Genomic DNA, 72,089 nt, shown 5'->3' with positions numbered 1-72,089 from the left:
TTAATGCTACTTACGATTACAGTTATTTGTATGTTATATCATATTTTTTTACGCGGGCGAAGCCGCGGGTTCTGCTAGTGCTATTATATATTATTATTACTGTGTTTCTGTGCGACAAGCTTATTTTTTCAAAACACTCTTATTGGGTTAGATTATATAATCTGAGTTCTTTGAAATAGACGTAATCTGAATTTTACTCCACCCACCTGTTACTCAGTTACACGTGGGTGATAGTGAATAATGTTAATTTTGGCTCACGGATGTCTGTAATCAACTTTAAATAAGTTTTGAGTTCGGCCTAAGGTGAGGTCCTACGCAAGTTGTTTTTCTACCCTGAGGACGAAATTGGAACAACATGGGTAATTGGCTCTCCTTTACACATAGTTCAAACCAGAACACAGTGACTCTTGATAGCGCTTTTAATAAAGCTATTAAGATATTAAGGCTGAGATAGTCGCGGTGGTATTGCCTTCATAATCGAACCACTGAAGCTTGTATCACTAGGTATATGTATACCTGGGTTGCGGGCGGCAAGAGTGGGAGCTCGAACCGTCCAGTATGCTACCCCAGGAAGGACGGCGGTATGTGTGGTCGCATACCGTCGTAATCACCAGATGTTGTGGGAGGAGCGAACGCTCCCCCAGGGCAGAGCCCGATCCGGGCATCGCGCTTGGAGGACTCCGGTTGTGTTCCGTTGGAGATCCCGGAGTTCTCCAACAAGCGTTGTGGACGGCCACCGGGGGGGTTTTAGTGCTGTAAAAGTCCCTGATAACACGTCGTCACTTCCACGTATCTTTAAAAAAGTTTCCCCCTCGTCAACATCAAAAAGGCATATGTATACCTTAAATTTTATGGCAGTGTACTTGGTGGCAGTAACCACTTACGATCTAGTAGACTGCATGGTCGTTTGCTATTTCCATAATATAAAAGTGTGTGGTGAGGCACATACAATAAAACATACAAAGGTTTACACTTGCTCCTGAGGGCGGCAACGCACCTATAACCGGCCTTGGGTGGGGCTCTAATCCTATCTAAATTCAGTTGAAATAATGTAATTGACCAAAACAAGTATAACTTCTAAGATATCAGACAACCTGGATCTTAAATCACATAATTATATCAAAACGTTATCTAGAAGACGCTTATTGCACTCGTAGCCCCACACGAGGATTCCCTGTGTAGTGGGTGCCGACTGCCGAGACTACATACATAGACGAATACACAAACACTCAGACCTAGAATAGAAATCTAAATTCATAATTCAGATATCTGCCTGGTCGGGGATCGAACCCGGAGCTCTCAGACTCAGACCGATGATGACCGTTCTGCCTCGCGGGTCGCCAAGCACCAAAAATCAAGAGCAAATATCTTAGAAGATAAAATCACATGCAATAACAAGCCGAGACCATTAATAATATATTACCTCGTTGTGAATTGAAGTACCCTATATTGTATCGAACCAAAACAAAATAAAGTCTACCTGAAATAAGGTGACATTGGGCCGTCTTCGCCGAGATGAACATTCCACTTATACTACGCAGACGATACGACGTTTCTATAAAAATATCAGGTAACATCTCATTATTTTGTAATTTGTCAGCCATTTGACATAATGTTCCGCCACAGCGATGTCTGCTCTATTCGTTAGAATTAGAAAAGAACTATCAGCCATTAACCATTATTTAATTTAATTCTTGTAGATATTAAAATAATTAGTCAAGTGGGAGTCGAATCCGCACGCAGAGAGTACGTACGGTACTGAACACTGAACTGTTTTTTTATATTATCAGAAGAGCAGACGAGCATGCAGTCCACCTGATGGTAAATGGCTACTGCCGTCCATTAACATTTGTAAGCAATCCCAGGTAGGATAAGATATTCCTACCTGAGATCGGCCACAGATACGCCGCTACCAATGACGACTAAGCTGGAACTCCTCGGAAAAGTAAGTCTCCCTTACCACCTTAAATAACATGGTCAAACCAGAACTTCAAACCCCTTCAAACCAGAACATAACAGCGTCTAACATTGATGTTATGAGCCAGAAATAGGTATGGCGCTGGTGCCGCCGGAGTAGAACCACAAAGGAACCACCTTTAGTTTTCTATTTGTTATTATAGCAACCTTCGAATTAAATTCAGTATAAAAATTTAAAATACATACCTACCATTACAGTTTTATAAATAAAGCGAAAAAGGCTGAAAAATAGCGACTAGCGAGCGTATGGCGACTCCCATTTATTTTCAAGCTTTTACACAAAATTTCAAGAGTATATCCATTACGATTATAGAGATATAGTAATGTGACTGACAGACAGATATATAGAGCGGAGTTCAGGCAGTTTAGGGTTCCGTATTTACCTTAACGCTAAAGTGGAACCCCAGCCGCTTTGTCTGCTCAACCGCGATGAACATAAAAACTACTGAATGGATTTTCACGCAGTTTTTAAGAATGGACAGATTGATTCATAATAAAGTTTTGTTGTTGTATTCATTAAAGGTTTGTGTACATTGGCTGAAGGATATGGATTGTAGATTAATAAACCTTCAAGTTCATCAACAGGTTGATCGATACAAATGCACTACGACAGGAATAATGTAAATAAATACAGTTTTACACGCTATGGTCCACGTGCGAAGCTCGGGCGGTTCGGCGGTTGGCAGATGTAACCCGTACTAATATTATAAATGCGAATGTGAGTTTGCTTGCTTGTTTGTTTGTTTGCTACACTTTCACGCCTTATCTAACTGAAAAGCAGTGATATCCTAGTGATTAAGAAACTCGGTCTCGCGATCGAGGGGTCCGCGGTTCAAATCCCAGGCACCTCTAATTTTTCAAAATCATGTGTGTATTAGAAATCATTATCACTTGATTAAACAGTGAAGAAAAACATCGTGAGGAAACCTGCATACCTGAGAGATTTATAAAAAAAATCTCAAAGGTATGTGAAGTCTACCAATACGCACTTGGCCAGCGCGGTGGACTATGCCTTAATCCATCTCATTCTGAGAGGAGAACCGTGCCCAGCAGTGGGACAATAATGGGTTGATGATGATAATCTAACTGATTGCCATGAAATTATTATCGAGAAATAAAGTACTAAAAATTTACCACGTGCAAGTCAACTGTCGAACACGCACATAGGAGGGTTCCGTACCACAAAATTTTCATTCGTTTTTTATTATTAATATTTGTTATCGTAGCAGCTACCTAAAGGGTAACAACGGAACCCAATTACTAAGCCGCTGTCGATCTGTCCGTCTATCTGTTTATGTGACTGACCGTCACACAGGGCTCTATCTCCTAAGCCGTAATAGATAGACACATGAAGTTTTTACAGAATATATATAATTGTGGCCGCTAAATAAAGAAATACCTACTAAAAGTAAAAAAAAATCTTGAAAATAAAGGAGTCGCCGTACAAGAAACAACTATTTTTCGACGTTTTTCGCTTTATCTATTGAAACGTAATAGTTAAACAGTTCAAATTGCCACAATGCATTTACTTCTATGCCTGCTATCGTCGTCTATCTATCGTCGATCTATCGTCGAGAACTACACCTTGTAACCCGAAGCAAGCTTTCTTGATACTATGAGAAAAATTGGTTAAGTTCAAGGAGAACCCAGTACGGGTTCTCCTTCGACTTTAACCAGGAATCCCCGACCTACTAAGAAATGAGATACCCATCCCCGTGGACACTCGACAGAAGTACTACCCATCTGAACAATAGCGACGATGTCCCTATCATTCCGTGAACCGGGTTAAACGACTTGAATGTACCCAAGCAGTAATAGCCTAGTAGTTAAGAAAGTGATGTGTGTGTGAAAGTATCTTAGGTTCAAATCCCAGACACGCACCTCTGATTATGTACGTATTAAAAATCACTTGCTTGAAACGGTGAAGGAAAACACCGTGAGGAAACCTAAAATCTGAAATCTAAAAATTCTTTCAAAGGTATGTGAATTCTATCAATTTGGACTTGGCCAGCGCGGCGGACTATAGCCTTATTCTTCTCATTCTGAGAGGAGACCCGTGCCCAGCAGTGGGACAGTAATGGGTTGATGACGATGATGTGTCCAAGTCTCAAAGCAAACCACCAGTGAAATAAAATTAATAAAGGCCACCATTGAGAATAATAGCACAGTAGTGCCGCTAGACTAACACAAACATCTGCTCACAATATTCACACCATTCTTTAAAATACAATGTGGAGTTATAAAACGTATGAGCGAGCGATATAGCCCATTAACTTGTAATAAAAATATCTCCGTAATATTGATCGGGCACAACTTTTAGAGCCTATATGCAAACCTATACTATAGAGCGAGACATTCGACGATGTAGCCTTAAATATTTAAGTTAGTAAAAGAGCTGAAGTGTTTTGAACAGTTGTAGCCTGGTTCTAAACTTGGCCCTTGGAACGGAGTCCGGAGGTCGTATATCAGACACCCTCTTATTATGTACCAGAAACCCCTTTTTGTGTTACAAAGTGGAAGCGCCCTCTGTGGTTCGACTCCGACGGTACCACCGCCTCACCCATTTCTTCATAGCTGTGTTGAGAGTGTAAGTTCACAGATACGCCGCTACCCCTGGGGACAAAGCGATAATGCCTCGGAAAAGTTTCCTTTACCACACCCATCAAACCAGAACACAGCAGCGCGTGACACTACTGTTGGTAGGTAGAAATAGGTTTGGCAATGGTGTTGCTGGAGTCGAACAACAACACGTGTTGTTGTTCGACTCCAGCAAACAAATATGAAGCCATTTCAAAGGAACTTTAAAACACATACGATATTGCATCCTCTGAAAATGGAGCTCGTGTTTCGTGAAGTATTTAATATAGTTTGTAATAAATTCGTAACTCATTAATTTTGCGTATTCGTAAAGCTCGTATAAATAACTTGGTCTAGCTTTGCGCATTTGTGACTTTGTAGTTCCAAATACAAAAGCTGAAGGTGATTTACAATTTAGTAATACAGTTTTGTTGGTACGAGATCTGTCTACATTAGGGTTTCTGGTCGGGAATTCCCGGATCGGGAATTCCCGGGAAAAACACGATGAGTCGGGACGGGAAAAATGGGCCGGGATCCCGGGAAGTCGGGAAATTTCAAAGGTCCAAAATAATCTTTAAAAAATCGTTAATTACTAATAGATTTTAACATTTATGATTATTTAAACATGCAATACTCAATAAGACCATATTAACAATGTTAAAGTAGACCTTATCGCGTAAGAATATGTCATTTAAGCACAAATTAATACCGAAGTTTCAACTATATTGTAATTATTGTTCTATGGTAATGGTAGAGCTTACAAGCTGACAGAAATGAAATATGTTCAAAAAATTAAGAATCATGTCAATGTAAGAAATACATTTGCAAATGAGGCACTAAATGCTCTCTTATTTTATCCATCCATTAATTAGTCTCACTCTCTCTCTCTTCCTCAAAGAACATTCCTGGACATAGGCCTCTTATTATATAAATAAAATTGGCCAAGTGCAATTCGAGCTCGCAGCCCGAGAGTATCGTAACACCAAAATTTTTATTTCTTTTATTTGTTGTATTAGTTATTATTGCAGCCATTGAAGAATGCATTATGAACATTTTAACAGTCTACCTATTACATTGAATAGATAGAAGCGCAAGACATCGAAAAATAGCGGTTCCTTGTATTTATTACATCTTATACTTTTTTATTTTATTATTTATTGTTATAGCAACCCCCGTTATACATACTCTGTAAAATTTTCAATTTTTTATCTATTACGGTTCAGGAGATAGAGCCCCGTGACAGATGGACAGACAGCGGAGGTTTAGTAATAGGGTTCCGTTTTTACCCTTTAAATAAAAAGGACGCTGTAGCCATGGTTTTTCATACTGAATCCCATCAGATTTATACTTGGTTTATCTTTTATTATTATAATCCATTTTATTGTCTTTATAAGACTGCATAGGCCTAGTACAACTCTGACTAAAAAAAAGTGTGATATTTAATTATATTGTTAAGACTGGAACATTATTTTGCTCAGGATCCGCTGTGCGTACGCCTGCGGTGGATTTTAAACTCAGAGCCCTCGATTGAGAGGCAGACTTTCTAACCACTACTAATAGCATATGTTTTGAGTTTATTAATTACTTTTACACTCTTTGGCGGGCGAGACTATCATTGTTTATAACGGTCGGTCCTATTGAGTGATGTGGCTAGCCATCGCCACTTCAGCTGGCTAAGCTACACCTAACTCCGAGCATAGCTCCCCCCGACTTTGAGTTTTCGGCTTTGAGGCTTTTAAAGCCTACAGTAAAGGATCTTATCTTGTCGCCATAAGTCATCACTGGCTCGAATACTTTCAAATTCAGTCAATGAGGAATTTGGTGTAAGAAAGCACTCCATATTTTTTGGCACGTAAACTAGCTGAGGTGGATTCTTCGAGTAACCCCATTCGCACAACAATAACCTATACGGGTGTGACATGGAGTCGTAGGCATGATGTTTACCTTGTCCCTTTCGTTTTAAGATCCGTCACGTAGGTATTGAAGATGGTAAAATCCATTGTGGTTCGACTCCAGCGGTACCACCGCCACACCTACTCGTATTTCTACCTAATAACATAAGTATTAAACGCTGCTTTGTTCCGGTTTGAAGGGTGTGGTAAGAGAAACAAACAATTTAAGGCGTTCCAGCTTAGTCCTCAGGTGGTAACGGTGCATCTGTTGCCGGGGTGGATTGCAGTTACTCTATTACTATGTACTCGGACTAACACAAAGGCGGCTCTTTATACACAGATTAAAATCTCGATGTACTTACGGTTGATCTGGCATCTCTGAAAAGCCTAGCACCGTAAAGTTTAGATAACAGCACGATTATACTTCTCGGCCTACTACTATATAGATGACTGCTAATGGCTAAATTTCAGGCGCGCTGCTGCGCTTTGTATCACACGTTAATTCGACGATCTCAGGTATTGTAGCACTTGGTTAGCAGTCGTTAAACCTTGTTAGAGGCCATATGAATAATGAAACATTTACCATTACCATATGAAACATTTGACATGGTTCGGCCACTAATCCGTAGTCTTTCCACGAATTCGTATAGCAGAGTAGCGTAGTATAATATGGTCCAGGTCTCCCCCAGTTGCAAGAAGTGGGTAATGCCCAGAAATAAGAGTTAGAAAGGTTGGAGACCTAGAATTCATAATGTTTTGAAAAATTACCGAGTTCCCGGGAATTCCCGGGAAAATGTGGTCGGGAAATCCCGTGACCCGGGAAAAAAAATATGCCGGGAAATCAGAAACCCTAGTCTACATGTTTTTATAATATTGCAGTAACATTGTTTTTAATATTGAAGTAACAAACGAGCTCATCTGTCTCTTTAAGGTTTACACACCTTTTTTTTGGTTACGAGGGGGAAACCTTTAAAAGGTACCCAGTGTCGTGGGAGCGACACGGGGTTATGTGGGATTCTTACCGCACTAAAACCCGGTGGCCGTCCTCACACACACCGCCACACCGGTAGGTTTACACACCTACCGGTGTGACACGGTGGTCACAAAGCGATGTGGATCATTATAAAAGGACCTATAAATCGTGTTTTACCGGCTTTCCACGAAAACCGTATTGAAAATCCTAAATATAACAAATGCTTCGTTGAAAAAATATTTTCAAAACACGAAAACCACATCCAAATCAAATCAATCGTTTTGGAGAAAATCGTAGATATATAAACTAACATACATATGTAACGGTCGAAAACAGAACCTTCTTTACATGAAAATACTACGTCTTACCTTCCAATGAAGGTCCTGAAATTGTTCTATCGCATTGTAAGTTTATGTTGATAAACTTCGGCCTCAACACAGCATTAAGTCCCAGCCTTTGAATGCATCTGGAAGGTAATCTTCTGAATCAAAGACTCGCTCCGGCTGCCGTACGTAATTTGGATTAAATATAAACCAACTGAAAGGGATTTCTTAAAATTAGAGATGCATTATATATTGAATTCCACCTGATACGCCAACGAGTAAGTTATTTATTTAGCGTTAATTAATACGCTACAAAACCAATTAATTTACCATTAAATTAAAGCCAACCCAGTCATACATCTCGCTCACAGTTTCACAGTATAAGTTGAACTGGCATTTCGATCACATCTCCTGTTTAGTAAGCCGAAGAAGAAATTAGTCTAAAGAAGGTTTGGAGGTATAGTGAAGGTGGTCCGACTCCGGCGGCACTAACGCCATGCCTGTATTTCTCTGCCTCAGAACAGCAGCATTAAGCTGCCATTATGAGTAGCTACTGGCTACTATTACGACTACTATGCTACTGTGTTCTGGTTTGAAGGGAAGACATACTTTTCAGAGGTGTTCCACCTTAGCTCTAAGAGGTACCAACTCGTCTATGGGTGACATCTGATACTCTGGACTCTCATCTTATCTGAGGTAAACTACAAATGTCCATGGGTGGCATAAGACACTTACCATTAGATTGACTGCTGGTTCGCTATTAATAGCGTGGTCGTAGCTGTGGTCGGGAATTCCCGTGTGTCGAGAAGAAAAAAATGCCGGGAAATCAGAAACCCTAATGTGGTTGTTCTTCTACCGAAGAGAGGTTTGCTAAAAACGAAAAGAAAAGAAAAATAGGTTTGGCGGTAGTCTATGGTTGATATCGCAGTTAAAAGAGTGTTAAGTCTAGGATTTTTCCGCTTTTCATCACGTAGCTCTCGTGGTGCAATGGTTAGCTCGTCTGTTTTTATTTCTTACATATTTTTCCTTTCTTAATTTTTTCTTCATCGTATTTTTTTTTTTTATATTTTCTTTTGAATATATTTTTCACTTTTTTACTTTCATTTTGAAAATTGTTTAATTACACCAAAAGTGGAATATCACAGAGAATATTTAATTTCAAATTATGTTTACATAAATCTCCTCTCAGAATTTGAAAAGTTGCTTGCCAAATTAGGAATATTATCTTCTTTAAGTAATATATTTTTAAGTACCTTAATTAAGTAGTAAATATTTATCGAAATGAATTTGCCAGTTTCCGGTCCATAATCCGATGATATGTACGTCATGTTATTTTTTGGAACTCGGGTGAAGCCGCGGGCACCTATTACTAGTTGTATTATAAAGAAAGATACACATCTCTACTGACATCTAGCTTCAAAAAATACGCTGTGATTCATGCCACAGGGTAACTCTGACAACTGCAATACTGGTACTCAACTCATAATAGTTCCAGTAAAATCGCAAGATGGCATTAAAGCCGCATTGTATGTTGAAAAATAGTGATACTAGATGACGTTAATTACCGTACTGCAATGTAGTTCCAGAAAAAATACTAGATGGCATTAAATTCACTTTGTATGTTTAAAAACAGTGTCAATAGATGACGTTAATTACTATAAAGCTATATTTCTTGAGTGTATCACAATAAAAGAAACATTTAGAGGAAGATGATATATTTTCATAAATACTTTATAACAATGACGATTATGACAATTAGCTTCCCGCCAAAACTCAATTTCTCCCGCCACGCCGCACCGCGCCTCACCACACCACAGATTAAAAATCATTCTGCCACAGTCGGCCATCCGACCACAATTGCGCCGCAATTGACGCCTCACCTCACCTCACCTCGCCTCACCTCACCTCTGTTACTACTTCTCATCTCTGCTCTGGTAATAGTTCCATCGATTCCATATGATAGGTTTACTTCCGATATATTACATATTTTCAAATAGCCTTTGCCCACGCAAATTCTCTACCCAGAGTGCATAGGTTGGTACCTATGGATGGAGTGGTCTCCATCTAGGCTCAGTGTCCTTGGCCACTAAAACTTTTCATGCCTGTCAGTACCCTCTCCGACGCGTCTATTCTGACCTCTCACTTGTTCTCGAGTGAAGCATCTTATTCTCCCTCTTTATTCAGTCCGTATTATTCCAATTTTCAACAACTCAGGACTCTCCTATGGGGCGCTACCGGTTGATTTAAGGTTAATCCATTCTCTACTCGACTCCCAGTGCATCACTTCATCTAGCAGGCGACACCCCAATCTTTATTTGCCAAAGATATCTGTGTGTTCGTTATCTGGCTATTATAAGGGTATCCTGACTACAAAAAATGTTATTTTAGACTATGTTTATTACAATTCCCACCACAAGAAAACTAAATTAAATCTGCTTTCTTCAATGAACTAACAAAATACTAATACATTTTTTTAAAACTCATACCGAATCCATCAAATTCTTTTGAAAGATTAAGTATGGTTAATTGAAAACCCGAAATAAAGTAAAATATTTCATATGATGTCGGCTGTAATGGCTCATCTTATTTTTGCAACTCTGATAAGTAAAATAGGGTTTGCAGCAACAAGGTTATTTCCTTTTTATGACAACTAACATTACTTCGACGTCTCATAACAATACTCATCTCACTCAGCTCATCTCACCACCGCAATTACGGAAACGAGGATCGAGAATGGCTTCTCAATAGACCAACAGTTCCTCTTGTTTATGCATAATGCCAACAAATATAACTTAAGTTATTCATCTCTGATATCTATTACCTATACAAATCTATTTAATTCAACCCAAAAATTAACAAGACAATAATATTGTTTATAAGCGACACAGATAATAAAAAGTTAAAATGTTAAGCTATTATGACTCGATCGCTAGTTACTATTATCTAACGTTACGCTTACCCTGCATTAGGCACACCATAATGCTTAACCACTATAACTCTCACACTATGATTTATTCTCAGTGAGCGACCATAAAGTACACTTGTATATGTCTAGAACTAATGATCTCAAGGGTCCTTTACAAGTAGTATCAATTTAATTTACTCCTAACTGTTAATAGAAGGCAAATAAACTCTAAAACGTCCACAAATTTAAAAAATCAAAGGTCTGTACCCGGAATTGAACCTCACACCTCAGAACAGATTGAGAACCCGAATCTCAAACCAATAGGCTACCACTACTTATGTCGCTGACTTTGCATTCTAAAATATTAATGAAGTTATTTGTGTAAAATAATAATTTCTTAAAACTCAAAATGTAAGTAGTCATATTAAGTACGTATGACTGTCTCTTTAACCAAACCTCAGATTTAATTATAATATCTTGTTGGAGATGTCTCAGTAATGTATCATGTCTCTCTCAAATTTCTAAATTAATAGAGAATATGCTGCTGCTCCACGCTCATACATCATAAAGAAGATTATTTACCAGATCCATACAAGATTCTAGAAAACTTAACTTGCGTTAATCATGCATAATGTGGTGTTGTTCAGGATCCGTTCAAAGAGTGCTACCAACAGCACCATCGCTATCTCCATTTCCTCTTCTATATATCCCAGTCTTTGTTGCCAAGGGTAAAACACAAGTCTTAAGCGTCTGACTTTACTTCACATTATGGTCATCTTTAAATGTTATAACTGTTACAAGTCACATGTCCCTCTATGAAGCTCCTGTAGAGAAACAGAAGAGAAGAGGCCCGTGGGTACGAAGTCCCGTCTTGCTTGTTGTTGACCGCGCCTCACCGCACCACAGATTAAAAATCATTCTGCCACACTACCTTACTGCGATATAATTCCATAAAAATTACTAGATGGCATTAAATTCACTTTGTATGGTTAAAAACAGTGGCAATAGATGGCGGTAACTACCTTACTGCAATATAGTTCCAGAAAAATTGCTAGATGACACTAAAGTCGAATTGAATGTTGAAAAATAATACCCACAGATGCCGCTACGAACGCTTCCAATTTACGTTATGGTGGCATTTCCGTTCGGCACCCGATTTATCTTTGTGTGTAAGAATCGTAATAAGTCAAAACTGTGACTTACATTATATACTGAGAAGTTATATGTACATTGAGACGTCCATACTATCCCTACTGATACTATAGCTTTTTATGTGATCAATAGTTTACCGTCTTTGGTTTCCTCAGATTTTGATAAGAATAGAAGGAAGTTTTTAAAGTAAACACGAATTTCCCACATAACATTTATTAAGTAAATCGGAATAAAAGCCATTAGAACAATGTCGATTAAGTACTATGTAATAATATTCTTAAGACAATAAAACAATTCTGAAACAAATGTCAAGCAGTAAAATAATTAATGTATCTATAATTAAAAAAATCGCAAGTTGAAAATCATAGTAAGGAGTTTATATTTCATACAATATTGTATTCGTCCAAAATATTGTATTGAAGTTAATAACAAAAATGTGTTGCGAGAAATTTACAACAGATTTAAGTCCGTCTAGAGCATTATGTGAAAGTAAAAACCATACAACAGTAACAATAAAGTAATAAATGGATTTCTAAATATTAAACAATATTGCACACATATATCGTCAGTTTTGGTAGATCATTTATTGGACAAAATAAGATATAAAATAATAACAATGCATAACATAATCACAAGACCATAGAAGTCCATAATCGACATAATATTTATATTTATTTCTATTTTCATGATTACGTTTAAGTATATGGTTAAAATAGTATAAGATACCTGTGCTGCACATTTATAAATTAAATCACCAAGCAAATGTTACGAGATGTACTATTATATAGATATTAATTATTACAAGCTATTGTTAAATGTGTTGTGATTGCCAGTATTTAAATAGACATTGCATGGACAATGTTATCAAACAGACGCCTAATTTGAATTTAATATCAGTGAAGTAGATTTTATGTAAAGTTACTATGTGTTCTCGATTTTACTACGCGGTGCTTTCGGACGAGCCAAACAAGAAGCCAATTGTGAGCCTATTTAGTTAATATGTGTGTATTTATAATATGATATTCAGACAATTCCCATGGCGCATTTGTAGCACTACTACAAATTTTATATTTTATTAAAAAACACTGACGATTAATAACCGCCTTATAATATATAGCCACCAAGACAATAAGATACTACGTGTAGTTTTTAGTACGTAAATAATATTTATGAGTTAAACCTACTGTAAATATTATAAGATGTTTCATTTTACATGCGTCGTGTTATGTATTTATCATACTGGCTATATATATTATAATATTTATATTATAACACGTTCATAAATATATAACGGCAGATATAACCGTTATGTAGGCACAGAGACCACAGGTGACTACAAGTACTTTAAAACACTTTAAAATTGATCAGTTTACATCTAAAATAGTATTAGTACAAGATGTAGTGATAGATTTACAGTGACAGATTTCTAATAGTAGTGTCTTATTTACCTTTACACTCGACTCGAGTTGATTAACCTTAAGTAATTTATCCATTTTAATAGAATGGCTCTTAAGCTCATTTTTATTGTACAGTACTCAATAATCTATGACACTAGTATTTTTTGTCTGTCTGTCTGTCTGATTGGCCTAAATGTTTTGACGGGACTTTTCAGGAGAAAAAGTATTTTCCAAGTGAGAGGGCTGAAAAGGATAGATCTTTAGATGATTCTACGACATTAATTCTAAATGTTTAAACATCGAATTATTATCTAAGTTCCGCTGTCGGCACAAATGATTTCTCAAATTATTATCTTCAATATATAATAAGTAACATACACTAATCCTACATTGAAACACTACCAGGTTGGTCGACCGTATAAGCATATTTATCTCTCAAAAGTCCGGAGATAATGTCAAGGGGTTGGTAATTCCATAAGTCGTCCATCCTGTGCAAGGAAACACTTATATCTCTAATAAAAACTAACTTATATCGATGAAATGCGTGATTTTTTTTTTTATTTTTTTTTTTTTGTTTTTGGATTATGTATATTTATGATTAGATGGATGATTACTTTGCAGGTCTATTATAGTGTTTGCTTAAAACTAGACATTTATTTCAAAAACATCAAATTGTCAAATTCTTATTAGTTCCGTCGTAATAATGAGTCGACAAAGTTAAATAACATCTTAATTGCTATAAGGTATGTATTGTTACATTTACAATAGAAAAATGTATCGAAAATAAGAACCTTACACTCATCCAATGTAATGAATTGGGTCATTAAGAAACCATAGACGAAGTATATACATAGACTCCTGTAAGATAAGTTTTAGTATCGCTTCATTGAAATAGATCGCAGAAACTCTCTCACGGATGTTATTATTACAAAATCGGCATGCAACCGGATGTTAACTAATACATTTTATACATTCCTCATTAGGAGTATATTTAGCTACTAAGTCTATGGACACTAGAAAACAAAATATTACCGGACTACAAGGATAATTCGTTGACAGTAGAATTACAGAATAGAATTTGAAGAGTATAGGATCCAGAAAATATTTCTTAAACACTATATTCTTAGTACTAATTGATTTTCTTTAGCCCAAAACGAATTGATTTGCTTATTTTTTTGATATTGTGAATTAAATACTACTTCCCTAAATTCATTAATTACGAACGGGCGTATATGATTGCCGTAAACACAAATGTTTACACAGAGTATCGTAATACGCATAGACACTGACTTAATAAAACGACGAGTGAACAACTAGTGTGCTTAATGCATCTTCCTACTTCCATCGGTATAATAATTAAACATCAAATTTAACAACTACAAGATTTTTTTAAGTGAAATTTCAGAGTGTTGTACCAATGCTTTGGTACAACACCTTTCGTTCATATCGGGTCATAAAACAAATACAACACGCTTGGATTCCGTGTGTGAATGTCAAGATAAGTAGTCGAGTGTCCAAAAACACTATGCTCATTATTTGGATTTGTCTTAGCCGGTTCTAACCAGTTACCCCTTACGGAAGCAATCACAGTACTGCGGGGTGTTTACCTATACATGCCTATACATTAAATATACATTCCAAATATCTACTGCGTATAACTCTACACGTTATTTTAATACCTTCAATCTTTACCAATTCACCCCGCAAACCACTAAAGTCATTCCAAAAATATGTCATTATTATTTTTATTTTTAGTCAATCCTTGAATACATCACATTACCAGTCAGTAGACTAAATAAGTCTACGCGTTATAATCATAAGTTTTTCGGGACCAGATTTTACTGGTCACGTGTTCAGTCATATACGTATACAACGAGATTACAAACGTCTTAAGTGTCAACTAAAATGTATAACATTCAAAGTAGAAAGTGGCTGTCAGTGTCGTTGGAAAAGTTTGGTTACAATTGGTAAGCGCGGATTTGTAACGTACAGTTGTTTAGTTCGTTTCTTCCTGATTCGGAATCCTTGTCGATTCTTCAAGACTGGAACTGAAATAGAAAATGTAGTCGGAGCACTGTCATGGTATAATAAACTGCATGCTCGTTTGCTAATTCAATCTTATAAAATATGTGTTTTACTGGAACATAACATACAGATTTCAATGGAACACCGTGAAGCGAATGCCTAGCATATTATTATATTATTAGAGATAGAGACTCACCTCCGAGTCAGGAACTTCTGTACGGCCGTGTGAAGTGCGGGACGGAAGTCGTCCGAGGCGTTCACCCTAGCTGCGGTCAGCCCCCTGAAGTTGTCGAGGAACGCCTGGAACACCGCCCGCTCGACCTCGCCGCCTTCCACTGCGCGCTCGGAAGCCGCCGACATACACTCTGCAAACACCACGGCGGATGTATTGTATTAACTGTTTTATTATTACGGTAGAGGCCGCGCCGAACTTCTAGTCCGCTCTGAATATAGAAATGAGTCGCGTCGCATGCAAATTGTAGATATTAGCAGGACAAAGACAGCGCAGGAACTCTCGGCACCCTCAGCTGCACGGGTACATAGCTGCGTTAGTGTGCCCTTATTGTTGCTACAGAGTATATGCTTGTAGTTGTGTTCGACCCCATTGGCTCTCGGACTACACCTGCGCGCACTTCAGAGCGGACTAGAAGTTTGGCGCAGACTATCTATATAGTCCTTTCTATCATATATATACTATCATATATAGTCCTTTGTGGTTCCTTCAAATTTTACGCTTCACCTCGCAAACCTATAAAATTAAAAAAGCATTTACCTCTTACGATAAGATAAACTAAAGGTTCGTTTGCTAAAAAACCTATAATCACAAAAAAACATTACACACTTTACCAACCTTAACCAACCTTTGAATCTATGAGAAAAATAAATTACGTAGTTAGCATGTTTTGAGAATTTAACCTTAATATTAATCTCTCATCACTTACCTTAGTCTCTCTATCGGACACTGGAACTAAATAACGTTAGTAAATAGTTAGACTTACATAGAGTTAATTACATAAAACAATTATATTACAGTCTTATTGCTAAATCGCTTAGCTTATTTGATATTGAACGCGAATATCCGTTACACAGTTAATACATTTTATAAAATAGCACAGATTAGTAAAGATTACTCCTAACAAGAAAATGTAACCATGTTTGACAATTGAAATTGTCACTGTCATCTATTTTCGTGTTAGAAAAATATAAAAAAAAAATGTAGTTTTTAGATCATTTACGAATGAAACGATATTACTCCGCACTTCTTCTTCTTCGATTTCGTGTTTTTTCACCACTTAACTGCGCATGACGGCATTGTTCCGCGTAAATTACACCATGACAGCCATTAAACGGCTGACAAAATCCTCAGCCGTTTAAGCCATTTAATGGCTTCCTTCAATTACCAGGCGGTGAGATATCAATACTTATATCTATGTAAAATAGTATAATAGAACGAGTACGCACCATGTATGAACGCGGCGGCTTGCAGCGGCGGTCGGGTCTGCCTCACACGCCTGCGCCGCCTCGCCGTCATGCCGGAGAGGTACGCGTCGCTGTACGGCGTCGGCGCCTCAGCCACCGCCCGCTGGTCAGCGTCGATCACTGACACCCACTCCCTCTCCCAATGCTGTTCGACCTTACCACACACACAACACGCACAGTTACAACGTGTTCCAACACACGAATACACACACACACACACACGACACAACAGAACGTCCAAACTAGCAATTGACAGCGAAGCGATCGAATCGCAACGTACTCGTGTCCACAATGGAGCGTTTTGTTTACGTTCTGTACGTACAAAGCTCGCGGTGTTGAAACCGTAAGCCACGTTTTCAACCCATTTATGTCTTAACACATCTGGCGAAGTGAGGGATAGCATAGATTATTTTTGCTTCTTAGGTGCAAATCTCGTACATGATGTTAGTTAACCAACCCTACTTAGACGTTTTTAAACTGCTCGATAGACAAAGGAAATAAATTTGTTAGAGCATACATACAACCTAGAAACATAAGGTAAATGCCATCAGAAGTCTTATGAATTTTTACCATTTATTCACTATTTATGGGACGTGTTCTTTAAGTTGGCACATCGCTGCAACTCGCCAGCGCCATAGAAACAATTCGCTGCCTGCTATACAAATAGGAACACCCCGCTGTGCACACGGTATGTATTCGCAAAAGAATCGCTTCGCTTGGATAACGTTGTATCCCTAACAAATCGCTAGTATGAACGTGATGGGCTATTGCAAGTGGACGAAGCGCTTTCAAGCCTATCGAAGCTTGTTACATGACTCAAGCCTATATTTGGATGTCCGGTATAAAATTCACAAACCTTTACGCTAACGTTTTAATGATTATATATAGCTCGCGTTGAATTAATTAGGCATTTTAATGAATTTTTACAATGATTACGAATTACCCTCCACCCATCGAAAAAGCTAACCTTTAAAAATGAAATAACATGATTACTAGAAATGGAATAAACTCCTTCGCTTACATGAAATAGCCCAAAGTCACATGATACATTGATATTGTTTCTATACCACAAATCTCTAATCGAGATGATCTCCAATGTATCATGTATGACACCAATTGAATGACCAATTTACATTACTTTGATATTTTTCTGTAATCAAAATATAAAGTGGTCATTACGTCTAAGGCTGCAACTTATTGGATGGCAATGCGTTACATGATCTGCTAATATTCGGCCTTTATTTACAATGCTATATATACAATTGATTCTTATCTAATAGAAAATTAAGTAATAATTATAAATAGTAATTACACGAATATTAAAGTGATTTTCTTACTTTTAGTCGCCAACGTTATAGTGATGTTATCGGTGTATATTTATTCACTTCTTTATTTTTGTCAAATTATGGCATAACATTAGGGCCAGCCAATTAACCCCCACAATACAAATCTATTTGAAATGTTTTGTTATATCTCCAGCTCTCGCTAATGTGGTACACTTATAGTTGAACCATATGTTTTTTTATAATAGCATTGAGCTTGAACATAGTAACACAAAACCCCCTTATATTGCAAACAAAACAAAAACAAAATTTATATACACTTATTTTATTGCCGTAGCAAGCTATATTTTTTATTTGCCATATTTATTTACATATGAAGTTTCTCGCGCCGCTTCTTGCCCACTGCGTAACTTGCGCGGTGATAGGTAGATGACCTTTAAAACAATTCTATAGGATTGTGACTAATTCAGGCCGTATGTATTATTATCATACAAAAAAATTTGAACAGAACTATCCAAACGGTTGAAGCCTCTAAGGAAACTTGACTGTAAACTTCATTACTTTTTTTTATATCTGTTTTTATCAAGGTTCCTTTCAGATAAAAATGTCTGCGAGTGTCCCTTAGAATTTATGAGGTACTGAAGAACTTCACAAAAGTAATAGAAAATAAAACAACAATAAGACACTCTCCTGTCGTCTTTGTGTTCGTATGTCCGTCTCCTTGTCAGTATCTGAGACACTAGCAATACAATAACACTAAATATTAAACGACGTAAAAATGCAATGCCGGGTGGTAAAATTATCATTACATCACTACATCTAAAGTCCTATAATATTAAGACTATCATTAAAGGAAGAATTTTTTATGATTTCATGTCTAAAAATTACTCGAACAATAGGATATCGCAGACATTTTTATATATTTACAAACATGCGGGTTACAGTCTAACTACAACGGACATCCAAAATGTGTTAGAAACTAGAATGTACCTATTGACTTACTCTGAACCGCCTCTGGGACTCTGAAGAGTCCTCCGACGACGGAGATTCAGACGGAACCCTGGTAAACATAAGTATATGCACACTTTAAATACCTTACATCTAATAGAGATATAAAAATAAAAATAATAAAAAGCTTAAAATAATATTAATCACAAGACGACTAATACGGCAAATTAAATGTAAATTTGAAATTCTAATATAATAGAGGAGAAAATAATAAAGGATATCTTTCCAACTGTTACCTGTCGCTACCCCGGGAGCTCGGGACTTTGCGCTTACTTTCCGCTGTTTCCGTTGACGTCTTCCTAGTAGCCCCCGAGCCCGATCTCTGTGTCTCTTGACTATCGACATTGGCATCGGTGCTTTGTTTCATACGCTTATTGGCCGGGCTGGCTGTTGCCAAGCGCGGGGGCGGCGAGTCCGACATTACAATCGGCGAAGATCGAGGGTTGTTGTTGTTGTTGTTGTTGAGGCAACTAGAGGTAACCGTTGACGTTGGAATAGAGCGGCGGGGCCGTTGGACGCCCGAGGAACCTTGGAACGTGTACGGGGTGGACAGTCCATAATTGTGGTCGATCTGAAAATGCTGACGGAACGGCGCGCCCGAGCTTGACGGTAGTGACTCGAAGCTTCTCGTGTACGCGGAGTAGTGGCCCCGAGGATCACTCGTGGATGTAGGCTCGTTTATATCTGCCGGGGTCGTCTCAACGGGTGGATTCAGTGAGGACAGGTCCACCAATGGCGGCAGCGGTTCAGGCGTGTCTGATTGTTGACCGGTAATTAAAGCCAATTCTTCTTCGATCTGTCGGTCAGTCCTCGGGTTCCTTTGTTCCTGCTCTCTTGTATCGGGTTGTTGTTGGCTGGCTTGGACGTCATTGGACGAGCCCGCTGGGTGCTCTTGATCCTGTGTCGTTTGCCGTAAAGCCTCAAATAACAAGCGCTGTGCCTCAGCAACTGATCTATCTTCGAAGTCCACATATTCGTCATCGGTATTGGAACGCACCGGTTGCCTTCCCTGTAAAAGTTTATATCCGTACCAAGCGTGAATAAGTTGACAAGTGGAAAATGCACAATTTTATCGCATCTATGTGCGGTATTTGGTGAGAATTATTTAAATGTTTACAAGTGGCATGTGTATTGTAAAAATACCCGTTAACTTACCTATTTACTCACCATATAGGTAATTCAAACAATCTTAATGTTTATTATGATTAAAAAATATAAAAATGTGTATATATACATATTTGTATAAGTAGGTCGTATCAATATATTCACGCCTGGTACCCATATATTGTCGGATACAACATCGGTTAATTATGATACTGCAAAAATTACACGAAATCATCGTCACCTCGTGTTAAGAAGGATACTTAAAACTAATACAGAAATCACAGTAATTTTAAATACACTTTTGCAAATATTTGCATTAAAAGTTTGCTCAACAAGACAGTTTAAACATGTTACTGAAACTCATAACCTAGTGATTTTGAATTTGCCCTCTTTATCCAAGAACCGAATCCTAGGCATTTCTAATTTTTCGAGATAATAAATTAATTAGTGCTTGATTTAACTGTGACGAATAACAATGTTTGAAAATCTACCCAGTATCTGAGTGTTTTAGAAGCTTTTCGAAGTTTACCGATACGCAATTGGCCAGGGCAGTGGACTATGGCCTATGCGGGTCTTACTTATGACGGTAGTAGAACCCTTTGTGGTTCGACTCCGGTGGCACCACCGCCACACCTATTTTTGCCTAATAACAGCAGTGTTAGGCGCTGCTGTGTTCCGTTTTGAAAGGTGTGGTAAGGGAGACGTTCTTTTCCGAGGCGTTCCAGCTTAGTCCTTAGGGGTAGCGGCGCATCTGGTCGACCTCAGGTAGAAATACCTAATCCTATCTGGGGTTGATTACATATGTCCATGGGCGGCAGTAGCCACTCACCATCAGGTGGACAGCATGCTCCTCTGCTACTCCTATGTTATAAACAGAAACAAAAACTGTGAAGAGACCCATACTCAGCAGTGGGTTGACGATGAAATATTACTGAGTGTTGTTACCAGTACGTTTGGAGGCGGAGTGTCCATGTCTGTCAGGGGGCTCGACCCACTAGGCCCCGCGATATCTAACGCCGGCAGTACCGCTGGTGCAGCGGGGGCAGGCTCTACCGCCGGGGCTTCTTCCTCCTTCTCGTCAACCTTACAAAATTATACAAAATTTATACACCACTACATAATAATGGCTTGTTAATAAAACATTACATAAATAAACTGACACAAAGGATATAAGAAAATTTTGACCTTTCGTTTGTCAGTCGATTTTCTTCATATTTGTTTTGTCTGACAGCTTGTAGCGTGTTTGATTGATATAAATAAAAATTGAAAAGTGATGCCTTTTTCTCAATTATTTCGGAAGCTTTAGTGTTATTAATGTTAAAAATTCCTCAAATTTTATACAATGATTACGGTCGAATTTCGAGCCCGAGACGAAAACTAGTAAAAAAAATAAGCATGCAATATTGAAGTAGAAATTGATTATCACATGCTTCAACGGTGAAGGAAAACATCATGTGGAATGAAGTTCCCCATGCATGAGCTCAGAAAAGAAGTTCTGAAAGGTGTCATAAGTTTACCAATCCGCCCTTGCTAAGTGCGATATACTACGATCTTAACCCTTCTCGTTTTGGAAAGTTACTTGCGTCCAGCAGTACGAGAGTAATGTTACGATATAACTGATAAATTTACGACTAGAAGCGACTTAGTAATAAGAAATCAAATCATTTCATTATCCCGTTGAATGCTGCAATTACAAACAATAAAGAAATTAATATAAAATAATTTCAATAGAATAATATTTTATAGACAGTAGACAAAAAATCACGGCGACATACATGAACACAAAAAATATGTTACAGAGTAAGAAATTAAAAAAAAAAACGGGACAAACTATAAAATCTTAAAACATGACAAACAAATTTATCGGATACCGTGGTGGAACATAATAATACCGTCTCACGATCTATCCTCGGCAATACATTGTCATTATTCAATAATGACAACATAAAACCCGCGTCAAAGTTAATGAGAACAGCTGAGTTTCCTGAAATACTAAGAAGTTGTTAATTGCACGCGTTAACTGGCAGCTCTAAACTTTCGATGACTATTAAATAAACTTATTGATACCTTAATAACCATTGTTTATCTAGAAACGCTTGTTATTCGAGTAATAATTATATATTACTAGATGACCCGGTGAACTTCGTACCACCTAATTATGAGTGACTATCTGTACCTCGTGGTTTCACTCGTGTAATTTATGTATTATGTCCATAAACTACTGGTAAATATTAGGAAATGGCCACAGGAGAACAGGAAAATAAAAAATACAATTAAATAAAATTCACTCTACCTCTCTGCACTCTGTTATTTTTTTACCGACTTCAAAAAGGAGGTGGTTATCAATTCGGCCGGTATCTTTTTTTTATGTATGTACACGAATTACTCCGCCGTTAGTGAACCGATTTTAATAATTATTTTTTTATTGTGTTATTTTTTATTGTAGGTTCTAATGAAATTACAAAGTCAGTTCATCATTGACTATTTAAGGGTCTGATAATGTGGCTCGGAGACAAAATATGTAACTCCTCAACCGATGGGGATATTTGAGTTGTGTTTGAAGATATTTGGTGTAAGTTCTAACGAAATTGCAAAGTCAGTTCATCATTGACTATTTAAGGGTCTGATAATGTGTCTCGGAGAAAAAATATGTAACTCCTCAACCGATGGGAATAATTGAGTCGTGTTTGAAGATATTTGGTGTAGGAGGTTCTAATGAAATTGTAAATCATTGACTATTTAGTTAGGTTAGGTTGGAACACATAAGACAATATAAAACTAAGCGGGCAGGGCGCGGCAGCGCCCTGCGAGCGGGCGGTTCCAATCAATGTAAATTCAGACCGTACCTTAATTCATGATCACGTTTATACAATTTTATATTTTATTAATATAAATGTTATTATGTCATCACTAAAAAGGGTAAAAAAAATTTTAACAAAAAATACAACCGACTTCTATGTCACTACATAGTAAAAAATAATTCAAATAAATGTTGGTTTAGTACATATTTCTGAAGTCGGCGCTCAATATATTTCGTTCGAAATATTTTTTACTTTGTGACATAGAAGTCGGTTGTATTTTTTGTTATTTTTTTTACAAACACGCGAAAAGAAGTACCTATAACTTCAATAACGGTTTTTTTTAAAGAAAGTTTATTTACTTATAGTACTCTAATCGGGTTGTGGAATAGCTAAAAATGCTGAAACAGGTGTGTAAATAGAAAGGCGATTTATAACAGTCTTAAGGGTTGATCTAAAAAAACAAACAGTGACTCAGATGCTTCATTATGTCTTATGATAATTTTCTTAGTGCTCCAAATTAACGGATATTAAATTAAAGTTCCATACCCGATTAAACGACCCTAAAGGTTGATTTTCCAAAAACGGTGAAAAACGTGTTCTATTATTTTGAATCAAAAAGCTAAATTCCAATTTTCATAGACTTTGCTTCAAAATCTGCCGATTTCTAAACGAAGTGTCTTCTAAAGCCAAATGCAAATTTTTACAGTTTTTGCTTCCAAATTAACGGATTTTAATATAAAATTCCAACCCCTACTTAACCAACTTAAGGGTTGATTTTGCAAATATCGTAAAATAGAAATTTAATTACTTTCTATCGAAATCCTATCAAATACCAATTTTCATATAGATTTGCATCAAAACTGGGAGACTTTAATACAAACTTTCAACTCTTATTTATTCACGGAAACGCGGTCGAACAGGATAAAAAGTATCCTATGTCCGTCTCCTGGTTCTAAGCTACCTCTCCACCAATTTTCAGTCAAATTGGTTCAGCCGTTGTTGAGTTATAAAATGCTTCACGAAAACGCGGTCGAACGGGATAAAAAGTATCCTATGTCCTTTTCCTGCTTCTAAGCTACCTCTCGATTAATTTTCAGTCAAATTGGTTCAGCCGTTCTTGAGTTATAAAATGACTTCACGGAAACGCGGTCGAACGGGATAAAAAGTATCCTATGTCCGTTTCCTGGTTCTAATCTACCTCTTTACCAATTTTCAGCTAAATCGGTTCAACCGTTCTTGAGTTATAAAATGACTTCAAGGAAACGCGGTCGAACGGGATAAAAAGTATCCTATGTCCGTCTCCTGGTTCTAAGCTACCTCTCCACCAATTTTCAGCCAAATCGGTTCAGCCGTTCTTGAGTTATAAGTGGAGTAACTAACACGACTTTCTTTTATATATATAGATTTAATAAAACGCACTTCTGCAGCAAAATCACAACAATATACGAGCGGTGTTGTGTGGTGTTGGTGCCGGAGTCGGACCACAAATGGTTCTACCACCTTCAAGGTTGATGATGATGATTCCGTATCGCTGCTTTGCAAAAATTACAACACACCTCAATATCCATTTTTCTGTTAAAGGTACAATTTAATCCAAAATATTTCCTATATTAAGGTCTAACTGCACTGCACTGTGGCTACATGCACCTATAGCTACTCATACCTGTATTTTCTCTTATTTAAACTTCATTTATTAAAAAGATCTCGAAACAAAAACATTGTTTTATTTTAAACCTGAAAATTATGTATTTTGAGCTGTGCCAATATTCTTGCAAAGCAGCGATATGTGTGTAAAGAGCGTTAGCGACACTTACCAGTGGATCTTTCGGGCAGAAGCATCCGGGCAGCCTGTCCCTACGCACCACGAACCTATGCGGGCCGGACGACGGCCGGACACGGTTGCTCACCGCGCGCTCCAACAGAACGTTACCGACCACGCGCATATGCCGGCGTACACGATCCGATACGTTCGTCAGAAGTTCATTCTGGAAATATTTTGTGTTATATAAAAACATGCATGACATTCTCTTTATAATAATTTTAATATATTCTTATATATAAAAAAACTCGCGTCACAATGTCAGTTACCGTACTCCGCCGAAACGGCTTCACCGATTTTCACCAAATTTTATATGCATATTCAGTAGATAGATAGATAAGAAGATGTTTATAGGATAGCTTTTAAAAGATTTCATATTTAAATGATAAATAAACAATAAAATTCTTACGCACACGCAACACACTTAATCACACAAACCTGAAAACATGTATCCGTCACAGACGTATACGTCTCTTATAACATACAATATAGAATATTACACACATAGGCATGCCAACACACACACACACACATACACATACATTATATAAATTACAGAACAGATAGATAGAATACTCTTTATTGCACACTTACAATTGAACTCAAACAGACGTAAGAAACTCACTATAATTTCGCCGAAGATGACGCGGAATCCTGCGACGCCGTTCACTGCGATGTGCATAAGCATCCCAACGAAGTCATAAAAGAAATTTGCAAAACTCCGCCTGTAGTTTCGTGGGAAACTGGTAATGGACTCTCGTTGCATCACCGTGAGCAACCGGACCATATAGGTTAGGAACAGTCTACGGAAAGTCCCGGCCACGTCGACTTGCGATTGAATCGGGGTTGATACGTTATCCTAGACAACAATATATCCAAGGTTTAGATATGTGATCATTAACATATTCCAGTTAGCAACATTAATAAAATAATGAACAATAATAATAATTATTATACGAAAAAACACCCGAATGCCTAGAATTAATAATCTAAAAACAGAAGCAGTGTAGAGATAGACCTGTATTTTTTTTAGATATACGTCTGTGAGTGTTGCTATGACACTCCCACAGTTTAGACGAATTCAACGACATTTCGCAAGTTATAATCCGTCAATCCGCATGTAGACCAGGGTCGATAATTTTTAAAACCAATTAAAATCGTAGTAGGATGAAACCCATTAGAAAAGGAGGGGAATATTATAAAAATGAAGGGAAAAATAATTTACGGGCGATCTGAGGTCGGGAAGGGGATGGGGGTGAGTCTTTAAGGGTAAAAAACGGTTTTTCTCGATTTCCGGCAAAACTAAAAGTCCTATCGAAAAAAGTCAAATGGCAAAGTTGTAGGTAATAAAAAGATCTAAAACTTTTGTATTTACACTTTTTTCACATAACCTCAAAATTTATGTGAAAAATTCAAAAAACCAAGTTTTTGGTTTTTTATTTTTATCTTTTACAAAAAAAAATTTTTTTTAACGAAATTTGACGAAAACTTACCTTTTTATGTCCCAAATACGCTGTAATTTATTTGATTAAAAATATTTATTTTTTCACCTTATTTTGAATTAATATCGAAAAAACACCCTAATTTTCAATCGAAAACTCACCCGTCAAAATATCAGCTTTTTTCAAAAAGTTGGTATGTTTTCTGTTCGTTGAAATCTCTACTTTTTGATGGTGAAAAAAAAAATATATGTTACTATAGTAAATCTTCTCAGAAAATGCAAAAAAAAAAAAAAAACTCGAATTCGAAATTTGGATTTGAATTTGAAATTTGGAAGTGCTGGATACCACTAAACGACTCAAAGCTGCTTTTTTTATTTCATACACTTGCTTATCATCTGCCTTATTGCAGATGATACAAACAGATTCATCCATACTGATAATCTGAAAAGACAGAATCGAATTAATAATGCCTTCACTATTTTATCGTGATTATACCCCCATAAAAAAAAATATATTAAAGAAATAAATGTCAAAATGTCTAAAAAATATATTAAAAATCTATTTAAAATGTATAAATATATAAAAAATATGTATAGTAAATATATTTTTAATAACTAACTTTTGGCTGATTTTCAAGTATATTTCATATATTTTGAATACATCTGAAATATATTTGAAATGTAAAAAATATATATGAAAATCGGCCAAAAGTTTGTTATTACAAATATATTTATGATATATATTTTATATATTTTTTATAGATTTTTAAAATATTTTTTATGTATTTTGAAATATTTTTTTTTTCCATGGGATTAACTAAATTGGTTTGTGCAAAATTAAGGAGATTATTATTTTTTTATCTTGTACTAAAACATCATTTAATTTCAATCTTTAGGTTACGTTACGTTAAGTATACTATTTTTTAAAGAAAATATTACGATTTTTATGTTTGAGTTGATTGATAGAGACAAAAATAGATATAGTAATTACCTTCCTATGCAGATTCGAAAAGTTTTTTTTTTTAAGTAAACTTGTCACAATTATCTTCAAGAAACTCAGCGTGCACGTGTATTTTTATAAACGATGTTGTATATTGTACTGTATTTCGAATACTGGTTAGGCTAACGGTTGTAACAGCTGCTACGAAATAGTAGGTATGTATGTAGTAAGACCCAGACTCGCCTAGCCCCTTCCCCACTTCTCCATGAAATACCTTTTGATGGGCTACTATTTTTCGTAGGTCACTCAGGTATATATTTTTTCTTAAAATAGTTATAAATAGACATCTACGCATATAATTTAAAGAAGATTCGACAACTTTCTCCAAATATTGTAAATGTCTTATTAAATATTAATTTTATTAACTGATTTGTTTGTTAATTATAGTAGTATATTCTTATTTGCAATTTTTTTATCAATGTAACATGTAATCTAATGTTTTTCGAGTAATTAAAGTGGTAATTTTAATAAATAGCTCAAAATTTTTTATAAAAATTAAAAACAAAATTCGAATTCGAGGTTTTTTTTATTTTTTACATTTTCTGAGAATTTACTATAGTAACATATATTTTTTTTTTTCACCATCAAAAAGTAGAGATTTCAACGAACAGAAAACATACCAACTTTTTGAAAAAAGCTGATATTTTGACGGGTGAGTTTTCGATTGAAAATTAGGGTGTTTTTTCGATATTAATTCAAAATAAGGTGAAAAAATAAATATTTTTAATCAAATAAATTACAGCGTATTTGGGACATAAAAAGGTAAGTTTTCGCCAAATTTCGTTAAAAAAAAATTTTTTTTGTAAAAGATAAAAATAAAAAACCAAAAACTTGGTTTTTTGAATTTTTCACATAAATTTTGAGGTTATGTGAAAAAAGTGTAAATACAAAAGTTTTAGATCTTTTCATTACCTACAACTTTGCCATTTGACTTTTTTCGATAGGACTTTTAGTTTTGCCGGAAATCGAGAAAAACCGTTTTTTACCCTTAAAGACTCACCCCCATCCCCTTCCCGACTTCAGATCGCCCGTAAATTATTTTTCCCTTCATTTTTATAATATTCCCCTCCTTTTCTAATGGGTTTCATCCTACTACAATTTTATTTCACTTTTTATTATTTTTAAAGGCTTCTACCCTAGTCTAATGGCTGTAGGGAGTACAACACAAGTCATTGTAGTCTTGTTTAAGAATTACTTGCTTAATTATTTTTTATTCATGCCGAATTTGCTGTCAAGTATTTAATTTAGGTTCATCCCGGCCGGAACATTGTTTCAAAAAATGGAGATAGGCAACGAGCATTAAGTCCAATTGGTGATAAATAGCAACCGCTGCCCATGAACATCTATAATCAATCCCAGAAAAGATTTAAAGTACAATCTCATTGCAGCTCCGTGGCTATGTCGGAGTACTAAGTTGGAACACTATGCATGTGTTATTGTCTAATAATTATCTATTTAGAAACAGGTGTGGCGGTGGCGCCTCCGGAGTCAAACCACGAGAGTTCTATCACTTATAAAACTTTTGTAGCCGTGTTGTGTGCTCATATACTACAGTGTATTTTGTTCAATAAAATAATCTTACCATCCGCCGAACGATGCCTTGGTACAAATGTATCAATACGGATGCAATGGAGGGTATTCCTTGCGTGGAGTTTCCATTTGCGCCCGAGAAACTCTGATGACGGATACCGAGGAGGAAGCGGCGTCGAATGTTCTCGTAGTCAGCCGTAGTTATCGGCGCTGCCCCTTCCGGTAATGTGGCCTCATTCTAAAACAAACACAAGTCGCCGTTTCTAAGATATCCATGTCGTCAAATAAATTAATACTACAAATCGCAAAATGTATAGGTCTAGTCCCAATTGAACCTAATGACACGTATAATAAAATGATAGAATTTAGATAATATATCATACGATCTCGTCGAAATCGAACAAGAACTCACGATATGAAATCACTATAACATTTTAAAATTCACTGTTTTGAAGTGATTACTTTTATTTCAAATAGACTAGTTACCATTTTGAAGCTGATGTGACGTCATTTTGATACTCAAAACAAAATTTTGTTGAGTGTATGCGTAAATACAATAACTTCATTAACTTTAGGGTTTTATAAAATTGAAATAAAAAAAATTTGTAGTTAATTAACCCTAAGAATCATTTCAAATATTATTTACATGATAGTTTCATATGACAATTATACTTTTGTAATTACTTTATGTTTAGATAAGGTTGTTAAATGGTTAGGAGTACTTCAATTGTAGAAGAGATGATAGCATCTCAGCTATAATTAAATAGCATAGGCGCGGCCCTAGATAAAGAGCTTTGATATTATGGTGATGTATCTCCAATATTCATATGATACTACGCTTGAAATCTCTTTTGGGTTCTCTTGCTATTTTTTCCATAATATAGTAATACACACATTGACACACTTACACAAGAGAGCAGAATGCTGCTGATCATAGTTTCCGTGAAGGTCGTATTACCTTCTATAGACGTCATGAGTTGAATGGCGTCCTGTAAATAAATTAATGTGTATTAAACTGAAATGTCTTAAAGTATAATATTGTTTATAATGTTATAATCATATAACAACAAATACTAAAAAAATGTAAGCGTAAATAGGCGTCGCCGTAAAAGAAACCACTATTTACCGACGTTTTCAGTTTATCTATTGAAGCGTAATAGATAGACACTACAAATTTTCACAATTTATTTCTACGGATGCTATGATAATAAATGCTAAATATAAAAATAAATTTGGTGTTACGGAACCCTCAGTGTGCGAGTTCGGCTAGCACTTGGCCAATTATTGTTATGATCAGGGGGGCTACTACAATCTCTTAAAACAATATTAATTTAATCATAAACTGTGGTTTTGTACCACGACCTCGTTAAAGTAAGACTTTTTTACATAATGCGATACGAAATTATTTTTATTTTTGCAGGAAATATATGTTTTTAAGCAAAATATGACAATTTCAGTTTTAGTTTTAAGTTTGTTCAACTGCGTATGACGGAACTCAATCAAGACCGTGTTGCGAAAGAGATGACACTAGTTTCAATATCGCGTTTCCCTGCGGATAAATAAATAGGAAAATTAGTCATTATTGTACATCACTCGACAGGAATAAAACAAAACTGTGTTAAGGAGGACGTCGTACGAAAAAAAATGTTTAATCAATATTGAAATGAAACTTTCCTGAACTATGACGGTTTTTAAAAGATGGTGGTAGGCCCCCAGATCAAACAACATGACAAGATTTGCTGTAAAAACAGATAGTTACCTCAAATGTGACATTTTGAGGAGGAGCGGCGGGCTGTTGGGCCTCATTCGGTCTGTTTTCCATCACACTTGCTTCTCCCGAGTTACGTGCGGCATCCGCTAGACGTCTGACAAAAAATTAATCCTTAATAAAACTAAACTTACTAGTATAAATGCAGACACTCCTTTACTCAGAAAAAGTTTTTTTCGGAATGGTCCGTTAGAAATACGAACATTGTCAGATACGTTCGTATTTAAACAAAAGTTTCAAACATACCTTATTTAGAAATGTTTCTACACAGTTAATAAATATCTTAATGACAAGTAATGCACGCAACACACATATCTGATTTACTAAATAGCGCAAAAAGTTTAAATTTAAATTATTTTTCATTGTCTATCATAATTTGCAACTGTTTGTAATTGTGGTGATTGTTTGTAATTTGAAATAAACTTGTAATTATTGTTGTAATTTTAATTAGATATAAGAAATTTTGTTATCATTTGTACGCCAATATTTGGTACAGTAGATAAGCGTTGTTCCCAAAGTGCAAGCATCTAATATTGTAATCCTTACTGACAAATGAATAAATGATTATGATAAATAATGACACCGATTGAGTGAAGTCCGAATATTTTCTTAAAAGATACGTTATTTGTGATCATATAAAATGCCTGAGAAGATAAAAGTTGTTTTATGTATGTTTATTTGGTTAATAAATATACCAATATTTAAAAAAAAAACATTTGCGAAATGATTGATTTCTACTTATTTATTCCTTTTATTGTCATTATTTTATAGCATTTTTTTTGTATAAGTGTACTTACAAGGAACTTATGATGACGCCTTATGTTAGTCATATTCATAGCTCAGACTCTCATTGTATCCTGTCTTCATGTCTCTGTGTGAGTTAATGTCGCGGATGCACGCACAAAGACATGCATACGAAATACCAAACCCAGCACAGAAACCATCACACAGTACGATAACTACATCTGTAATCAATCCTAGATAATATTGCAATGCATTGCTACCTGTACCTGTCGGTGTGTCTGAAGACTACCTTGGAACTTGTTGTTAAAGTTTCTCTCCTTATCTTTAAGAACCATATCGACGAAGGATCTGGGTGTAACATTCGATCAAAAGTTGACATTCCATGAGCACATTGTGCTTATTGCAAAGGAATCTTTCCAACGGTTAGGTTTTGTTCTAAGAAACTCGCGTGAATTTAAATCTGATCAGGTAGTTCGTCTGTTATTTAATGCACTAGTACGCAGTAAATTGGAAGCCAGTTCTTGCGTTTGGCATCCTCACGAGTCTTTTTACGAGCTACTACTTGAGAAGGTTCAGAAAGCATTTCTAAGATACCTTTACACACGTAACTTTGGATACTACCCATTCATGTACCCCACGGCATTCCTCCTGGGATGTCTTGGCTATAGCTCGCTTAAGACCAGAAGAGCGAACGATCAATTAATAACTGCATTCAAAATCTACAGAGGGATGATTGATGCTCCTGATTTACTAAGTGAGTTGGTTCAACTTTTCGCCCCAAACAATTACTGCCGGTGCCGTAAGCACGAATTACTTGTAGTTCCATTTAGCAGAACAGTTGGGCGCGCAAATTCACCGATACCTCGTATTCTCTCAGCTATCGGCGCTCTCCTAAAAGCTTTTCCTGACTTTGATATTTTTGCCGATTCATGGCAAAACGTGTTAAAATTGTGTCTAAAGCACACTGACAAATAATATTGATTTTTTATTTTATTTTTTTTTCTTCTATTTTGACATCGACAGTTATCATTTAATGTTCATCTTAAATTGTATTTTTTTTTGTATTCTGTATTTTTTTTTTTAAATATAATTATTAGAATTTTGAATAATCATGGAAACAATGTAACATTTAATACTTAACTATTGTATTTTCATAACTTGTCTCTTATCATCATTGACATTTTTTTTATTTATTATTATTTTTTTTTTTATTATTATTATTATAATCAACATCGACATTGTGAATTTATGTAATTTATTTTTATCTGTCTATTGAAATGTATTATTTATAATGATTGTTAATAAGTGTAATTGGTGCATAACCGTTCTTCTTAACATTAAACAATAAATAAATAAAAATAAATAAATTCACCAGCTGTTATGAAGCAAAAATAGATAAAGCGTAGTGCTTCTAGATTTGAACCACGAAGCATTCTATCACTGTAAAATTGACTCACCTACGACGTTGTGTTTGTCGCCTTGCATAGCCACTGTTGCACGAGAGGAACCGGTCGTATACATTTTGAGATGCGTTGGGTCCACCAACACGCGTTCGAGTGCGCAATCGAGCGATGTGTACATCGTCTGAGAACAAAAGATACATCAATTGTATAAAAAAAATTCGAGGCATTTGCGCTACACAAATAGATAAAGAGGGGCCAAGAATATGAATGAATTTATATAATATCTTTTTGGATTTATTATTTACTGATATACTTTAAGTTTGATATTGACTTCAGGAATATTTTGGTTTATAAAAAAAAGATTTAATATTTGTTTCACTTTAAACTCGTAAAATGAACAGGTTTTAAAAATTGCGCGGGAAAAACGCAAAACAACGAACCCGTAAGCTTGTTATAAGTTCTTTAATTAAACCTATAAATATTAGGAGTTTAAAGAAAACTATAGGATTAAAAATCGACTTATTCTAAAATATTGTCAGTATGTAAGTATCGTCGTCACAAAATAAATGAAGAATAAGAAGAGAAGCAATACACATTAAATTCAATAATTTTACACTTTAAAAACACAAATATTCTAACACAACATTGACGAGCCAAATTATAAAGGAATTTCTACATCAAAGCTACTCGCAAATTAATCCAGAAAAAATTGAAACCATAAACATTGCTTAAGTAACTACAAGCGTTCACTGACACATACATATTTGTGTCGGAGTGCAATGTAGAAAGCCCTAAATTAATGTGCAATTACATGAGGACATATATTCAAGAATAGTTATAATAATACGCTAGCTTCCTATGGTCCGCGAAGACATGCACCGATAGAATGGCCTCGATGAAGTGGAAAGTCATCATTAGTAGTCTGGATTAAAATTTCAGACGCAAGTCTTGAGTCTTGGAAATTAATTATCACATACTTAAAGATAAAAATCATCGCGAGGTCGCCTAGTCCTTCATAATTGACACGCACAAAGTCTACTATAAGAACGTCTAATAATCACTTAGGTTCTCATTACGAGCATTTTTGCTAAATGCCGTCGATGACGGTTATTGGCGCGTTGTAAGAAGCTCCGTCACAATAATATAGTTAAGCCAATTCTCACTATCGAATAGTTTTTGTAATTACAGCATTGTTGAGAAGGAATCGAGAAACGATTATCTCCATTAACAGAATATAATGAAATCCACAATACACATAAGGAAATCCACAAAATCTATGAGCCGGACGACTCACACACGTGTGTGTCACAAGTGTTTCGTAGCACCAATACATTTAAAAGCTTAAAATTTAAAATAACCTTAAAGCTTAATATGAGTATTGCAAATTATGAAAATGCAAAAAAAAATGTGTTTATCGTATGAAGACCATTTAGTTTTTAACGTTAATTTTATTTTATTAGGTGCCGTTCTATTCGAGATCTAGGTACGGATTAGTACGGTTTCGGACCCCTTTATTTCTTAATCTTGAGTATTTATAGTTATAACAGCCATAGTTGTTCATACTCTTTAAAAAAGTAAGTGACTACGTCTTACAGTTCGAAAGATGCCCTGTGATATGCGGCCAGACAGCAGAACTTTAGTAATAGTGTTCCAATATTTTTAACAGATAGCAATGGACATGTTTAACCTGAGGGAGATCACAGATGCATTCATACTCCTGAGGACTAAGATGATCCTAATCGTTGTAGGTCAGTCAACATCCACAGTCTTCTATGAAAACGCAGAACTGATTCACACCCGAAATAGGTGTACCGGTGGTAGCTTCCCAATCGAACAATACAAAACGTCTTAATAATTTCCTTATTTAAGCTAGTAAAGGGCTTATAATTAGGAAAGATAATTTAAAAATCGAAATCATGCAATATTCTTACAACATTCACATTCATATAAAGATAAAAGATCTCTGCCCCGCCTGTGCCCTTGCGAACATTGAAAAATTCTACTTATAAAGTGTGCTTGTAAATAAAATGAAAGCCGTACAAAAGAGAGCGTAACAAAAATAATTATTATACATATTGCTTTACCAGAATCGAGGGGTACTGCCACGGTGGTAACAATTATTGCTTCTTGATCGGAGATGTCAATCTGTGAGTCGTTAGTTTCCACCGAGGTTATGTGTATATCGATAGGTTTAATATGCGCCCGCGCAAACACCTCCTGGGCAGCGGCGGCGGCGGCCTGCGCCGCTTCCTGCGCGATAGCTGCCTTGGAGACTTTTCTGTCTTCGTTGGTGACCTCGTTGCCAGCGGCCTCATCGTTATTTTCCTCATCACTCTGTTCTTCAGAGCCCGGTTCCTCCTCGTTGTTTGCGACTTCTTCGTCGTCTTCATAACCATCTTCATCACCATCACCATCCTCTTCTTCATCTTCTTCATCATTGTCCTCTTCTTCACCTTCTTCATCGTATTCATCTTCCTCATTATTCTCTTCACCATCATGCTGCATGTCGTCAGCCTGGCCGTTGTTACTCTGATTGTCGTAGTGTCCGTCAGAAGGATAATCGTTGTTGCCGGGTCCAGTAAAGTGCCCTTCGACGGAATGTTGTCCTCCCTGATATCCAACCGTAGGATACGGTATTCCGAACGGTGGATGTAGTGGGCGTTGCTGATTTAAGATATCGACGTTCGGTTGCACGCCGGCTTGTGGGGGTGTGATTCCCATTCTATTATGTAAAAAGGGCCCAGCGTATGGTTGGTCGATTCTCTGAGTCGGATAATTATATCTGTAGTTGGAAACGATGTGAGGATTATTAAGCCAAAACGTTTCCATCATGTTCGCATGATCATTGTTGTCATTATGTACAGGCACTTCTCGTAAGTCAGGCGGACCGAAGTCGCGGGGCATTTCTACGAGGAAACCGGAACAAGCGTTAGAACCACCGTAGAGCAAAAATTAAATGAATAGAATGTTTTTTTAATAATCAATAAATTATTGGTGTTTTAAGACAGCTCTAAGGTTGAAAATCTTGACGGATTAATTCTCAATGTTGAATCAATCTCAACTCGCATAACATTTGTTAAAATGTCTTGATTTATTTCTGTCTTCCAGGTAAATTTATCAAACTAATTTATGAGAAATTAAAATGTATATAGTAGAACAACTATACAGGGCGACGTGTTACCGAGTTGGGCGGGCGCTCCGTGAGGGTTTGTGAGAGTATTGGATTGGTTTCCTTCATTTCGTCTTATGGCTTTGGCAACGCCGAGGGGAGTCGGGTTGGCGACTCTTCTACGTGGATGCAATGGCGGACACACTGTATTTAATTGATGAGTATGATGGGTAGAATCATATCTGGTAAGTCCGTTGCTAGGTAGGTTTTCCATGTTCCTGTTATTCCACATATAATTTTCCTGATCGTGCCTGAACAAGCTATCCCGATCTACGGATAAACCCCAACATATGATTATAATTTCCTAATAAAGTTTCTACAGACAAGACTAAAAGATCGAAAGTATAATAGATAAGAAATTAAGTTATTTCATAAATGTTTGTATAACGTAAGTAAGGGTACTTAAGTTTGTAAATGTTGTTCAAGCCTGTAATTGATATGAACTTAAACTCATGTTTTTGTGTGTACTGTATGAAGGTTGAGAGGTGTGTGCCTAAGATAGAATAAAATAAATTAGATAAATAGAATAAATAGAAGAATTTAAATTATAAGAGATTTTATTAAGAGATTTAAATTAGAAGAGCAACTGTCGACAGTAAGACCCTTAAGATTAGTTACTCTCTGTTCAATAAGCAATATGATAGCCGAATTAATAATATAGTCACTACTGCATGTAAGGAAAGTGGCCCAAGAAATACTTGCTACATTACTTTGATTGTAGTAAGTATTCTGTAACATATTTTTCATGCACAAGGACCGTGTCTGAACTTAAAACGTTTAGGTATTATTATAGTAACAAATCTACTTGTCGCCCATTACATATTTGATTAAAAAATTGTGTGCAATTAAAATGTCTACAAGAGAACAAGTATAGACAGGACGACGATTACCAGGATGGTCGTAGCTGTTCTGGTGGGAGGCATTGGGATTCGCTACGGCCTGTGTGATGGCGTGTCCGGTGCGGAAGGGAGTCGCGGGTCTTGTGGGTCTCGCGGGCGGCGGGTTCGCGGCGGACACCTGTGTGAGCGGGGCGTGTCGTGGCGCGCTCGTCGCGCACGGGGACTGTACCGGCCTGGTCACTGTGCACGTGACTTGTCGCGGACGTGAGAGCATAGCGGGGAGTGGTACCGGGGATGAACTGGCCATTTCACGAGCGGCACGCCGATCGATACCAGTTCTTATAGCTCTAGCTATTTGTGGATTGCTCAACAAATAGTCCTCAAATTCGTCAGGTTCCGAATTGGCTGAATGAATACAAGAATAACATATTATGTACATTTGTTATATCTCGAGATCATAGACGAGACTAAACGATGGGTCAACTTCATAGGTGAATTGAGAGAAAGGTGCCAAGGTGCCAATGGGGGTAACAGAAACTCTAACGTTCTTATTTGTATAATTATGTAATACCACTTCTATCTCAATTTCCTAAATTATTAAAATAAATAAATGATTAATTTTAATCTCAATACTAACAAAATTTTAAGGAAAGATTGTTCAACAATTGCTCAAAATTAGGAAGTAGAAGTTTAAAAAAATGTAGTATTCATCTTTTTTTGGTAAACTTATTTTTTGTAATTTACTATATTTTTATATTTTTTCAATTTATTTATGATTTGGTGGGTGATTTGGAACTGGAAATTTCAACAATAGGAGACAGTGAGCAGTTTGTAGGGTTCCGAACCCAAAGGGTAAAAAATAACCTTATTACTAAGCCCGTCTGTGACAGGGCACTATATATTGAGCCATAAAAGATAAACATTTACATTTTTTTGAGTATGTATAACGGTAGCCTCTATTTCAGTTGATAGTAAAACCTTATTTGGTTATAGGGAACTCAATTTCTACATTGCTACGTAGTTAATATAGGTAGGTAAAAGTAAATTATGGTCTTAATCCAAGCAATTAGGTCACTAACGAATTTTATGTATTCTATCATTTCACCGAAATCCAATCAATTGTAGGCCGATCTTTGTCTAGTTTTAAGTAGTTGATAGTGTTGATTTTGAAATTATACTTCTTTAAGTGCTTTACGAATTTAAGATAATAATAAAATTTAAGATATCGGTCAAGCCGCGACGGTAAATTATAAGTGCAGCTAATATTATCTAAACATGTTTGTTAGACATATTTGTCATGGATATATAATTTTAAATACTGGCCACATCAAAGAAGTATAACTTTTATACATATCATATATTAATTATACATATTAAATAATATTATAGGGAATATACATAATTATATATTTTTACTTTGTTTATATTTTATATATAAAAATAGCAATTGATATCAGTATTGTTAGAAAATTTTGTATTTTTATAATAAATATAATATCGACTGATTTAATATTTTTGAACGCATCCTTTTTTATGACGTCACAGAACACGTTCAGTCAGGGATGTCCAAAAGTCTCAGATCATCACATTCGCATAGTAAGCGTATCTTGTAGATGGTTAGAATTAAAGGTTGTAAGTAGTTTAATCTTTGTTCTTAATAATTTCTAATATCATAGTACATATACCGAAATTGTACTAGGTAATGAAAACCATTACAGAAATAGCACTAAAGCATTTTTTGTCTGAAATAAATCTAGCAGCATAATTCAGTTAGACAAATGGTGATGCGTTTCGAAAATTTAAATGCCGCGTGCATAATTTTCACTTTATAATTTTAATATAATAAAAGTTTTAAATGCGGAAAATTTAATTGTCGTGCAGTCCGCATATTATTGATCAAATATTTGAAACGTCAAGGTGACTGAGGTAATCCGTAAAAACATAAGGTCTGTACTGTAAACAAATAAAGGTCGTGCAAGAATATTAGTTGCATCGCTTAATTTTTCGAATTCTTATCAAGGAACATGTCTGAGTTAATTAATTTGGTAAATATGTCTTCATATTATACTTCTGTTACCCTGCACATGTCTCGTTTAAATTTGTGTAAAATATCTACATTAGAAAAACAATTCACAGGACTGCGTATTACCCAGATGAAAGTAGCCATTAGCTTGTCTGTAGAGGGTGCGACGAACTCTCTCGGTCTCAGTTGTGTTGTAATATATTTCCTCGGCCTCAAATTCAAAACTACGCAGGACGCACTCCGCTAAGTGCGGATTGTTGATCAAAAAATCATCCGTCATCAAATCACCGCGCTCTGCAGCCCTGAATAATCTCCCACGATGTCTGGACGCCCTTTGCGCATCTACGAAGAAACCCCAACGTATTATGTATATTCATTTAGGTACTCACGTTGACGGGGTTAAGCGATCGGTCGACAGTTTACATGAACTGGAATTCTCGCCAAAATACGCATGGCAGCAGCGCAAAACTTTATTTTAATATCCAATTTATATCATTTGATTTCCGAATAATCCATTTTCAGTGTCAATCACAATCGATATACTGTCGGCCGATGCGTTTATAATCTAGTAGTATCTATCTATTATATATATATATATGTGTGTGTGTGTGTGTGTATAATTTCATACTTTCACGCCATAATTTAATGAATTACGAAAAAGGTACCGTTCCAGAGAGATAGATAAACCCCTGACCAAGCTTCGAGTCAAGAAAAACCTAGTTGTGACTATTCGTACCCAAAGCATAACGGAACCGTATTACTAAGCCTCCGCTCTCTGTCCGTCTGTCCTTATATCTGTCAGGGCTCTATCTCTATACGGTGAACCGTAATATATAGACATTTGAAAATTTTGCAATGTATATATAACATGAGCCGATATAACAACAAATACTAAAAAGGAAAAAGATGAATATAAAAGGAGGTCCAATCAACGCCCAGACGTGTTCACTAACACGATCAGTCTTCACATATTTGACGTATTATTTAATCTTCCGGTACCCGTATCAGTAGACGCAATTTCAATTAATTACTCCGCAACATAGTACGATCTAAACAAAAAAAAAATAAACAAATTGAAATAAGGTTTTATAATTAAGAAAATTTGGACTCACTGGGATTGGCGTAGTGCGGGTGCGGAGGCGGGTTGGTCTCAGTCGGGTTTCCCAGACCGGCAGCGCGTGGATTTTGCGCTCCGGGAGCAACTCCTGGATTATTACTTGCACTATTTAAGACAAACGCCTGAGTTCTATGCTGCCCGGCGACATCAATGCTCATTAAGATGTCCATGTCATTCACCCCATGCGTTTGGCCTATGCCTCTCACCAGACTCTCAACATCTATGAACACACACGGAAGTTCACGGTTAACACAATCATTTACCAGCGAAATAAATGAAATTGTTATCATTCAATTAGCCACTTCTAATAAGCAAAATCAATTGAGATTGGTGTTGTGACATTTTTGTACTGCTTCTATAAGGTTTTCTGTACGTGGTTAATATATGAAATTAATTAATAATACCATCCAAGTATATTATGTACGGTATTTAATGCATCTTTTTTGTTATTCATATTAACAGAAATAATATATTCATGCAAGCTTAATGAAATAAAAAAAACATATAATTTATATGGCGTAATAAAATCTTAAGTGTTTATAAATATTTTTCAGCAAGGTTTAAACAAAACAAAAAATTATAATAATTTTATAACAATATTACATTTGTAAAGCATAAAGATACGTCGGCAAAAATAAGCGAATACTTTTAACGTAACATAACTTTTTAAAGTTCATTTACGTTAGACGGTAGAAGCTATGACTATAATCAAGGCAAAATGGGTTACAGCTCTAAAATTCCGGACACATAAATTGAGCCATCACAAAATAATAGAGTTACGAGTCTTTTGGAGCATTATTATGGTGCCATCAATGTTTGCGTCAAATTGGACGTGAATAATACCATAATGCCATTTGGTATGTCACTGTCATATTTGTATTGCATAGTTCAGTCGCTGTGTTCAGTATTGTGCGATCTGTTTTCGCTCCTAGATTTGTTTTTGTGACTATTTAACGAGCTTTCGCTTGAATATGGACTATGATTTCTACTGTGCACGCGACTACGAAATTTGAATTAGGACCTGTGAATTTGAATTAGGACTTTCAATCTTCAATTTGATTAAAACGTATAGTTTTATAAAAGAATTTTTATTTGTACAACAGCATAATATTATTCATTAATTTAAAAGTTGCAGCAGTAGACGTTAAAAAAATCAGGTCCAAGTGTCCATATAAAATCGCCATTCTCCTTTGAATTCTAAAAGCAATTACAAAAAGCATAACATACCATAACATACCGATATGGTACCATCTTAACGAAACAACAAGTTTTGATTAAAACATCAATGGTTGTTTCGTTACTTCTTGCTTCCTGTATAACAAGATTGTGTAAATTGGTTTTGCTATTTTTAATCCATTTCGATATTCAAATTATACATGTATAAGGTGTGCCCCACGGTTCCATTCGCGATAAAAAAAACTATACCAATGTCTTATAAAAATAAAAAGTCAAGACTAAATGGTTATTAAAATGCGTCCTGGGGGTCCAAAATTAATTTCAAGTTAGTTGTAACTTACTAAGATATAATGATAACCGAATCTTTAAACATCTTAATCGTTGAAATGATTAAATATGATATGCGGGTGATATTATTTTTAGGGTACGAGAGGGGACCCATAAGAATTACACTGTGGTGGGGAGGGAGAGTGGGGGAACCTATTGTTTGACCACAAGTCCGTTAGTGTCACGCCACCTGCGTCAGTGTGCAAAGGTGCGTCTGTAAGTGGGTCGGTTCGCTTGTGAGATTTTTTTAGTAAAACAACTTTTTACATTTCGGCGAAAACGTGAAAACGCGCGGCTGTGAGATTTTAAGACTGCTTAAAGGATGCCGTCTTAAGTAAAACCAGAGTTTACGATTGGTTTTCACGTTTCAAAAATGGCGAAATGTCTATTGAAGACCAACTTCGTTCGCCTCTCAACGTCAAGAGGTGATGAAAACGTCGACAAAATCATTGCCCTCGTTCGTGAAGACCGTCGACGAAACATTCATCAATTCAGATAATTTTATCCGAAGATTTGCACATGAGAAGGGTTCCAGCCAAATTCTTCCCGCGCCATCTCCCAGACGAGCAAAGGGGGCGTCGACTTCAGGCATGTTTTGAGCTTCAAAATCAGCTCGAAAAGGACCAAGATTTTTTTCTAGCTCCCTGTGACTTCTTTTTGTTCCCCAGACTCAAAAGGAATATGAAGGGAAAGCGTTTTGCCACTGTGGAGGAGGTGAAACAAAAATTGCTGGAAGGCTTAAAGGACATCCCGATTTTAAAAACTGTTTTGAGCAATGGAAGAATCTTTAGTAGAAAGAAGTGCGTTGTGGTCAATGGCAAATACTTTGAAGGTGATCAAAATTTGAGAAATAAGGAAATTATGACGAAATTCCCATTTTTTTTGGGTCTCCTCGTATATTATCACTTAGTAAAATCTTTGTTAATGTCCTATTATACCGTCCAACGTAAATAAATTGCGTACAACATCAATATAAAAATTTTGTTGATAAACCTTGTGATGTATCGTTGGCCCGCCACCGCTAGCTGGTATTCATAATTACAAAACAGACTTACCAAGTCGCGCTTGTTGACGAGATGTGGGACCATTCTGGTTTTCGTTCTCTTGATTGCTGTTACTATTATTGGTGGCACTTCGATTAGTACCTTGACTGTCTGTCTCCATATTCGCTGTTCCCTGAGGGGCTGATTGGCTGTCGACGTCCATTCCGCCGGCCTGGCTTAAGTTGCCCAAATTAAAAGTACCTAAATGCACGGTACCTAGATTGAGGCCGAGTATGGGAGGGTTAATTTGTAGTTGAGGCCCTGTTTGTGCGTTGTCGGTCGGTTGAGGTGTAGCCTGGCTGTCGGTTGTTGTAGTGTTGTTCGCTGGAACATTGCCGGCGGCCTGGCTCGCGACGATTTGACTGACATGATTGACGACGGTGTTGAGGAGAGCGGCTTCCAGTGACCTAGTCTCTATTTCTAGCTGGAAGGTTACTGGATTCGATTGCACATTTATATTAAGCGCTTGTGGTGGAATACCGAGCAGTACTGGCGTGTGCACACCTGAATTGCCGCCGCGACGCCTACCGTCGGCCGGCTGATGCGGCTGTTGCGGCTGTTGCGGCTGGTGCGGCTGCGGCGCCGCCTGTGGCGCCATCTGCGGCAGATCGCGATGCATATCCTCATGATGATGCATCTGCTGGGGATCCTGGTTTTGGATTTGCAGCGGTGGCATTTGTTGTTCTATCGGCAATTCGGCAAATGCATGGTGCGGTGAGTGCTGCTGCATCGGCTGGGCCGCAGGATATCTCGGCTCCTGCGGCGAAGACTCCAAGACATTCTCACGATGCATCTGGTCCTCCGTATGCCGCCGCATCTGGTGCGAATAATCCAGGGGCACGTCTGGTCGCATTTGCTGCGGTATCTCGTGCGACATTTGTGGTGGCATCGGATGCAGCATCATTGGCGAGGGTGGTTGCCCCAGCAACGGTGGTAGTGGGATTTGTAATTCTGATGGCAAATGTTGCATAGATTGTGGTATAGGAATTTGTGCTATACGTTGCGTTGGATTTTGTTGCTGATGTGGTATGATATGTTGCGGTAGAACCACGAACGCCTGTTGCGTTCTCTGTTGCCGTTGTGGATTCAGTCCTCCACCGGACAAACCCTGGTGACAGATTTGATTTTTATATAAAATGCAAGAAATCATTTAAGAACTCATCTCGTTTGTTATGGATAACATAAATTGTACCTGATTACTGGATGCCATTATGACCGGATCAGATATGAGAAGATTAGTAATCGGTGAGACGTAAAAATTAATGTCGCTGATCACGTGATGGGCGTGGGCGAAACTATGGTGCAGCTCAGAGATCAAGTTGGAGAATCGTTGCTTCCGGCGCAATGTGACATCGTTAACATTGATCTGCAGAAAGACATAAAAAATTATACTAAAATATGCACAAAGGGGGCGTATAATATGATATTCCAGAATTTGATCCTTATAAGCGACACTATCAGATAGTGAAATAATATAGTGTAATGTTTTTTTTTTAAATGACCTCGTTCGATTCCCGGCTAGGAAAAAAATATTTAAAAAAGTAATGACGCAGTTTTAGTTTTTATCAAAATCGGCCTCGTAACCCTGTTTGGCCCTGAAGGCCTATTTGAAAAATTCACCCTGTATATCCCAAAAATTGCGGCCTCAATCTCATAATCAAATATTACCATGTCCTGTATCTCTATGCAGAACTTAGATATCTCTACTCTGAGTAATTTGTAGTGACATAAAAGTACCTCCTGTACTTACGTGAGTCAAGCATACGTAGCTAGGTGTAGACCTTATCCAGTCAATGTACAAAGTACGGTAGTGGCGGAACTGTTCCTCTAGTTCCAGAAAATCGCCAAGCAATTGGGCGTACACTTCCGTACGACTAAGGTTGGCCCTGGCCTCGGGCAAATGTCTGCAAGGAATAAATTGATATTTAATTATCCATATAAAAATAATAAATTTAATTAAACAATCATTATTTTTATATCGCAAGTATGATACTTTAAAATATAGACATATGACATATGTATGACAAAACATTCGAACTTAGGCGTTTCCTACAAGAAAATGGGCATAAATGTAATAGATAATCAATAGTGGACTATTAATATCTGGTGCACGTTGAATGAATTACTACTAAATTTGAAAATAATAGAGGCAAATTCATATTTATTATTATTACCTGGATGATCCAGCTTTCTAAAACGACGTTTTCTAAATATGAAACCTAGTTACATTACTACTTACTAGTTACGTTACTACTTATCTGCTCCGAATACCCCCGGTTACAAAACTTCTTGAAAATCGTTGGAGCTGTTTCGGTTGCAGAGATTCAAATAATATTATACGTACATTATAAGAATTACTCATAAAGATATTAGATTAGCAAAGAAATCACGACATAAAATAGCAGCATAAAATGGTCTATAATTACTAATAACTTCAGAGAAACAAGTGCTTGACTTGATCGTCAACCCATTATAACCCTAGATCTCCCACCCTCTCCCTTTTTAACGTAGGCGAAAAAAGAAAATTAATCAATGAGAAACATCCTTTTTGCTTTTCTTACATAAATTTTGAAATCTATTTATAGCGGTCCCAATAGTTAACAAGAAATTCAAAGAACTACTCGTGGAATTTCTTGCAATCTTTTTTTTCACCGAGTTCAGAATAACTACCCTTCACGAAGCTTATCTACATCTACGCACATCCATTTCCAGGGTTATAGTTATAGTTACAGTTCTCTATATTTCAAGAATGGAAGCTTAATTACCCATTGTGATTCTCTGTACAGGATCCTGGAGCGGATTCAGTAGTTGTAGCGGTACTTGGAGTAGACTCTGACGCTTTGGACTTTGAGGGCACAGAGGCTTCTGATGTGCCTTGAGCTAAGTCAGACTCGCACTTAAGCTCTTGCTCTTGACTTGGCCCCGGTTGGGATGGACCAGGCGTAGGCGTAGAAACCTCGTTTTGGTCAGAATTCGGTGTTGCTTCTCTACTTTTAAACCGGCAGGTCCTTCGGCCCTTCGGGCAATGCGACTTAGATTCGTCGTTTCTAGCACTGTTGGTTGGCTGTCAAAAAAAAAAATATTTACATAATTTTACTATACATATTATTTTTCAATGGCCACAAGGCCAATGCATATGATGTCTACGTGATGGTACAGGTAAATGGATAATCAACGAAAATTAAATACAGCAGCATTTAACAGTGTTTAATTTAAATGTCTTTATTTTATACATAGTTATAATTTTGGATACTTACATTTCCAAGGGAAGGCAACCATGTATCCTGTGTACAAAAAATAATTAAATTGGAACCAAAAGTATACTATACATAGATAAGTCAAGTATTTTTTTATTATAAATCTCACCATATTATTATCAAGACAATATTATTAGAAGACTAGCTGACCCGGCAAACTTTGTGTTGCCATATAAATAAAAAAATGTTAAGGGTGAACAACCCTTATCACTAAGGGATATGAAAGATAGATAGTAGCCGATTCTCAGACCTACTGTTTCCGAGGAGCCGTTTCGGAGGAGTACGGTAACTAACATTGTGACACGAGTATTTTAAATATAAGATTAATTACTCACAGCTGCACGGAGCGATTCAAGCAAGCCCCTGATATCTTCTATTGATCTTTGAAGAAACTCTATGCGAGCAGCAGTCGGTGCCGTCGAGTCAGAGTCATTCGCATCCGACGATGCTGGCTGTATATAGAGTAAACATGTCGACGCTTAAGATATAAATTGCAATATTAATTATATAGAAAATAAGTGACAAAAGTATAAAACGGGTTTGCAGTTCATCTGATGACCGGAGGTAACTGACTAACTGCTCCACGTGAACAACGCCAAATAAGATTGAATTTCCTCCTAAAATCAATATTGCCCGATTAGAGGACCAAGTGTGAATACTTCAGTCAAAACCGATCATAGAATGTTTTTAAAAATATTTTTGAATAATAAACAGCATCCAGCAAGATCGACACAAATGGTCATTGTCATCCATGTCCGTAACAATCGTACCACATTGCATCTGTAATAAACCCCAAGTAAATCAGGAGCACTAAATAAAATTTACTACATAATATGAGTAATTATACCTTAACTCTGAGATGGAATATTTTGAAATTATTAATTAACCTTTTAAAACATACCAATATGCATTGTAATGATATAATGCTGTTTATAACATAAATGTACCATCACATCAAAAATATACATAGGATTTACATGTTAATACACAGAAAGAGTGATGAGTCTAAGTGGCAGCCTCCTTCTCTGGAAGTCCAGTTTCAATGTCCAGAAAAATCCGAAGTCCTTCCATTATTCCATAACACAATATAATGAGTTGATGATAATATTAAAAAGTTATTACCCTTCCAATCCTGCCTGAAGGGGGTGCATCGCCGTCGTTGTTGATTTGCTGACTCCTGGGCGGTGGACGTTCAACTAAGTGCACAACTTTACCATGGACGCCTACATGAAAAAAATAATACAGTAATCACAGAGGCAAAGGTAATCTTACCTCAGCTTCACACATCTGTTGGGTCACCTGAACAATAGAAGCAATAGACTTGATGGAAAATATTTTATCTTAATTTTCTGGTGATTTAAGTAAAATTGATTGTTTCCATTTCATTTTTTGCACATATTGATGAGCAAAAATAACCTCGAGTGCATACCAATTTTTAAAAACACACACAAGGTGAGATTTAGCTATTTTCAAATATTACCGAAAAATTAACAATAATGAAAAAATCTGTAACTAATATTGCAATTTATTATGTACTCACATGATATCAAAAGATAACAAAGTATAATAAAATTGTAAATTACATTTCTTAAATAATAAATATTTTATCATTGTTTCTTCTTATATTAAACCTATAAATTCATACATATAATATATATTAAATACAACTATTATCAATGGTGTATGAGGAAACAGAATTATATATTATTTGCGAGAAACATATGATTTATTACTATATGTCATAAAAACAAAAAATGAAAACATTAATTTAAAATAGGAATATGATGCATGGCAATAATTACTTATTGTAATAATAGATGAACGTGTCAATAAGAGTAATAAATGTTAATGGTTAAAATGAATAACATTTAATATAATGTTAGAAATTTATGTGAATCCAGCAAAAATCAAAGTCCCATACTGACCATAATCTGCAAGTTTTTTATTGTCATGCAAGACTCGGCCAAAGAATATTAAACGTTGCCGGTCTATTCGTATCCCCAATTGCTCCAGTAGTTTTTGTTTTAATCCAAAAACGGTGGTCTAAAAATAAAACAAAAGGAAATAAAAATTATATCGGGAACTACTTTCATGAATATACTTATACTACATAAATGAACGAGAACATAACTGCTTGTATGAAATTTAATAATATTTCTATAGTCTGATTCATAATTTGGTGTCCAAAATGTAAACAAAGAAATGTCATTGTCAAATACAATTACAGGTATTTTACAATTACTGTAATTGTATTTTAACAGATTAACAAGGAAGAAAAACTTTAACAAACTCAACAAAAAACGAAAACTTTAACAACTACACACAATTTAACAAATGCACAATGAAATCGAGAAAACATTTCAGTTTGACAACGATCACGAAAATGAATAACTTCAGCTACAATCTACTACTGGGCTACTGGATCCCGATTGTGTTACCATTATCATATTTTATTTTTCTTGCTTGTTATTATTATTATTACTGCATAGAATAAAATTAAGTTAATATAAATATTGGAAAATGTGACCTGATCTTAATTTATTTAGATTATTATTTAATTATTGTTGTATTACTTTAATATAGTCAAAAATAATAATCTACCATTTGAAAGATATTTTCTTGATAGGTCAACACCTTTGTTTACATTTCGACACCTAATTATGAATCAGACTATAGGATATACAATACTTTGATATAATAGGCAAGACCAATAAATTTATATGTAGCTATCAGTTTAATGATATGAGCATTAAACACCTTAATTAAAATAAATATAATATACACAATAAATATTGAGTAATTTATTGAATAGTTGTAAAAGTTCAATTCCTATCATGCATGTATTAGACACCTTCAACAAAAACATTTGCCCATGATGTAACAGTTCAGTTTTGAGCATAGCGACAATCATGTTCAAACTTGGAAGAACCCCTGACATTTGTCTCCATTAGCGCCACCATCATCATTCTGCCTAATAACAGCAATGTTAAATTCTGCTGTACTCTGCTTTGCTGTAGATATACTTATCCAAGGCTTTCCAAGTTAGTCCTCAAGGGAAGGAACGCCTCAGTTGCCAACCTCAGGTAGGAATCTTTTTTTTTTATCTAATATAGGAGTAGCAGACGAGCATACAGTCCACCTGATGGTAAGTGGCTACTGCCGCCCATGGACATATGTAATCAACTCCAGATAGGATTAGATATTCCTACCTGAGGTCGGCCACAGATGCGCCGCTAACCTTGAGGACTAAGCCGGAACGCCTCGAAAATGTATATCTCCCTTACCACACTCTTCAAACTAGAACACAGCACCGCTCAACACTGCTGTTATGAGCCAGAAATAGGTGTGGCAGTGGTGCTGCCGGAGCCGCAAAGGGTTCTACCACCTTCAAAATCTTATAAAGGGCTGATTACAAATGACCATAGACTGCATTCCTACTGGCAGTTGTAATAATGTAATACTGAAAATCCAACCTCGGATTCTTAAATTATGGGCTAATGTTCCGGTGAGGGCACGTCCTAATAGGAAAATTCGGAATCAAAATGGATATTGGATACTAACAATATATATAATTTTTTTTAATTTTCACATCAAAGTAAAATGACCGGCGTCCATTACGTTAACACTGCGCATATTATATATCACAATAAACACCCATCTTTTGTCTGGCAATATATAGTTAATTATTTAACCGCACTAACTTGTAAAAATGTAAGTATACAATAAGGAGAATGTTTTTATTATTATCACATGAACTATAGACAAAAAATGTGACGTACAGCGGGCGGCCATTTTGACGACTAGACAATTGACGTTCTGCACAGGCGTGTCGCGCATGTGTATCGCGCATGCGCGGTCTATGGTGGACCTAACTTATGACGTATTAAATATTTAATATTATGAATGCCCAATTTTTATGTGAAAAAAGTAGCTATCTGGCAAGCTATGTACCTAAAATTAAATTATTATTGCCAGATATCATTGTCCGTGTCGCGCAGGTGTATCGCGCATGCGCGGTCTATGGTGGACCTAACTTATGACGTATTAAATATTTAATATTATGAATGCCTAATTTTTATGTGAAAAAAGTAGCTATCTGGCAAGCTATTTACCTAAAATTAAATTATTATTGCCAGATTATTGCCAGATATCATTGTCCGTAACTAACTCCAAATAAGAAAGCTTTACCTCTATAGCTACCTTGAGGGTTTTCTGTAAATGCATTGCTATTCCTGAAGTTTAATTTGAAATGTTCTGTATCCTCCAAATGTAACCATATTACAACCACCCATCTACTACTAATGTAAAGCAGAAACAGATGTGATGGCGTGTCATATCAGATTCAAAAAGTTTAGCACTTTTAACATGCCAAACCAAACTACAATATCTAAGATATTTTGGGGTGATCTCAACTATCCCTTATCTAGTTAAAATTATAAATTGCTTCAAAAGTACTATTATCTTTATGTCTATGGTAAAGAATCAAAATCATATTGATTAACAAATTTACAGTACTCAGTAGTAACCCCACCGCTAATTAAACACCAGCCAATCAGTTGAGATCCAGTGTGGATTCCACACCCTTCAACCACAACACAGAACTGCTTCACACTAACAAATGGATGTGGCAGTGGTACTCAGGAGAGTAAAATCAGGAAATTTTACTCATTATACTTTAACTGTAATCTCTTCGCTTTCCTATTCCCATATTAAGTCATTTATCAAGAATTTTGCATGTTAACTGAAGATTCGGAAAAACAAATCCACAAACATACATTCACTGTTTCTCGATACCAACATTTAATTTCCTAAGGCGAAATGATAGCCCAACGTCCTTGAGAATCGAACACGACACTGTAGGCAGTAAGCGGCCAGCGATTACTGCCTCACGCGCACGCGCACTCCCCCGAAAGTCAAAGAGTATTTGAAACAGATGCGTTCGAAGCATTTTTGTCACCTATGGACTTCTATCATCATAAAACGATTGAATGTAAGCAGACTTCAAATATTTGCAGTGCTTATTTCCTGAATAGAATATTGTTTAGTAAGTACAGTTGTTGTAAAAGTGAAATTGGAGATTTTTTAAAATTTTCATTACTTTCATTAATTTTCATTACTAACCAACTACTTCTTTAAATAAATACTAAAATTAGAAAAAAAAAAAATTATTTTGTGCAAAAAAATTATACCGCTTGTCTGTGACGTGACCGGGGGCCGGTTGCACAGTGAGTGAAAGGAACCGGTTCCACAGATGTGCCATATGCGTTTTTTAAAAGGTACACTTTTTTATTGTGCTTATTCTAATAAAAAACTGAAATGTGGAAATAACATCTTTATTGAACGTTTCGTTTAGACCGTTTAAAAACAGTCTTGAAAGTACCATTCCATAGCTATCGTTTATTTTAACATTTTTAACGTTAAAATGGCATTTTCTCCATTTAATAGGGATGATGACAAGGGTTCTAGCTATTCGACGAAACATCACGAAGCTAAAATAAAAATCTTAAATTCACTAAACGAACAGAAAGTCACTAAACGTTCTTGTCTTCATTATGAGTATCAAAAACAACGTGAAAATGACCCGATTTCACGGCTGTGCATAAAAATCACATCAAATCACTATGAATACGATAGTTCTCTTTTTTGCGGAAACACTGCAGTTTCGTTAAATCAATCAAAACTCGGTAAATTTTAAATCTCTAACCAACGTAGATTCTAAATACATACGACTCATCTGTATTGCTTTGGTTAGAGTTTGACTTCCATATATCTTTTTTTCTTCAACATTATGATAATAGTTTAATTTACAGGTACTTTTTTTGCCTTCTGTGTTTTTTTTACTGGAGCTTGACTTCCGTATATCTTCTTCATTTTCTTTTCCTACAAGTTTTTGTTTATTTCTTTGGCTTGCCAGATTTATCGTTATTTTCTGTACTCGTATGTTTTCGCTTTTCTTTATATTTTTTTTCTTCGATCGCGCTTTGAATGTATTGGGGATCTCTTAATATCATATTTCGTGGGAACCTGGGATCGACCAGTTCTGGAAGTAGACATTCTGTATAAAATGTGCACAATTTTTCTTCCATTTCATTCGCCCAGACATTATCGTCTTTGGGAATCAATTCTGTCTGTAAAGGCCGATCCTCTCCCGTCCAAATGCCAAGCAAACCTTTTGGTCTTTTGGTTATATGCAATTGTCCCTGTATTTGAAAATACCAAGCGTGCGTTTTGTTTATAACCATCTCTCCTTTATTAATTTTATAGAACGGTATTTTCTTTTTCTCTACAGCTTCTCTGACATTTTTATTATATGCTGTTATAGGGCATTTAATTTCGACAATAGTATCGGCCCCAATCAAGCCATCGGGTGTGGCTCCAAGAAATTGAATTACTTCGTCTACAAAAAGCCCACAGGGTGCAATTTGGACATTCAGTTGTCTCGCTAGCTGATCTAGAGTGGCATCTTATATTCAAAAATATTCAGAGTCCACTCGCAATTACAACAATATTTAATTATAATTAACTATTTACGAAGAGTTTGTACACTAATAAAAATATGTATATTCAGGTGTCTACTTACTAAAACAATAAAATATAAATATTTACAAAGTTATTTGCACGCTAATAAAAATATTTATATTAAGAACGTCCAAGCTTTGTACCAAATGCACTGTCTGAACTGTTTACTCTTTGACGCAAAGTGTAGAGAGCGGAGCGCGCTGACATGTGACACAACCTCCCCGTGCGAACGCTTGGATAAGACTGGCCCACGCGTCTGAGACAGTCGCGGCGCCATCCGCGAAAGAATAATATGGTGTTATTGATTTAATAGCACTTAAGTAGTCATTTTGCAAAACTTTCAACTTAAATTTAATAAAGCAATAAATTGTCTATAATAATGTGAAAAAAACATTTAAATCGCTTCAGTCCTTTGGAAGCAGTAAGCAAATTCCTGCAAATATATAGACGATATAATAGATTTTTTTTCTTAAAAACCACAAAATATAATGATAAAAATAAACTTAAAATTTAAAGTTTATTATATTATGCATATTAGGTATATTTTATTTTTTAATTTGATCAATCCGTCTAGTAGTAGTAGGCCTTTAAAGAGAGGTCTATATCGTAGTTTGGCCTATCCTTTCGCCTTAAGTAAGTGTCTGTTTAGTATAAGGTTCAACTATAATGACTACATAACCAAGATTTTTGTATATATGGAATGAGGGTTTGTAATAACAATTACTCAACATATACAGTATTCAATTTGTAACATGGGCAGCTCCTCGTATTAACCTCACTATAGTCCGCGCCAAACTGCTAATACGCTCGTAAGTTATTTCAAGCAGAAGTAGTCATACAATTTACTATGATGACTCAATTAATTTCTATATTCAGAGTGGACTAGCACTTTTATGCGGACTATACCTACCTACCCAAGAATATTGTACATGTAACAAAGGTTTGGAATAACAATTTCTTAATACATAGCAACAAGTAGTTTCGCTGAGTTCATCCGATTTATAATATAAGAGAGCATCAGGTCATCCTACACACACTACTGATACAAGAATTTTGTAGAAAAACTGATTCATAACAGTTACATTTCATACAATGCTAAACAGTACACACTCAGATATCAGCAGTGCTGCTGCACCTCTTAATCGAAGGGTCCGAGGTGCAAATCCCAGGACCGCGCCTCTCATTTTTCAAAATGAAAGAATTAAAAAGGTATGTTAAGTCTTCCAATATGCACTTGGCCAGCATGGTACACTATGGCCTAATGCTTCTCATTATGAGAAGACTCATGACTCGAGGCCCAGAAGTGGCACAGGGATGGATTGATCATGATGATAAAAGTCACATCACATAAGCAACTACCTAATAGTAAAGATTAGAATGATTAAACATATATATATATATATATATATATATATATCAAATATAAAATTGTTTCTATCGTATCTGTGTATCCATTGTCATGTGAACACATATTTTTTAAAATAAAGAAAGTTATAGTGTATAAAAATAAAACAAAATCAACAAATGTGGAATAATATATATATAAATGATAAATGACTCACATCAGTTCAAAGAGAGTTGTCTCACAGAATGTACTTTAAAAAACACCTCTCACACATTGTAAAAATGTTTAATACCACTAGTTGATCCAAAGTACACTTGAAATTCACAAAACAGTATGTAAATTAGCTGTGATTTGAATAAAATCACTGCTTGAATCAGCCATTACAGCTACGTAGTTAGCAGACAAAGGATTGCACCTCCCTTTCCACCCTACTGCGTAGCCACTCCCCTCCTCACCCAACAACCCCCCCTGAATTTATTGATTTACATTTACCCCCTCTGATATCTCATACGATTGATGTGTACCTACTAGCTATACCTCATTGTACTGGGGAAGATCTAGGTAGCTATTAGTACTTTTGCAACTAATCCATGATTAACCAACTAAACTAACCTAACCTAACCAAACATTGAAGATGGTGAATAAATGATTTTAAATTACAAAATAAAATGTTATTAGGTATAGTATAGGTCTGCTATATGTCTGGTATGTTGGTAGTTTATGAAATATTCATATTTTAGTATCAGAAAAATGTGTTAGTTGTCAGAATTACTTAAAAAATTACATTATAGAAGATCTACGTTTCGAGTGTTTCATGTATATTTTATCATTGCAGGGAGGTTTTTGATTAATTATTATATTTCATTAATCTCAGATTAGCTAAAGATTACGTACCTTAGATAAAGATATCGTAGATTTTCGAAATATGACGATTAAAAAAATTATCACATTTTACGACCACGATTCCTGACCAACTGTGAAGGAATAATATTTTCTCACGCACCTCATGAAGCAACCTCTTAATTATTGATTTTAAAGTTATAAATAGCCCTCGCGACATTTCGAGTGTACGACTGCGCTGTACGACACCGCGAACTTATTGCGATAACAATTAATAAATTAGGGTACTTACATCATCTTCGACGGTTATGCTGTGGTTGTTGGAATCTAAAGTCTTTATTGTGAATTCTATCATGATTGTAACGAAAACATGGGACACTCCCGGAAGATGGACGACCGCGAACCTAAAGAACCATTGCATCCATTACAAACACAGCACTTACACATATTCATATATAAATATAAACACTTAACAGTACTCACAATTAACCAAAATTTAAGATAAACGGAATGAAGAAAGAGGAATTTAATAATTCGGACTCTACACTGCCATCACAATGCTCTCTCCGTCGTAAAGGACAGCAAGAACGAATGACAAGAATGTGAACGACTATTCACAGATAGCACATAATGACACAGTCATGGAGCAATAGAGAAAAGTGCAAAAGTGTACGCATGTCGTCTCATGTGATGATGGTGAACTTAGCACAGCATTTGCCAGCAGAGCACTAAAAAATGAGAGTTCTATTCGCATGCACATGAGTTCTATAGTTCCTGATAGTTTTCAGGAATAGTTCTGGCGATTTCACGGAGATAAAGCAGAATGAAATAATGCTCTGCTAACTTCATACAGCAGAGCATTTTCTAGAAAATTGAAAAAAAAGCTATTGATTAGTGTAATTAGCTAATATCTGGAGTTCCTAATAGTTTTCAGTGATAGTTCTCGCGAAATAAACTTTAAAAAAAATTACTGATAAAATAAACTGACAACAATTTAACCAAAAAAAATCTACAAAAAGGTTATTTAAAAGCGGAAACTCGTCGATTTTGCAAAGCCTAGTAATAAAATGATACATTTGTACAATAACTATCCCAGGAACTCACACTAAAGTGGCAGCCCTGCATACTAGAATAGTACAAATCGAAAAGATTTTCGACAAAACTTTTTTTAACATTATTTTCACGTAATCAGGGGGAAGGAACTCGTCGGTTTTACATAGGCTAGTAATATGGCTACAATTAAAAAATATAACCAATCCCAGAACTCACACTAAAGTGCCAGCAGAGCATACTAGAATAGCAAAAATCGGATAGATTTTCGACAAATATTTTTTTTCAATCATGTCCACGTAACCAACTAGCGGGAACTCATTGGTTTTATATAGAATAGTAACATAGCTACAATTGAAAAATAATACCACTCTCAGAACTCACACAAAAGTGCCAGTAGAGCATACTAGAATAACAAAAATCGAATAGATTTTCGACAAATATTTTTTTCAATCATGTCCACGTAACCAAATAGCGAGAACTCATCGGTTTTATACAGACTAGTAACATAGCTACAATTTAAAAATATAACCAATCCCAGAACTCACACAAAAGTGCCAGAAGAGCATACTAGAATAACAAAAATCGGATGGATTTTCGACAAATATTTTTTTCAATCATGTCCACGTAACCAAATAGCGGGAACTCATCGGTTTTATATAGAATAGTAACATAGCTACAATTTAAGAATATAACCAATCCCAGAACTCACACTAAAGTGCTAGCAGAGCATACTAGAATAACAAAAATCGGATGGATTTTCGACAAATATTTTTTTCAATCACATCCACGTAATCAGATAGCGGGAACTCATCGGTTTTATATAGACTAGTAACATAGATACAATTTAAAAATATAACCAATTCCAGAACTAACACTAAAGTGCCAGCAGAGCATACTAGAATAACAAAAATCGGATGGATTTTTGACAAACATTTTTTTTCAATCATGTCCACGTAACCAAATAGCAAGAACTCATCGGTTTTATATAGAATAGTAACATAGCTACAATTTAAGAATATAACCAATCCCAGAACTCACACTAAAGTGCCAGCAGAGCATACTAGAATAACAAAAATCGGATGGATTTTCGACAAATATTTTTTTCAATCATGTCCACGTAAGCAGATGGCGGGAACTCATCGGTTTTATATAGATTAGTAACATAGCTACAATTCAAAAATAATACCAATCCCAGAACTCACACTAAAGTGCCAGCAGAGCATACTAGAATAGCAAAAATCAGATGAATTTTCGACAAATATTTTTTTTCAATCGTGTCCACGTAACCAAATAGCGGGAACTCATTGGTTTTATATAGACTAGTAACATAGATACAATTTAAAAAATATAATCAATCCCAGAACTCACACTAAAGTGCCAGCAGAGCATACTAGAATAGCAAAAATCAGATGAATTTTCAAAAAATATTTTTTTTTCAATCGTGTCCACGTAACCAACTAGCGGGAACTCATCGGTTTTATATAGAATAGTAACATAGCTACAATTTAAGAATATAACCAATCCCAGAACTCACACTAAAGTGCTAGCAGAGCATACTAGAATAACAAAAATCGGATGGATTTTCGACAAATATTTTTTTCAATCATGTCCACGTAACCAAATAGCGGGAACTCATCGGTTTTATATAGAATAGTAACATAGCTACAATTTAAGAATATAACCAATCCCAGAACTCACACTAAAGTGCTAGCAGAGCATACTAGAATAACAAAAATCGGATGGATTTTCGACAAATATTTTTTTCAATCATATCCACGTAATCAGATAGCGGGAACTCATCGGTTTTATATAGACTAGTAACATAGATACAATTTAAAAATATAACCAATTCCAGAACTAACACTAAAGTGCCAGCAGAGCATACTAGAATAACAAAAATCGGATGGATTTTTGACAAATATTTTTTTCAATCATGTCCACGTAACCAAATAGCAAGAACTCATCGGTTTTATATAGAATAGTAACATAGCTACAATTTAAGAATATAACCAATCCCAGAACTCACACTAAAGTGCCAGCAGAGCATACTAGAATAACAAAAATCGGATGGATTTTTGACAAATATTTTTTTCAATCATGTCCACGTAACCAAATAGCGGGAACTCATCGGTTTTATATAGAATAGTAACATAGCTACAATTTAAGAATATAACCAATCCCAGAACTCACACTAAAGTGCCAGCAGAGCATACTAGAATAGCAAAAATCGGATGGATTTTCGACAAATATTTTTTTTGAATCATGTCCACGTAACCAAATAGCGGGAACTTGGTTATATTTTTAAATTGTAGCTATGTTACAATTCTATATAACACCAATGAGTTCCCGTCATCTGCTTACGTGGACATGATTGAAAAAAAAATATTCGTCGAAAATCCATCCGGTTTTTGCTATTCTAGTATGCTCTGCTGGCACTTTTGTGTGAGTTCTGGGATTGGTTATATTTTTAAATTATAGCTACGGTACAAATCTATATAAAACCGATGAGTTCCCGCTATCTGGTTACGTGGATATGATTGAAAAAAAATATTTGTCGAAAATCCATCCGATTTTTGTTATTCTAGTATACTCTGCTGGCACTTTAGTGTGAGTTCTGGGATTGGTTATATTCTTAAATTGTAGCTATGTTACTGTTCTATATAAAACCGATGAGTTCCCGCCATCTGCTTACGTGGACATGATTGAAAAAAAATATTTGTCAAAAATTCATCCGATTTTTGTTATTCTAGTATGCTCTGCTGGCACTTTAGTGTGAGTTCTGGGATTGGTTATATTATTAAATTGTAGCTATATTACTAGTCTATATAAAACCGATGAGTTCCCGCTATCTGGTTACATGGATATGATTGAAAAAAATATTTGTCGAAAATCTATCCGATTTTTTTTATTCTAGTATGCTCTGCTGGCACTTTAGTGTGAGTTCTGGGATTGGTTATATTTTTAAATTGTAGCTATGTTACTATTCTATATAAAACCAATGAGTTCCTGCCATCTGCTTACGTGTACATGATTGAAAAAAATATTTGTCGAAAATCTATCCGATTTTTGCTATTCAAGTATGCTCTGCTGGCACTTATGTGTGAGTTCTGGGATTGGTATTATTTTTTAAATTGTAGCTATGTTTCTATTCTATATAAAACCGATGAGTTCCCGCCATCTAGTTACGTGAATATGATTGAAAAAAATATTTGTCGAAAATCTATCCGATTTTTGTTATTCTAGGACGCTCTGCTGGCACTTTAGTGCGAGTTCTGGGATTGGTTATATTATTAAATTGTAGCTATATTACTATTCTATATAAAACCGATGAGTTCCCGCTATTTGGTTACGTGGACATAATTGAAAAAAATATTTGTCGAAAATCCATCTGATTTTTACTATTCTAGTATGCTCTGCTGGCACTTTAGTGTGAGTTCTCGGATTGGTTATATTTTTTAATTGTATCTATATTACTAGTCTATATAAAACCGATGAGTTCCCGCTGTTTAGTTACGTGGACATGATTGAAAAAAAATATTTGTCGAAAATCCATCTGATTTTTGCTATTCTAGTATGCTCTGCTGGCACTTTAGTGTGAGTTCTGGGATTGGTTATATTTTTTAATTGTATCTATATTACTAGTCTATATAAAACCGATGAGTTCCCGCTATCTGGTTACATGTATATGATTGAAAAAAATATTTGTCGAAAATCTATCCGATTTTTGTTATTCTAGTATGCTCTGCTGGCACTTTAGTGTGAGTTCTGGGATTGGTTATATTTTTAAATTGTAGCTATGTTACTATTCTATATAAAACCAATGAGTTCCTGCCATCTGCTTACGTGGACATGATTGAAAAAAAATATTTGTCGAAAATCTATCCGATTTTTGCTATTCTAGTATGCTCTGCTGGCACTTATGTGTGAGTTCTGGGATTGGTATTATTTTTTTAATTGTAGCTATATTACTATTCTATATAAAACCGATGAGTTCCCGCTATTTGGTTTCGTGGACATGATTGAAAAAAATATTTGTCGAAAATCCATCTGATTTTTACTATTCTAGTATGCTCTGCTGGCACTTTAGTGTGAGTTCTGGGATTGGTATTATTTTTAAATTGTAGCTATGTTACAATTCTATATAAAACCGATGAGTTCTCGCTATTTGGTTACGTGGACATGATTGAAAAAAAATATTTGTCGAAAATCTATCCGATTTTTGTTATTCTAGTATGCTCTGCTGGCACTTTAGTGTGAGTTCTGGAATTGGTTATATTTTTAAATTGTAGCTACGTTGCTAGTCTATATAAAACCGATGAAATCCTGCTATTTGGTTACGTGGACATGATTGAAAAAAATATTTGTCGAATATCCATCCGATTTTTGTTATTCTAGTATGCTCTGCTGGCACTTTAGTGTGAGTTCTGGGATTGGTATTATTTTTAAATTGTAGCTATGTTACTATCCTATATAAAACCGGTGAGTTCCCGCCATCTGCTTACGTGGACATGATTAAAAAAAATATTCGTCGAAAATCCATCCGGTTTTTGCTATTCTAGTATGCTCTGCTGGCACTTTAGTGTGAGTTCTGGGATTGGTATTATTTTTAAATTGTAGCTATGTTACAATTCTATATAAAACCGATGAGTTCTCGCTATTTGGTTACGTGGACATGATTGAAAAAAATATTTGTCGAAAATCCATCCGATTTTTGTTATTCTAGTATGCTCTGCTGGCACTTTTGTGTGAGTTCTGGGATTGGTTATATTTTTTAATTGTAGCCATATTACTAGCCTTTGTAAAACCGACGAGTTCCTTCCCCCTGATTACGTGAAAATAATATTAAAAAAAGTTTTGTCGAAAATCTTTCCGATTTGTACTTTTCTAGTATGCTGTGCTGGCACTTTAGTGTGAGTTCCTGGGACAGTTATTGTACAAATGTATCATTTTATTACTAGGCTTTGCAAATTCGACAAGTTTCCGCTTTGAAATAACCTTATTGCAGATTTTTTTTGGTTAAATTGTTGTCAGTTTATTTTATCAGTAATTTTTTTTTAAGTTTATTTCGCGAGAACTATCACTGAAAACTATTAGGAACTCCAGATATTAGCTAATTACACTAATCAATAGCTTTTTTTTCAATTTTCTAGAAAATGCTCTGCTGTGTGAAGTTAGCAGAGCATTATTTCATTCTGCTTTATCTCCGTGAAATCGCCAGAACTATGCCTGAAAACTATCAGTAACTATAGAACTCATGTGTATGCGAATAGAACTCTCATTTTTTAGTGCTCTGCTGGCAAATGCTGTGCTAGTTTTACGGACACTATAGGTCACTATATTCTTTGAATCTAACATAAATTTAAATGATAAAGTTATTTATTAGGATATGCACTTTGAAAAGTTCGAGTGCATACAAAATGATAATTAATTCGTATAAAATCTGTATACCATAATAAAATTTTATGCCATTTTCGTATGGTTCTCAAATCGTCACAAATACATACCTGTGGATAGAGCATTTGACTTGTTTTGTGTACGTTTGTAAGCGCTTGCAGCTTTTAATAATGCTAAATAGTTGTAAAATATAGAGGTTAGAACTGTGTGGTATTAGATTAATTTATTACATTTTGTAGGGCGTTATTATAGATATGAAGATTATGAAGGAAAATAGTAAAGGGAGTTTTCATTTCACGTTGGCAACTCTATACTATAGCTTTTTCATTTTTCAGTTATGGAGCTTGTGAAATGTTAACACGGTCGTTCTCGTTTATTTCTTGTTGCTAAAGAAGAATAATATACTGTAATTGTTACTGTGCCACTGAGGAAATTGTGCTCGTTAATTTCTTTGAGTTTTATTCTTATATCAGTGTCACCGACGACCCTACGTTTCTAGCAGTATTGGCTTTTCGAAGCAATGTCCGACGAAGAAGAACATAAATTGCCCGACGGATGGGAGCGGCGAAAAAGTAGAAGTACTGGTTAGTGTATGTTTTATTGGCTTTTCTTTACAAATTGCTAATGTTTAATGTTATTATGTGTAAATTTCATGGTATTACGTTAATTATTCATATTGGCGACATACGTAGGAAAAATCAATATTGCAATTTTATTGTCAATGCACGCATGTCATAAATTGTACCTGCGCACTGCATTCACCAATCAGTGCTCCTGGCTAGTTCTCACGAAACAAAGAGATATATCCAATCTCCTATAGGTCCCGCCCAATAAAATATGGAGTCCACTACGTTTTCCTTTATACCTTTCTGTGTACCTAAAATTTGAAGTGAGGCTTTGCTCATATATTAAGATTAGAAATATTGTGCATAAATGTCAGTTTTTTTATTTATTTATAATATAGGAGTATCAGACAAGCATGCAGTCCGCCTGGTGGTAAGTGCCTACTGTCTCCCATGGACATCTGCAATCAACCCCAGGTAGGATTAGATATTCCTCCCTGAGGTCAGCCACAGATGCACTGCTTCCTCTTAGGACTAAGCTGGAACGCCTCAGAAAGGTATGTTGCCAAGTGTTCCAAATGCACTTTTAAACAATATTCTTCTCACATTCTGCTTCAGTTGTAGTCCACATAAAACTGCTAGTCCAGTCTGCATATTGAAATGAATTGCATCACCATAGCAAATTGTTTGACTACACCTGCTCGCAAACAATTTCAGAGAGGACTAGTAGTTTGACGCGGACTATACTTGAATACTCTTTTGAATGTTCTTTGTAATTGTGTCATTTGTTTTACTTCTTTAAGTTAGTTGGTCAAGCGGTCTTTATTAGTTCACTTGTGAATCCGTAATATTTTTTAAAAAGACTGACAAAATGTCCATACTAACAGGAATGCCATACTTTCTGAACCGGATGACGCGGGAGTCGCAGTGGGACATGCCGGGCGCTCCTTCCACTAGTGCCCCCGGACCGAGCTCATCCTCTGAGCATCGCAAGGCGGAGGCGGCCGCTCTACCCCGCGAGGTGCACTGCAGGCACATTCTCGTGAAACACGAAGGGAGCCGTCGACCATGTTCATGGCGCGAGGATAAAGTCACTCGCAGCAAGGAAGAGGCATGCGCCTTGGCTCGAGGTATCATTTTGATGTATTTTTTGTACTTTTATGGTCATCTGGATGGTGCGTACAGTCTACCCAAAGGGATGAGATAATACTATATAGAAGTTGAAGTAATTTGAAGGTGGTAGAACCCCTTGTGGTTCGACTCCGGCGGCACCACCGCCACACCTATTTCTACCTAATAACAGCAGTGTTAGGCGCTGCTGTGTTCCGGTTTGAAGGGAGACAGACTTTTCCAAGGTGTTCCAGCTTAGCCCTCAAGGGTAGCGGCGCATCTGTGGCCGACCTCAGGTAGGAATATCTAATTCTATCTGGGGTTGATTACAGATATCCATGGGTGGCAGTAGCCACTTACCCTCAGGTGGACTGCATGCTCGTCTGCTATTCATACATTATAAAAAAACAAGAAACGAGGTAAACGTGTCAAAATTACAGTCAATTTCATTTTGTTGATTTTATCCTAATTATTTAGTTATGAAAAGTTAAATGTAAATGTTATTCAGAATACAAAAACCGATAACTTAGGACTATTCGTATTAATAGCTGTTAACCTAAAATTTGGAGGTTGTAAGCTGAATGAATGTTACAGACTACCGTCGTAGCATCATTGACAAGGAAAAGACATTCGAGGAGCTGGCCCGTATCTACTCTGACTGTTCGTCGGCGATGCGCGACGGCGACCTCGGCCGCTTCCGACGAGGGCAGATGCAGCGACCCTTCGAAGAAGCTGCCTTCGTGCTGCGCGTCGGACAGCTCAGCCATCCGGTGGAGTCCGATTCCGGCATCCACATCATCCTACGTATAGCTTAAGCGTGACATTACATTGCGTGACGTAAAAGTGGTCGAGAGCTCGTGGCACTTGCACCATTTGCGATCAAAACATGCTATCACATAATATTACATAATTTCAGATCTAAAACCTAGCAGTCACTTGCTGCTCTATTTTAAACAATTAAAAATGACATATTTTATGATCAAAGTATGGTAATAAAATAATATTTGTATACTATCCTAGTCCTCGACTAACTGAGATCATTGATAACCTTACTGGCAATAGGGTATTTTTTGTTTTTTAGTTTTTTTTAGCTTACAAGCAGGTGACGTCACTTCAGCTTCAGCCAATCCCATGTGTTTTCAATCATTTGGACAAACATGGAGATTTAATTATTTTATTATTCATTAATGAAAAAGATCACAAATACTTTTCACTAATTTTTGGGCCTAATTAATCTATAAATATATTTACTTTTAAGCTAACACCAGTAATATAGATATTTTGACTATAATCAAATACCCTATTGAACTTTAAATGGACCGCAAAATTGGTAAACCACTTATTGTTGGTATGTTGTATGGTATTGATCATAGACATCTAATGCCACAATATACACACCACATAAAAGTCACGCCAATGTCTGGTCCTAAGCTGTATGGTGTGTTCACTATTTTTTCATATTCGTAGTGATGTTCCTTCAGTGAACATACCGATCTCGCTTTTTTACATGATAGCGTCTAGTTGTCAAACAACTACTTGTGGTGTTGGTGCCTGTAATGGGATATAATACAGTTGATTTTATTGAAATAATCGTGGACAAGTGGTTTTTCACTACATTCAATGCATGGGGAATTTTATAGTGCTCATCTAAATAGGTCCATAAATTTATTGAAACGTGAGGGGTGCACTATACCACTGCAGAATTGCAGTTGCGGACCCATCCTATTGCAGAATTGTAGTTGGATGGTGCTCCATTTGCATTTACACTAGAGCTGAAAAATGAGTTAAAATTATTAAGGTTCAGATTGAAACTACCACATTTCTTATTCTATTCTTTGAGGAGATATAATTGTATATGGTATTGGAGCTTCTTTTAAAACATATTCTTCAGTACTTAGTAGCAATTAAAAAGATGCAGGTCAATGGCCTTGATTTTTTCAAAAAAGCTAAGTAATTGGCCAAGTGCTAGTTGAACTCCCGTACAGAGGGTTCCATACCACCAAATTTACATTTGTTTTTTATGTTTTCTGTAAGACGAAGTCATGTATAAAGTAAATAAATGGAAGTAAGACTCCTATGTTGGTAGATGTTACTAAAAATTATATATAATAATTAGTGATCGGAGAAGAATAAATAATAATTTGTGATTTGTTGATAAAATTATGTATATTTTATGCCATGAAAGGCTCCCACACCAATCACCAAACACCTGTATATGTTCTGATAGGGCCTGGTGGGCACAGATTAGAGAATTGTTAATATCGGAAAAGCAGGGATACCTACATTTGGGGTAGCGATGAAGGAATACCTGGGATTTTTAACTATTTAAGTACAGTTGATGCTTTTTTATATATTGTGTGCATTATTTTTTCTAATGAATACTTAATATTCAATTATAATATAACAGTAGAATGTACTGTAACTTTATACTTTGTATGCACATTTCCATTCCAATTTTTGACTGAATGTGTATATGTTTTTTATTTATGAAATTAACATGCCACGCACAGCCTATGGAAAGGAATGAACAATTTATAAACAAACAATTGTTACTGCCAACACTTGTTTATTTATATCAAAATTTACTGTGTATACCATGCTACCACTAAAATGTATTATAAAATTATAGTATCTATTTAGATACACGCATTTGTTATTATTTTAAAATTAACCATTTTGATAATGTATCTTTGTGGACTGATAGATTTTTTTGTTATTTATAGTTCTTTCAGTACGTTCGTATATTAGCTATTATGTTTAAGCAAATGAAGTGAGTTTTTTTTGTGTGACTAAGGCGACTCCAAAAAGAAATATTTATTTCTATCGATAAAATCATTGTTCAAATGATTTCCTCTGATTTAATTGCAAATTTCACGTAGAAATATTTACGATTTGGAGCGCCTTACTTTTTAACAATAGTGTACGCATTTTATTCTATAATATATGAATCCATGGACCTATTGCAAGTCTTGTATTTTATTTTAACCATTAAAACTATTTAACTTTTTGTGTGACGTAAAGAAATTAAACATTACTTATGTATAATGAGCACTTGTTAGAAATAATTTAATTTTTATCACTATTTCCTTTATGATATACGAAATATTCAATTTTAAACTAAAATAAAACATCCGAGTAAGTAATTGAGCTCGCATTGAGAATCCTAAACCGACCGAAGAGGAAATTAATTATAAACAGATCACGATTAACCTGCCCGTGGCTTAATGCAAAAATTATAGCATCAGGTAGAATCCAATTCCTTATGAAATTTCAACGACTAGACGCACAAGGTGCAATATCGTGTATGTAATTATACACAACTCGCTTCAACAAAAGCGCCTTGTCGTATCTCAATGCAATCACTATACATTTCACAACTAGACGTATTTGCTCAGAACTCTAAATATTACTCTTAAAATATTGTAAATGTGACTCGATTCAATTGTAAGACCTGAATCAATCGACTAATTTTTATAAAAAGTAATTTTTAGTTATGTACCATTTACATTTTATATCAATATTTTTGTTACTGATATTTTAATGCTGATACTGATAATGTGCTTTTCTGAATTGTGAATTTCTTAAGTGTAAAGTGTCAAGATTCAAGATTTGCGGTAGTGGTCCTGAGGACAAGGATATTGTTTCTTTGAGTAGTATGCCTGTATTTCTATCCGAAGAGGAATGTCCTATGTTCTTGGGTATACACAAATACTTCTACGCAGATGGGGCGTCACATCTACTTGGAATCTCAATTGTGATGTAAGTGTATTTGTACTGTTTACTTCTTGCTGTGTACTTCTTAATAATAAGACTTGTTAGATCGAAGTAATACAGGGGGAACTTTATTATTACTATTATTAATGAAATATAATATCTTAATTACGAGACGGATAATGACGAGACTGCGGTTAGGTCAAGTGGATCCTGGATTGGCTTTTGGTACTGGACTTCACTGACTGACTGACTTTCCCTTTTATCTAACTAAGAAATAGCTAGCGATACATGTGTGACCGTTTTCCTTCTTTGTTTTTTCTGTGTTGTCATTTAAATAAAATATTACGATCTATGAGTCTTAATGTGTGATTCTAAGCCTATTATTTATTTAAATTGAACCATTGTTATGTAACGAACATTTTATTAAGAAAACAACTGTTATATTAATTTGAATACTGATAATGCATTAACAAATCAAGTAATGTTTTACGTTGGTGGGAATAACTGGTATCGACGGAACCGCAGCTTTGAAGATCGACGGCTATAGTCCCTCGGATACGGACCCTATTTCTTTGACTAGTATAAATATTCTATCCAAAGAAACAAAGGTCCGATCTCGCGGTTACTTATACTTCTACGCAGATGCAGCATTTTGTTCATGGGATGTCATTTAATATGTAAGTGCAATAACTTTAAGTGTGTACCTACTATTTAAACAGAGAAAACATTGCCACTTTGTATTTTATTCCAAGCGAACATTTAATGATAAGAGAGTATTTCTATTTTTTCTAAATTGCTTTCTTCAAATCTAATTTAAGTATTATAACTAAAAATCAGCTATGTGACTACTTTTTATTGTATTGTGTTTTGAAATGAAATATTTTTTTATAAAATAAGTGTAATATTGACAAAGTTACATATATTATTATTTATTCTATGTGTATGCGAAGCTAGGCGGCACTGCAACTTTTAAGACCAACGTCTTCAGGCCCCAAGACGAGGACATTGTTTCTTTGACTAGTTTGATATGTTCTACCCAAAACGACGATGGTCCGAATTCTCGGGTACTTGTACTTTTACGCAGTTGCAGCATCTTATTCGCCCGAAGTCTCAATTATTATGTAAGTGCAATAACTTTAAGTGTGTACTATTAGAACGGACAAAACATTGCCAGTATGTGTTGTAAATTTATTTAAAGATAAGACAATGATGACTTGGTTTTCCTAATTTTGTCTCAATTTCTTTCTTTCTTCAAATGTAATTTAAGTATTATAACGTTTATAACTTAGAATTAGCTGTGCGATAACTTTCTGCTGTAATGTTGTAATAAAAAATGTGTAATATCGATATTGGACCGATACAGATAATATATTTATGACAAAGTTACATATATTTTTATTTTTCTATGTGTGTGTGCGAAATTGCTACGGACGACACTGCAGCTTTCAAGACCAACGGCTTCAGTCCTGAGGATAAGGATATTGTTGTTGTGGGTAGTTTGAGATGTTCTATCCAAATCAACAATGGTCCGAGTTCTCGGGTACTTGCACTTCTATGCAGATGCAGCATCTTAGGCGCCCGAAGTCTCAATTGTTATGTAAAGTGCACTAAATTTAAGTGTGTACTATTAAACAGACAAAAGATTGCCAGTTTATGTTGTTAATGTATTTAAATAATGAGATTTAAAGATAAGTCAGAGCTGATTTAGGCTTTCCTATTATTTCTGAATTTCTTTTTTCCTTGTGCTGTGCGGTTGCTAATTATTGAATTGTGTTTCTAAATGAAATACAGTTTATAAAATATGTGTAATATTGATATTGTGTTGGATACGTGTAATATTTTTTTGACAAAGTTACATATATTTTAATTTTTCTATATGTGTGAGAAACTGCTACGGACGACACTGCAGCTTTCAAGACCAACGGCATCAGTCCTGAGGATAAGGATATTGTTGTTTTGGGTAGTTTGAGATGTTATATCCAAAACAACGATGGTCTGAATTCTCGGGTACTTGTACTTCTACGCAGTTGCAACATTTTTGGCGCCCGAAGTCTCAATTATTATGTAAGTGCATAAACTTTTAAATGTGTACTAATATAACAGACAAAATATTGTTTGACAACATTTAACAATAACACAATAATGACTCAGGTTTTTTCTAATGTGGTCTAAATTTATTTCTTTCTTTAAATCGAATTTAAGTATTGTTACTAAGAATCAGCTGTGCGAAAACTTTTCATTGTAATGTTTTTAAATTAAATAAAATTTATAAAATATGTGTAATATTGATATTGTATACGATACAGATACTATATTTTTGACAAAGTTACATATATTTTTATTTATCTATGTGTGCGAAATTGCTACGGACGACACTGCAGCTTTCAAGACCAACGGCTTCAGTCCTGAGGATAAGGGTATTGCTTCTTTGAGTAGTTTGAGATGTTCTATTCAAAGAGACAATGGTCTGAATTCTCGGGTACTTGTACGTCTGCGCAGATGCAGCATCTTAGGCGCCCGAAGTCTCAGTTATTATGTAAGTGCACTAATTTTTCTAAATTATTTTTTTTATTCAAATCTAATTTAAGTTTTATAACTAAGAATCAGCTGTGCGATTACTTTTTATTGTATTGTATTTTTAAATGAAATCCAATTTATAAAATTTGTGTATTATTGATATTGTATGTTGATACCGATGTAGACTAGGATGTAGTAATTGAGACTAGGATACAGATATGTGTTTTTTCTATGTGTCTGTACAAGATATGGAGTATGGAAGACACCGCAGCTTTGAAGATCGACGGCTATAGTCCCTCGGATACGGACCCTATTTCTTTGACTAGTATAAATATTCTATCCAAAGAAACAAAGGTCCGAATTCGCGGGTACTTATACTTCTACGATGCAGCATTTTACGTGCATGGAATCTGAAGTAATATGTAAGTGTATCTTAACTATCTGTAAGAGTGTGCTATCAAAACAATAGTTGATGTATATTTGTATGTGCTACTTTAATATTCTATTTTTATACGAAGATTCCCAGGTATTTCTGTGATTTTTGCTTTCTTATTACTATAATTGTGTCTCTATTTTTTTAATAACACTTCTTAATTTTTAACTTTTTTAATAATACGTCTTAACAAAAACATATGTAAATAGAAGAAAATGTTATAGAGACATCTTATGCTGATATTGTATTTTGATACCGATACAGAAATTATATTTTGATCAGGGCACAGATACTTTCTTACTATGTATCTCTTACTTTTTTACTTTCTTACTATATGTGAATGACTAATGTGTACAGTGAACAGTGCTGCAATTTTCAAGATTCACGGCTGCAGTACCGAAAATAAGGATAGTCTTCCTTTAACTAGTTTGGTGGTAATCCTATTTAAAGGAAGGATGGTCCTACCTTTCGGGTACTTAAATGTCTACGCGCATACACCGTTTTACCTACCTGGAAGTCCACGGGGAGGATGGAATATTATCTGCAGTTAGACTTCTCCGCAACACCGCAATTATGAAGATCCACGAATTAGTCCCGAGGACAAGGATATTGTTTTTTTGAGTAGTATGCTTAAATTTCTATCCAAAGAGGAATGTCCTAAGCTCTCGGGGTTTATTTCTACGGAGATGCAACATCGTATCAACATGGAGGCTGAAGACATCAGTAGGTATGCATGCACAGACCTGTATCTATGTACCTATGCCATTTGTGTCCCAATGTGTATCTGCGATAGCCATTTTGTACAGAATTTTATTATGGTACCTTGTAGTTTTTAATGTGTGTATTTAAATTTTGTAAATATTTTCTACAGTATCTTATCTGATATAATATCACATACAATATATTTAATTTAAAATATGGTTATATTATTTGATTCTCTTTTTATATAATTTTAATTGTTATAATGTGTTTGCTGTAATTATTATTGTAACAAGTCTTGAAAATAAACACGATAAAATTTGATCTAACACTAGATCCGCGTTTCCCAACCTGTGGTCCGCGGACCCCTAGGGGTCCGCGAGTATATGTAAGGGGGTCCGCGAGTATATGTAAGGGTGTCTGCGGTGTCATCTCCGGACCATACATAAATTGCTCATTAAATGCAAAACAGTCGCTAAACGAAAAATCAGCAAACCAGTTTTATTAGAAAAACGTGATGTAAGCACACGGTAAAAAATTAAAAAAGATGCATCCAATGATGTATAACACTATTATTAATCTAAAAAAAAACAAAACAAAATACATAAATCGGTCTTTCAAATTATGTTTTGGCGGGGATTGTTTTTTTTTTTTGCTCTTCATTTTATTCTGGGGGTCCGTGAAAAATGTGGTTGATATCCTAAGGGTCCGTGGACAGAAAAAGGTTGGGAAACGCTGCACTAGATCATTGGGAAGAAACCTACATGCCTTAAGATTTTCGCACTTTCACGAAGGCTCAGCACGCACTACGATTTTACGTACGCGTTTAACCGAAAAAAATGTAACTCATTGCTTTGTATACAAGGGCATGCATTAGTGAATTCTTTTAATGACTGATAAAAAAAACTTGAATTGTTACATTTCGATCGCGGCTTGTTTAAACGCGTTTTTTGTGTCCCATAAGAATAGTAGGTGGCACATACATTCGGTTTTTTATTCAGTCTCATATATATGTTTTATTTCTTGCCGTCATAACACACGCTGCTCGCCAGAAATCCATGATGGTACTGAAATAAAATTAAGCAAAAAGCCTACCGCTGTGCGTGTTCGTATGCGTTTTTAGCTATTTCTATTCCGTATGCATTTAACCGCAGTGCGCGCTAAGCCGATACTTGATAAGTTGATAAGTAGGATTTGGTCTTTTTGTCCCTGTAGTTCCGGGACCAGAATAGGGCTACGGTATCCCCTGCCTGTCGTAAGAGGCGACTAAAAGGCCGCTTCCGGGGTTGCGGGCGGCAAGAGTGGGAGCTCGAACCGCCCGGCTAGCGACCCCGGGAAGGACGACGGTATGTGTGGTCGCATTCCGTCGTATACACCAGACGGTGTGGTGACACAAAGTCACCTGGGCGGAGCCCGACGGGGCAGTGCGCTGAGAGGACTCCGGTCGCGTTCCTTTGGAGATCCCGGAGTCCTCTACGCAGCGCCGAGGACGGCCACCGGGGGGGTTTTAGTGCGGTAAAAGTCCCACATAACCCCGTGTCGCTCCCACGGCACCGGGTACCTTTTGAAGGTTTCCCCCTGGAAAAGAAAAAAAAAAAAAAAAAAGTAGGATTTGGTCAGCATAAACTTTGTTTGGTATTAAGTGAAGTTTCTTGGATTTTCTTGTATGTTCTTCGTATATAATTCCTGTAATAAATTTCAAAAAATGTATTTTAACTTTTTGATACATGAGCTTCCAAAATAACAACTACTTTGCAATCGTGATTGTATATTCCGTGTACCTACTTACGAATGATAGGATATTGCAACAGTGACAAGTAGATAGTTATAGAACTAACACCCTGGGAATAAAAACTATTGACGTCAATGAGGACCATGAGGAAGGTGGATAAATGGATAATTTGGAGGGGAGACACGACCTCGACCCTCAGTTGCATCCGCTACGGACCCCTCCGGTAAATCTGTGCCACCGCCGGTGAGTCCAGGAAGCAATTGTCTGATCGTTACTACTGTTTATTAGGATTTGCAAATCGTTCACCATTGTAGTCACTTAGCTGCTTTTTTATAAATAAAAAACGATACTATGAAGTGTGTAACTAGGAAATAATTTGATCTTACACTGTCTGTAAATGTGAATAACTAATATGTACAGTGAAGAGTGCTGCAAGTATCAAGATCCACGGCTTCAGTACCAAAAACAAGGACAGTATTCCATTAACTAGTTTATAATCCTATTTAAAGGAAGGACTGTCCTATATTTTCGGGTACTTAAATGTCTACGCGGATGCACCTACCTGGAAGTCCACGGTATCTTGAAGTTTTACGATGATTCCAAGAGAGAAGAAAAAGG

The 72,089-nt window shown here is 35.8% G+C and overlaps 2 protein-coding genes across 6 annotated transcripts; one reads left to right on the top strand and one right to left on the bottom strand.

Annotated features, from left to right (window-relative positions):
- Positions 1 to 13,431: 13,431 nt before the first annotated feature.
- Positions 13,432 to 54,883, bottom strand: LOC140743270 (uncharacterized). Of its 5 annotated transcripts, none has more exons than XM_073074426.1 (27): positions 54,740 to 54,883; positions 54,549 to 54,660; positions 47,478 to 47,595; positions 46,675 to 46,775; positions 45,888 to 46,004; positions 45,553 to 45,579; positions 45,061 to 45,359; positions 44,046 to 44,199; positions 43,488 to 43,661; positions 42,308 to 43,403; positions 39,745 to 39,969; positions 38,759 to 38,974; positions 36,661 to 37,014; positions 35,783 to 36,040; positions 34,686 to 35,507; positions 32,656 to 32,782; positions 30,446 to 30,551; positions 29,595 to 29,675; positions 28,739 to 28,924; positions 25,341 to 25,574; positions 24,711 to 24,881; positions 21,041 to 21,178; positions 19,228 to 20,000; positions 18,986 to 19,043; positions 16,683 to 16,854; positions 15,418 to 15,586; positions 13,432 to 15,244 (listed from the first exon to the last, which is right to left on the bottom strand). In XM_073074426.1, exons 2-27 carry the CDS (start codon positions 54,609 to 54,611, stop codon positions 15,193 to 15,195), a joined length of 6,291 nt encoding a protein of 2,096 aa, XP_072930527.1. In that variant the 5' UTR covers positions 54,612 to 54,660; positions 54,740 to 54,883; the 3' UTR covers positions 13,432 to 15,192. The 5 variants fall into 5 exon arrangements, with proteins under 5 accessions (XP_072930527.1, XP_072930528.1, XP_072930529.1 ...); XM_073074427.1 differs by having other exon boundaries at positions 21,047 to 21,178; XM_073074428.1 differs by lacking the exon at positions 36,661 to 37,014.
- A 6,153-nt stretch (positions 54,884 to 61,036) lies between these two features.
- Positions 61,037 to 65,342, top strand: LOC140743271 (putative peptidyl-prolyl cis-trans isomerase dodo). The gene is made up of 3 exons (XM_073074432.1): positions 61,037 to 61,287; positions 62,154 to 62,396; positions 62,971 to 65,342. The coding sequence occupies exons 1-3, from the start codon at positions 61,224 to 61,226 to the stop codon at positions 63,189 to 63,191; spliced, it is 528 nt and encodes a 175-aa protein (XP_072930533.1). The 5' UTR covers positions 61,037 to 61,223; the 3' UTR covers positions 63,192 to 65,342.
- Positions 65,343 to 72,089: the final 6,747 nt, after the last annotated feature.

This window comes from Epargyreus clarus, unplaced genomic scaffold, assembly GCF_041222505.1.
Source record: "Epargyreus clarus isolate Ecla_fem2 unplaced genomic scaffold, WU_Ecla_fem_2.2 ptg000007l, whole genome shotgun sequence".
NCBI classification, from domain to species: Eukaryota; Metazoa; Arthropoda; class Insecta; order Lepidoptera; family Hesperiidae; genus Epargyreus; species Epargyreus clarus.
This window is presented reverse-complemented; position numbering and strand designations above follow the sequence as displayed.

Excerpts from the sequence above, each read along its gene's own strand:
- LOC140743271 (XM_073074432.1), top strand. The coding sequence starts at position 61,224 with ATGTCCGACGAAGAAGAACATAAATTGCCCGACGGATGGGAGCGGCGA. Across the intron at positions 61,288-62,153 it reads GCGAAAAAGTAGAAGTACTG|GAATGCCATACTTTCTGAAC; the intron begins GTTAGTGTATGT and ends CCATACTAACAG. Across the intron at positions 62,397-62,970 it reads GGCATGCGCCTTGGCTCGAG|ACTACCGTCGTAGCATCATT; the intron begins GTATCATTTTGA and ends TGAATGTTACAG.
- LOC140743270 (XM_073074426.1), bottom strand. The coding sequence starts at position 54,611 with ATGATAGAATTCACAATAAAGACTTTAGATTCCAACAACCACAGCATA. Across the intron at positions 45,360-45,552 it reads GGTTGCCTTCCCTTGGAAAT|CCAACCAACAGTGCTAGAAA; the intron begins GTAAGTATCCAA and ends TTTTTTTGACAG. Across the intron at positions 39,970-42,307 it reads TCGTCAACAAGCGCGACTTG|ATGTTGAGAGTCTGGTGAGA; the intron begins GTAAGTCTGTTT and ends GTGTGTTCATAG.